The 72089-nt window shown below is 37.7% G+C and overlaps 5 protein-coding genes across 5 annotated transcripts; 2 read left to right on the forward strand and 3 right to left on the reverse strand.

The window, feature by feature from the left end:
• Window positions 1–6087: 6087 nt before the first annotated feature.
• Window positions 6088–13584, reverse strand: LOC131553948 (stonustoxin subunit alpha-like). The gene is made up of 2 exons (XM_058798933.1): window positions 13468–13584; window positions 6088–7167 (listed from the first exon to the last, which is right to left on the reverse strand). The coding sequence occupies exons 1-2, from the start codon at window positions 13582–13584 to the stop codon at window positions 6658–6660; spliced, it is 627 nt and encodes a 208-aa protein (XP_058654916.1). The 3' UTR covers window positions 6088–6657.
• On the reverse strand, window positions 12757–20346 carry LOC131553459 (tripartite motif-containing protein 16-like). Its single transcript, XM_058798157.1, has 6 exons — window positions 19720–20346; window positions 15567–15662; window positions 15253–15486; window positions 14591–14750; window positions 14410–14457; window positions 12757–14260 (listed from the first exon to the last, which is right to left on the reverse strand). The coding sequence occupies exons 1-6, from the start codon at window positions 20287–20289 to the stop codon at window positions 13746–13748; spliced, it is 1623 nt and encodes a 540-aa protein (XP_058654140.1). The 5' UTR covers window positions 20290–20346; the 3' UTR covers window positions 12757–13745.
• Window positions 20347–24155: 3809 nt separating this feature from the next.
• Window positions 24156–26689, reverse strand: LOC131553444 (F-box/LRR-repeat protein 12-like). The gene is given in 5 exon segments (XM_058798122.1): window positions 24156–24450; window positions 25171–25401; window positions 25403–25827; window positions 26157–26232; window positions 26537–26689. Coding segments are annotated over 5 exon segments (1047 nt in total). The 5' UTR covers window positions 26638–26689; the 3' UTR covers window positions 24156–24236.
• Window positions 26690–27148: 459 nt separating this feature from the next.
• leprotl1 (leptin receptor overlapping transcript like 1) lies at window positions 27149–32457 on the forward strand. The gene is made up of 4 exons (XM_058798001.1): window positions 27149–27300; window positions 29062–29137; window positions 29212–29398; window positions 30460–32457. Exons 1-4 carry the CDS (start codon window positions 27285–27287, stop codon window positions 30574–30576), a joined length of 396 nt encoding a protein of 131 aa, XP_058653984.1. The 5' UTR covers window positions 27149–27284; the 3' UTR covers window positions 30577–32457.
• Window positions 32458–35700: 3243 nt separating this feature from the next.
• LOC131553852 (filensin) lies at window positions 35701–39483 on the forward strand. The gene is made up of 6 exons (XM_058798784.1): window positions 35701–35928; window positions 36729–36985; window positions 38012–38212; window positions 38852–38974; window positions 39130–39220; window positions 39357–39483. The coding sequence occupies exons 1-6, from the start codon at window positions 35830–35832 to the stop codon at window positions 39393–39395; spliced, it is 810 nt and encodes a 269-aa protein (XP_058654767.1). The 5' UTR covers window positions 35701–35829; the 3' UTR covers window positions 39396–39483.
• Window positions 39484–72089: the final 32606 nt, after the last annotated feature.

The following is a 72089-nucleotide window of genomic DNA, read 5'->3' on the forward strand; positions in this document are numbered from 1 at the left end:
ATAATTGAGGTGCCCTTTGAGAGGATAGACATGGACCTTGTAGGGCCCCTTCCCAAGTCTGCTCGGGGACATGACCACATCTTGGTAATTGTCGACTATGCCACTCGATACCCCGAGGCATTCCCCTCCGTAAAGCAACTCCAGCAAACATCGCCTGAGAACTCATCTTACTCTTCAGTCGAGTAGGCATTCCCAAAGAGATTCTGACGGACCAAGGTACCCCTTTTGTTTCCCGGCTGATGAACGACCTTTGTCGACTTCTGAAGATCCAGCAGCGAGTCTACAACAGACCGTCACAGCCCTGGGAGTTCCAACCGGGGGGCCAGGTTCTAGTTCTACTTCTTAATACTTCCTGTAAATTTCTTGCTTCATGGCAAGGCCCGTACACTTTGACAGAACGGGTAGGACATGTGACGTACATGTTAAGGCAGCCCGGGCGCTGATGTGCCGAACAGATCTACCACGTCAATCTTCTAAAGCGATGGGTGGAACCCTCCCAACCAACTGCCCTCCTCGCCAATGATGACATCCCTGTGGTAGATTTAGGAGAACATCTTTTGGTGTCCCAGAGGACAGAGTTGAATTCTCTGGTCCTTCAGTTTAGCGATGTGTTCTCCAAAACTCCCGGGCAGACCAATGTCATCTCTCATGACATATGAGTCTCCCCAGCCCTGGCCATCCCCAGCCCAGCCCCAGTGCCACCATCTGCATCTGGCTCCAGGTCTCCAGGTCCAGCTGTGTGAGGCGGCCGAGCGTCTGCGCGCAGCTCCCCAGCCCGCCTGCACTCACACAGATCAGATCCCGCAGCTCCAGATGCCACAGCCGCCTTCAGCTGCACAGACTGCACAGGTGCTGGTCTGAGAACTACGGCACGTTCTCCACGATTAGCGTTTCTTTTCCTGCTTTGCCATCTGTCTCAGGATCCTGAGCAGTAATGTCCTTCAGGTGGGCCAACACCAGTCTCTCAAATGACTTCATGACCACAGATGTTAAAGCAACAGGTCTGTAGTCATTAAGTCCTGTGATTTTTGGTTTCTTGGGTACAGGGATGATGGTGGAACATTTGAAGCAGGAGGGGACTACACACAGCTCCAGTGATCTGTTGAAGATCAATGTGAAGATGGATGATAGCTGGAAAGCACAGGCTTTGAGGCAGGCTGGAGAGACACCGTCTGGGCCTTTGGCTTTCCTTATCTTCTGCTTTCTGAAGACTTTGCATACATCATCTTCACAGATCTTGAGTACAGGCTGAGAACAACAAATTCCTCGTGTGTTTGCGCACACCTGGCGAATAAAGCTAATTCTGATTCTGATTCTGATTCTGATTCATTTCGGAACACAAATTACGATATTTTTGATGAATTCCGAGAGCTCTCTGACCCTCCATAGAAAGCAAGGATCTTAACACGATCAACGCACAGAAACATAGCAAGGACATCGTTAAAATAATCCATGTGACATCAGGGGTTCAACCGTAATTTTACAAAGCTATGAGAATACTTTTTGTGTGCATAACAACTTTCTTCAACAATTTGTCTCCTCCGCGTCACCCTATAGCGACATTTGGGAGAGTATCACATATGTTCAGATCAAAGCATAAACAACTTTAACAGTGTATCCGCATACATACGTTGCATACGTTGTTGTGATACAAAAAACTGCATAAATTGATAGTTGTTATTTTATCGAAGACAGTGATATGACATTTATTTAAAATAAAAAATTGGGATCACAGCTGAGACCTTTGCGCAATATAACTATACAGTATAACTGTGTGTAATATAACTACACACAATATAACTATATTCCAATATTCGACGCAGAAGTATAAATCAGCCTTAAGGACTGTATTTAAATTCTATTGCCAGGTCTTATTTTGTGTGGTAATCACTCCCGCGTGTCAGTCAGGACACAGGAACCAGACCAGTTGCTGAATTGAGGGTATTTAATGAACAGTTGAAGTAGATATGGGCAAACAATCTTTCAGTTGCCTTTATATTATATGTGTGTGTGGTTTATATGGCATCAACGCACACAATATAACTATATTCCCATTAGGAGCTGATATTTGACCCCTTAAAGTAATTTACAGAGGCATTGTTTTTACCTTCGTAATGGCATTTTTCTATTTTTTATTACAAGTATGTCATCTTTTATGTCAAATTCAAAAATTTATATTTATAAGCTTTTTAAAATTTCTATTTAAAACAATAGAATAAGAACAAGTAGTAAAGGAAATTAGTAATTTGGTAGTTTGTTTTTGTATTTCTGTCGGTAATGATTTGCTCTCAGTCTTCTAAAAGTGCTAATAACTTGTAAAAATACTCATATTCTTAGAATTAGAATATCTAATCAAATTATTGTACCTGATCAGATCTAATAAAAAATAACACCAATTTGCTGCACACTTTGTAGACAAAGAAGAAAACAAAACAGAATGTCTTCACACAAAAAAATAAAGAAAAAAGAAAAGAAAAAAGGCAGACAAAGAGAGAGAGAGAGAGAGTGAAGGGCTAAAGGCAGCTCAACATTGAAAACATGGATTCAAAACACCAGCAAGTCAGCAGATAAATCATCAGAATATTTAGCAGTTTGTCACACTTTAATTCTTGTAATTAAGTATATTTCTCATTATAATCACTTGTCTTAGTTGATACAAGTAATCTATAACACATCATATTTATAATATATAATATTTTATTAAAACCATATTAATAGTAGGACTGTACATTAAAAAGTTAATATAAATGAGTTGTTTATCAGTATATAATGTAGATGTATGCTGTTTAATATTAAATTTCATGTCTAATACTTATACTTCCATTGAAGATGAGGCATCATCTTAATTTATCATTTATTTAATTAATTTATATTAATTTTGAATCATAAAAGATAAGTTTATCAAGATATTTCAGAACATAGTACCAAATAAAAAAAGGTTTTGCTGTAAAAGGAACAGGTAAATATAAATATGTAAAACAGTAAATAGTTTCTGTTATTATCAGTTATTCTTTATTATGTGTAATTGTGATGTTCTATTAAAACATCTACAATAATATCTGAAATTAGTACAGAGTGTGCCGTCTTCTATTTTAATTGTATATTTGTAATAACTGGATAATTTGTATTAACAAGCACCCGCCGCCTTAGTGCCCCCTTTTTTGGTTTGAGCCCCTGCCCTGCTCTGATCATTTAAACATGTTAATTACACAAACAACACGTTTAGCGTCCTGTCTCTGGAAACAAATCAGCACTGATTGATTAGCATATATTTGGTTATTGTAGAGTTTATTACTCTGCGAAGCCAAAGTGTGTGAAATATCACAACATACAGTATAAGAGCGCGGTTTATCTGTCGATCAGATGCGCGTCACAGTAGCGTTCGTTACTATAGCAACAGCAGACTCACGACGCATTGTGTTATAAACATCAAACAATCATTGTAAGAAAAACTACTTTCGTTATGTCGAGATCACGAGAAAACAATAAAGAAAAATAATCATAATCTATAATGATCAGCTGTTCTGTTCATCGCCTGAAGAAAAACAACTTTCATTATGTCGAGATTGTAAATAACCCTCAGTTATTAGAATTAGTTTCCAGGATTTCTATATTATTCTTACATTATTTAATTCTGTCCTTTCTTAATATTAGTTATGTGTTTATTATATTTTGGAATGTTATTTTGCACTCTTTTAAGTTATATAACCGATAGAGATTTTTATTTTGAAAGGCGGCTTGACGGAAGTGTTTAGAGCCCGCTCACTGCACCGAATAGGTGCCATTTGCTTCCAAAACTCTTAAAAAAAAAAAAAAAATAATAATAATTTACTATTTTTTTTAAAGACTGAATCTAGCAATACACATTTAACTATTCAAAATCTGTATCGGTCTATCTCAGGTAACTTTATTTAATTTTTTACACAATTATTAAGTGGAAGATGGATGCATTTTTCTCAGTCCTGTTACCAAAACTCTAATGTCTTTTAAAAAGCATGTTTTAAAAATGTCAACACATTTCTTCATTTCCCCCTCAGGCAGGTGTTTATTTTAAAGAAATTGTTGGTTTCATGGTCAAAAAACATTATTTTTATCATGAAAAGTCACTATTTAGCTACACAAAGTGTATTTTTCTAAACTACACAAACCCATTTTTTCATTTTAAAGGCAATTCAAACCTCAATCTTATCAATTTTCTATGATGCAATTTATTAAACAGTAGGATAAATTATGGAACAAACTTAATTTTAAAAAAGTGGTTAAACTTTTTTAAAGAAAAAACTATTTAGTAACAGGAATGAGAGTGGAGAGTGAAAGCATTGAACATCAACTAGTGAGCTGACGTCGCTGCTAAAAAAGGCAAAATCATGTTTCTATTTAAATCTATTGGTCTGCAGAGGTTTTTGTTAGGGTTATGTTTAGGGGTAGAGGACAGGTTATAAGATAAGATATAAATAACTAAAAAATAATAAATATTAAATTTAAATTAATATAAAAAATAATAAACTTAATATCTTTTCAGTTTTTTCTGTGGATATTGTTTTCTTATAGCGTAGCTCACACCTAAACACCATTCTATATATGAGTCTAATACATAATTGTCACAGGACAGAAATCATACATTTTCTGTCATACTTGCAGGAATGTAATATAAAACAACAAAGCAGTAACAACCATAGGTTTTCTCTGGGCAAAAGCATTGTCTCAGTTTGGATAGAAGGCCAAAACGTTGAGGAAAAAGACACATTTTCAAATCTATCTAGATTAATATGGATGTAGCCTAATATTTACATTAATAAATCTGATGACACTACTCACTCCTGTTTTACTCAGTTACTATATATAAGTATAGGATATATGAGTAACAGGATTGAGATTTTAGGATAAAATGAGCAAATACATAAAATCTAGCCACATGGAGTACATGATAAAAATATGAGAATACTCAGCAAATTATAGTGATTCACAAAGATTTGTATTTTTAAAATAAAAAAGTAATATCTAAGAAATAATTTAGGTAACAGGACAGTATATTTATAATGACGCTCCCAGCCACCGTTACAATATCATCAAATATACAGATAAGAAAATAAGACCACATGCTTTCGGTAATTTCATTGCCTTCAGAAGATTCAGATGTTGCAATATTATGTTGAAAATGTGTCTTGTGGAATTTTCCCAGTTTTTTAGAGGGGGATTGTGTTATGTTAACAGGACTGAGTGAAAACTAGGGGACACAACAAAAATGTGTATTTTATCCAAAATATTATACATTTATTTTTAAATAAATGTATTTAAAGCACAGATGGGATATAGAGGTACACAAAAATGCAAAACAAAAATGATTTCTGAAGGATTTTAAACATATTTAATGTTAAAATGTAGCATTAGACACTGGGGACATGTACAAATGCTATATTTTCAGTGTTTTAGGTAGTTTTAAATTATTTTTTAAATTATATATTTTAAATTTGCAGTTAGATTAATGTGCAGGACACTTTGCTTAATAATAAAATGTATTTTGTAGTTTTATGCATGTTTGTACCTATAATGTCCTGGGGACAGAAATGGTGCCCATTCGGTGGAATGGCCCTTATGCGCTTTACATACACGCATATAGCGTATGGTGTCTCTACACCTGTTTTATGTTTGTTTAATTTACAAGTAATTGTATGTTGTTTAGGATGACTGTTAGTATTAATTTCATAATTTTGTTGCTGTAAGGTCGATTGTTTTTGTATTATTTTTATGAATGTGAATTCATTACAATTTCCAATATTGTTTATTCATCTGTTCTAGCTCTTACGGTGTTGTGAAGTCTATAAGGACAATAAACACAGTAAGGAAGACAGTACAACATCAGTGCACGAGTTAAATCCTTTATTCTTCAACCGGGCTGTCACAGAGATCACGAGAAAACAATTAAGAAAAATAATCATAATCTATAATGATCAGCTGTTCTGTTCATCGCCTGAAGAAACCAGAACATTTGAAATAATGAACTTGAGCGAGATATGTGAACGAGCCCTTAATGAGAAAAGAGACTCCCTATACCCTCATTCACTATTCCCTACATTAGTCCACTCATACAGTTCACTTGAAGGAGTGAATGAAACGAGTGAGTGAATTCGGACACTGAGTGCACCAGAAGGACTGCCGCTTTTGCATAGTTTGCTTGCTGTTTAATAATCATTTGAAACGGGCAGCTCCAGTAGTAAGATTGAAGTATTTATCTTGAACTCTGTCATGGAAATTATGTATAAACCTTAATAGTCAATTTGCAATTAGTTTGTACCTTTGTTGTATTACGCTGTATTACGCCGTGGACGAATGTCCAATGAATGGATGATTCAGCTGCGGGCGCGGGAATTCATTCGGCGCGCGACTCTCACAGTGCATTATGGGTTATCCCTAGCCGTTGAGTGTACATCGGTTGTCCGCTCTTTTGCGGTGCGCTGTGTGCGATTGAATGAGTGCACTCGAGAACGTCCACTATGGTTTCAAACACCACTTAAAATGGCTGTCCCCTCAAATAGTGCTCTATTTGAGGGTATAGGGGGCGATTTCGGATACAGCCTATAACATCTCACTGTTACTGATTCATCATGCAGCTCAAAGCATTATGGGTGGAATCCCTTGTCAATCTATTCTGATTCATCAACACAGTTTCACTGATGATCCTTTATAAACAGTAAACCCAGGATAGAGCGGCTGAGTGAATGTGGTCTGGACTGTGTGGATGAGGCTCATTGTGTCAGAGACGCTGTAGAAGGACAGAGTTCCTGCACCGTGATCCACAAACACTCCTATTCTCCTGATGATGGACTTCACAGAGAGATCAGTCTTTATCTTATTGTGTCTGAATGAGTATCTGGAGGAACAGCAGTACAAACTCCAGGACTGATCATTATATCCAAACACACACTCATTACCCGATCCCTTCCTGCTGATGCTCTTATATGACACTGATATACACACATCATCTCCACTCCACTCAATCTCCCAGTAACAGCGTCCACACACACTCTCTCTATACAACACCTGATTCCAACCATCAAATCTGTCTGGATGATCAGGATACGACTGAACTGTGTCAGTGTCAGTAATCACTCTGTTGTTCTCAGACAGATGGAGGTGTTTATTCGCTGTGTTCAGATCCAGAGTGAGCTGATGGGAATCTGATGGAGATAAAACACATCAGAATCAGGAATTATGAATCTGTTTGATCTTTTCATGTAGCTGAACTCTTCATGTTCAGTGTATCATCAGTGTCTCAGTACAGATGAACAGATATCTGTGCTAATCATCATTTACTAGGACTGCCCTCTAATAGAGGCTCAGTGATCACAACTTTATTAGTCGCAGGAAAAGAAAATCCACAGAAAGTGAAGTCAGTAGTCCGTGACGGACGGGTCATTATCAGCTGGTCTGTGTGGTAATTACAGCACATCGGTCAGGACTAGGGGTGTGCGATATCGTCTGCGATAATATCGTAATTGGGCATTTCTTCAACTAGGGGCACTTTTACTTTTAGTGAAGTTGAATTAAAAAAAACACGTAACAGTCTCACAAGTTTAAATAATTTGTCTAGTTTTAAGGTCTGTAAGAGGACAAACTTAGATTACAAGAGAAATTGTTAATATTTTACATTTTTCCAACCTGCAATGAACAAATGTAATTTCCACCACATCTCAATATACAGCTGTTATTTAAATATAGAATAACTTATGCCACTCAAGAATTGTCTAAGATAATTTTTGAACTAGTTTTACCAGTTTTTCCACAATGTACAATAATTATACATTTGTCAATGAGATAAATTAACTGCTCTAAGGACCAAATGCTGAACTGTACACCTGTCACACTCTGAAATTTAATAGTGGTTTGGGTAAGAGCTTATTAGAAAATAAATGACTTGAATTTTTATATTAAGTAGAGCATGATCTCATAAATTGTGGATGCATTTTTAATGTGTGAAATTTTTTAAATATTTTTTAAAAATGTGTGGTGGTGGAAGTGACAGGGTGTTGTGGAAATGACAATGAATTAACGTGAATGTAGAGAAACAGCAGAGATATTTATTAGAAAAGTCTTAAACTCATCACACTCATTAAACTCAGTTCACAGGGGAGGGGAGGCAGCTGAATGGAATATTTATGGTCATGGAATCTCTGATGTCAGCGCAGGCCCGGTTGTACGGGGATACTAGACGGTGCTAAATACCCTCAAACGAAAGTAAAAGCAATTAAAATATCTGGCAAACTATCTAAAGTGTTTTTGCAGCGTTGAGCAATGTAGCCAATCAAAGACATATGTTGATTTCTTCAACGCAATGGCCAATCAGAAACGTTAGTCATCTCATGACTAAGTAAGTGCAGACGCGATGTAAATAAGAGATTCATTGTGTAGTTTAAAGAGCTTGATTATAACAGAACTTTGTGAGATCGCGATTCTTTTAGTGATAATAAAGGGAGCACACTTTGTGTGTTTTCTAGGCTATATATAATCCATTCAGAATTTGAATGAAACTTTAGTTTTTCGTACACATACATGCAGGGGCATAGCAGCAAGGGCGGACTTAGTGATTTGGGGGCCCTAAGCAAATTTCAGGTACGGGGCCCCAACAAAATAACTATAATGCTCTTTTACGCGTAACCCTTATTTTGCTCGCTAGCTCTCTCTCATTACAGCTATAGCTATTATTTATTGTAACTATTACCCCTTCACAACTTAAGTAGCCTAAATAATTAGTCAACCTGATGCTGTTCTAAAGCCATATTAAGCTACCTTATTTTTTTCGGATAACAAAATACATTATATAAAAAAAAATAAAAAAAATGCTTGCACTTTGAATTGTAAACTTCTTTAATCTTTTTCCAAAAAGGATTAAAATGTCATAAAACTTAACCCATGCAACTCGTTCCATATTCCAAGTGTTCTTTCATATCAGACGGGGCCCCCTGATTCCCCGGGGTCCTAAGCGGCCGCTTACCTCGCCTATTGGTACTGGGGGCAGCTGTCAGGTGATTTGACCCTCAAAGGAAAATAAATTATACATAATGTACAAATTACATTCATGTTCATATAATAAATTCTAAATAGAATACCAATTGGCGTTATAGGGCACCATAGTTGCAATTTTGGGAACGTGCCATGATAGCATACAGGAATCTATTTTGTGATATCATACTCAAATTTGAAAAAGGACTTGGGACTTTGAGACCATCTATATTTGAGACCACTGTGGACGTCTATATTTTCTGATGAAGTAAAAATATACTTTATGAAATAAAGATATTTTATGGACAATTTTAATTACACTACACTTGAAAAATAACATTTATCTTAATTCTTAACATTTGGACTTGGGAAAGGATAATTCTACTTTAAAAAATTTAGGAGCACCTTCTAATCAATAATCAAAAATCCTGATCAAAAATTAACCTTCCCATTATGAGGCAATATTTGACTCAAATTGATTTACAGGGAATTTCGTTTTTCCTTAGTAATGGCACTTTTGTAACTTTATTAAAAGTATTTAATCTTTTATATCAAATTAAAAAAAAAATAATAATAATAAATATAAATATATATATATATATATATATATATATATATATATATATATATATATATACACACACACACACACACAGAAGGACACACAGGTTCCTTGTGGGTGTATTTTCAGACGATTAATGAGGCTCAGAGGTTTTGAATTATTTTTATTTATTTATTTTTTTAATATAGAAATATTAAATGATTTAAATAGCAGAAAAAGATACTTTAAAAATTATACTAAAACTGCCAGTAGGTGGTGGCAAGTCACCGATTTGATCACTGAATCATTCATTCAATTGGTTATTTTGAACAGCTGATTCATTCAGGAATGAAGCACGTGACTGTCTTTATGAATGGGTAATTGAATCATTGACTCACTAGATTACTTTAAAAGTGCAGTTCATTCATAAACGAAACACCGCTTGTTTGAATGGAGATGCTCAGCGGCTCAGCTGTTACTTTGTCGGAAACTATTTTCGTTGACAAAATAGAGCAAAATAAGGACATAATGTTGTAGTGAGACAATATAAGTCACTTAATATTAACTTCGTGTTTAATTAACTGTTGTATTAAATCAATATCACATTTTCAAACACCCTTAATAATCCTTAAAAGCTGTCACTCATCTTAGTTCATCGCGATCCGTACACTGCACAATGAATCTCTCATTTACATTCTGTACACTTTGTTTGTTATAATGGGAGGATACATCTGTCTGTGATACATTAGCCTACAATTCCACTCATTCTCTACTGTAGGAGAGGAAGAATTGTATAAATTGTTAAATCATCTAAACCAACAACATGTATGTTAGACCCTATTCCATTTAAACTACTAAGAGAGCTGCTTCCAGAAGTCATAGATCCTCTTTTGGCTATTATTAATGCATCATTGTTATTAGGATATATCCCCAAAACCTTCAAATTGGCTGTTATTAAGCCTCGCATTAAAAAAACACAACTTGACCCCAAAGATCTAGTTAATTACAGACCGTTCTCGAATCTCCCTTTTCTGTCAAAGATACTAGAAAAGGTAGTATCCTCACAATTATATTCCTTCTTAGAGAAAAATGATATTTGTGAGGAATTCCAGTCAGGATTTAGATCGTATCATAGTACTGAGACTGCTCTCATTAGAGTTACAAATGACCTGCTTCTATCATCTGATCGTGGTTGTATCTCTTTATTAGTTCTACTGGATCTTAGCGCTGCGTTCGACACTATCGACCACAACATTCTTTTGAATAGACTAGAAAACTTTGTTGGCATTAGTGGAAGTGCATTAGTATGGTTCAAATCGTACTTATCTGACCGCCATCAGTTCGTAGCAGTGAATGAAGAGGTATCATATCGATCACAAGTGCAGTATGAAGTACCTCAAGGCTCAGTACTAGGGCCGTTACTTTTCACGCTTTACATGTTACCTTTGGGAAATATTATCAGGAGACATGGTGTTAGCTTTCACTGTTATGCTGATGATACTCCGCTCTGTATTTCTTCGCGGCCTGGTGAAACACACCAAATTGAGAAACTAACGGAATGCATAGTCGATATAAAAATGACGAATAATTTCTTACTGCTAAATTCTGAAAAAACAGAGGTGTTAATTATCGGACCTAAAAACCCCACATGTAATACCCTAGAACACTATCTAACATTTGACGGCTGCTCTGTCAATTCTTTTTCGTCAGTTAGGAACTGTTTGATAGCAATCTTTCATTTGAAAGCCATGTTTCTAGCATCTGTAAAACTGTGTTTTTCCATCTCAAAAACATATCTAAATTGTGACCTATGCTCGCAACGTCAAATGCAGGTTAGACTATTTTAATGGTTAGACTATTGTAATGCTTTATTGGGTGGTTGTTCTGCACGCTTGATCGACAAACTACAGTTGGACCAAAATGCAGCAGCTAGAGTCCTTACTAGAACTCTTATCACATTATAGTCCTCCACGTCCGCTGCGTTCTCAAAACTCTGGCTATTTAATAATACCTAGAATATCAAAATCGACTGCGGGCGGCAGATCCTATTACTATTTAGCACCCAAACTCTGGAACAGTCTACCTAAAACTGTTCGGGAGGCAGACACACTCTGTCAGTTTAAATCTAGATTAAAGACCCATCTCTTTAGCCTGGATTACACATAACACATTAATACACTTCTATTATTCAAATCCGTTAAAGGATTGTTAGGCTGCATTAATTAGATCAACCGGAACTGGAAACACTCCCCATAACACACGATGTACTTGTTACATCGTAAGAAGAATGGCATCTACGCTAATATTTGTCTGTTTCTTTGCTATTCGGTTTCTCAGCACCAAGAGATGATGTCTGCAGCCCTGATCGTCAGCGGAGAGCCCCTGAGACATAAATTTAAATTATAATAAACAAACAAATATATATCATAAAAATAGACTGAGAAACAATAAATGCATTAAACTATACATTACAATTATAGCAAATGAATAAATCATATAAATGAAAAACTTCAAATAATGAATAAAACACAAATATAACAAATACATTAAATTATAAATTAAAATGCTCCATCACAACAAGACCACGGGAATCAGATGAGCCCTTTACACAATCTGACATGGCTGTGGTTGGAATTGAACTGCGGGTTTCGTCTGGTCAGAGGAGAACTGACCCCCGACTGAGCCTGGTTTCTCCCAAGGTTTTTTTCTCCATTCTGTCACAGAGGGAGTTTTGGTTCCTTGCCTTGATTTCACATATACTATTTAAACTAAACTGAGCTAGACAATGACATCACTGATAATTGAGAAAATTTACACTCTATCCTCCAATTTGATACTGTCAAGTGGTTTGACACAATCTGTATTGTTAAAAGCTCTATATAAATAAAGGTGACTTGACTTGACTTGCATCTCTGAGCAACATGACAGTGATTTGTTCCCGAATGAATCAACCGTTTAAATGATTCTGTTCAATCGCAATGACTCACTTGTTAACAGTGATTTGCTGCCACCTATTGGTGGTTTTAATTCCACATTTTGACTTTTTTCCAAATTTGTTTCATGTTTTAAATAATTTCAAATATCAGTTTTCAACAATTTATTTTTAATATATCAAAACATTATTTATGCAATTGTAATCGCAGGTTAAATGCATTCATGTCCTGCATTAAACATTGTGTAAATACATCTAAATGCCACTTCAGATGCAGCTTCTATGTTGATTTCATTTGCTTGGTAACAGCTCAAATGTCTTCTTCTTCTTCTTCTCTGATTAAATGTAAGAATTTGACTCAAAAGATAATGGACACTTTTAGAAAAAAAATGGCTTTATAAAGGTAAAACTGTTTAAATTTATTGGAAAAGATTAATTCCTATCAGTGTGAATAAAAAAATAATGATAATAATATTCATGTTTAATCATTTTAGACACATGATTTTACTGAAGGCAACCAGGATAATTATAACAGAGTTTATTAAATTCATAAACATAAACAAACTATATGTTCTCTATTTCCAGTTTGTAGGGTGGATCATTCATTGCAACATTTAATCTGATTCTCATTTTTAAGAATTTGCTATCTTGAAAAATACTTTATGCTACTGCCCACTGACTTGCTTTTAAACCTATATTATTATCCAATTTATGAGCCTGAAAACATCTTAAAATGCACACATGTAAGTCAGGAAAATCTAAATTTTCTCGGGGGAACATGCCCACCAACCCCCCTAACAATCTCCATTTTAGGACCTCGATATTTATAAAAACCTGCATACGGCCCTGCTAGTACTGGCTAGGTGTCGGCATGATTGTGACCCAGTTTCGGCTCAGTTTCAGTAATCAGTGTCGGACCAGTGCCGGCTAAGTGTCCCATTTTGGTTGGCATGACTGTGGCCCAATGCCAGTTGTGTTGGCTCAGTTTCAGTACCCAGGGCCAGTACTGGCATGTTTCAGTTCTTGTTGGCGTGATTGTGGCCCAATACCGGCAGTTTTGGCAGCCGGACTCAGGCCAGTGTATTTGGGATGATTCTGGGGCATCATTCATCCCATGTCCATGCTGAGTCTGGCAACCGCAGCCGGGCCTAGTTATTTCTTCCGGCCTGCTGGGTCTGGGCCATTATCGGGCCAAACCATTTTGGCTACCTGGGTCATCATGCAGCTCAAAGCATTATGGATAGAATCTCTCATCAGTCTCATTCTGATTCATCAACACAGTTTCACTGATCCATTAAAAACATAAAACCCAGGATAGAGCGGCTGAGTGAATGTGGTCTGGACTGTGTGGATGAGGCTCATTGTGTCAGAGACGCTGTAGAAGGACAGAGTTCCTGCACCGTGATCCACAAACACTCCTATTCTCCTGCTGATGGACTTCACAGAGAGATCAGTCTCTATGTTATTGTGTCTGAATGAGTAACTGGAGGGAGAACAGTACAAACTCCAGGACTGATCATTATTTCCAAACACACACTCAGCACCCCATCCCTTCCTGCTGATGCTCTTATATGACACTGATATATACACACATCCACTCCACTCAATCTCCCAGTAACAGCGTCCACACACACTCTCTCTACACAACACCTGCCACTTATTATCAAATCTGTCTGGATGATCAGGATACGGCTGAACTCTGTCAGTGCCAGTAATCACTCTGTTGCTCTCAGACAGACGGAGGCGTTTATTCACTGTGTTCAGATCTGGAGTGAGCTGATGCGAATCTGATGGAGATAAAACACATCAGAATCAGGAATTATGCAGTACAGATGAACAGATATCTGTGCTAATCATCATTTACATCATTACACCTTCTACAGAAGAACATGAACACACTCAGTGAGTTTTTCTGCTTGTTTTCTTACTGACTTACATTGTAGGAAGTCGTTCCTGGTCCAGAGAACAATGTTGGTGAATGTGACTGTGGAAAACAACAGACATGAACAGTGTGATTCTCATGATCCTGCATCCATTCCTAAGACATTTCTAATATGATGTTCTCCATGATATGAGATGATGATGGACTGGTTTCTGATTAATCTCCAGGACTTTACCTCTGTCTGAGATCTTCTTGAGCTCCTCTTTGCAGAAATCCTCCAGTTTGTCTCTCAGCTGATGGACAGATTCTCTCAGATCATCAAAAGAGAAGAGAGAACTGAAGAGATCATCATTTACGTCTGTAGATTCAGGAGGAGCTGAGAGAGACTGGAAACTCTACAGAAAACAGAAATCAAAACTCATCAGCTCCACACTTCACCCAATAACCTGCTCCAACATCAGATTTTCCATCAGTTTTTAATTAGTTTTTTAATGTTTTATCAGGTTTTGAGGATCACTTGATCCAATTTTGATGAACATTACTCAGAATCGGTACTATTGAGTTCACTGATTTCACCATGATGTAATGAATCAGAAGGAAAAATCTGATAAAAAGTTGAAATGTTAGCGAAGTTTTGAGCTGTTGGTGGTGCTAGTGGTGTTTGACAGCTAAATATATCTTCCAGAAGAAAGAGCTCAGAGAAATTATTCCTAAGAGATTTCCAGAGCTGAAAGCCATTTGTAAGCGGCGTCTCTTTCAGAAGAAGATGATCAGATGTGAGTCTGACTGATGATTATTATATAATAAGACACTCATGAAATGTTTCTCTGTGAGTCTCGTGTCACAGCAGGATCTGCTCAAGTCCACTATGATCCTGTTCTTCTAGATCTGTGTTACCTGGAGGAACTGGATGTGATCCTGTGTGTGTGAAAGCTGCTCCAGCTCAGCGTCTCTCCTCCTCAGATCATTGATCTCCTGCTCCAGTCGCTCCAGTCGTCCTTCAGCTCGACTCACTGCTTGCTTTTCCTGATCTCTGATCAGCCGTATCAGCTCAGAGCGGCGTCTCTCAATGGAGCGGATGAGCTCAGTAAAGATCCTCTCACTGTCCTCCACTGCTGTCTGTGCAGAGCGCTGTTAGGACACACAGTGATTCAGGCTTCAGTGAGTCTGAACTGAGACTGAGACAAACTTCTCTTCTTCTCCAGACTCACCTTATGAGACTCCACAGACTCTCTCAGCTGCTGGAGATCTTTCTCTCTCTGCTGGATTCTCTGCTGGAGCGTCTTCTGCGTCTCCTTCAGCTGCTTCTGCAGGACAAACAGATGATAGTGAATCTCACAGAAAACTACTGGCACTAAATCATCATGAAAACAGATGAATCCAGTAAAACTGGAGCTGATAACTAATGGCTGTAGGTTCTGTTATGTTGTTGACACTAGGTGTCACTGCGGGGTAGTAGGGAGAAAAGTAGTATGAGAAGAAGTGTATGGTTGGTGGTGCTGTTGCATGTGCTATTAAAAAGAGAACCATCTGAGTTACATCGTACTGCCTTGTGTGGATTCGTCAGTTGAAGACATAACAAATTGGCGACGAGGATGCTGAACGCCTGCGCACAGAATTGATGAAAGATGTCTACAGTAAACGCTCCATTTCCAAGCCCCTACCTCCCATGCCTGGGGGAGCCAGCCATACCATTTACAACATGGGAGAAAATGTTCTGCAACTATCTACTAGTGATTAACGCAGCCGGTGATGACTGGCCCGAGGCAAGGACAAGAGCTCTTCTGCTTCACTGTCTTGGAACTGAGGGGCAACAAATTTTCTACACTCACAATGGACTCAGCGATTGCTGCATTACAGACACAATTTAACAGACACAATTTAACCCTAAAATCAACGTTGTAGCGGAGAGACATGCATTTCGCAAACGTACTCAAGCACCCAATGAATCAGTTCTACATTACATTGCAGCTTTAAGAGACTTGGTTTCCAAATGCGAGTTTGGCGCTAATACAGATGATATGATCAGGGATCAGTTAATCGAACACGTTGCAAGTCACCGCATACGGGAGAGACTGTTGCTTGAAACTGATTTGACCTTGTCAAAAGCAATTACAATCGCTACTCAGATTGAGGCTGCGAGTGCACACGCAAAGAGTATCGCAGGGGACCAGGCCGCATCTGTGCAAGCTGTACAGTCCCGGTCATGTGATGCTGCAGGTCGGAGGCAGCATAACGCATCACGCAAACCCTCTAAGCCCTCCTCTGGCCATCTACCGTCAACATCGTCTTCTCGCACATGCTACCGCTGTGGGTCTGATAAACATTTGGCCAATGCACAAAACTGCCCTGCTATCCATGCGAAATGTAAAAACTGCCAGAAAACGGGACATTTTGCTCGTGTGTGTCGATCAACCGACACACGTTCAGTGCACGAGATTCATCTGCCAGAGTATACCGTTCTTTACATGCATGACCAAGCAACCACGACCAAGATTGTGTGCCCCGTTTCCATAACAGCTTCTGATACTACTGTAGAAGTGGAGTTGATGGTGGATACCGGCTCATCCGTCTCCATCCTGCCAAAAGGCAATATATGAGGCCAGCTTCAATTCTGTGCCTCTTCAAACACCTTCTGCTCGCCTGGTCACATACTCACGTGCACCGATCCCTGTGTTAGGTTGCTTACCCGTCACTGTGTCCAGAGATACTGTTACATGCTCCGCCAAACTCTTCATAGTTGATTCAGGCACTGCATTACTGGGCATGGATCTAGTAAAAGGACTACGTCTGCGCTTCGAAGGTAAATGTTTGCTTCCATCCCCCCCTGCAACTGAATCTGAGACTTCCTCTGCTGCTGTAATGTGCCTTTCAGAACCAGCGGCGCCTTCAAACGCACTGGGATGTGCAAATGGGTTCATTCACAAAGTTAAGCTCTTTGGAAATGTTGCTCCGGTCCGTCAAAAACTGCGACGCTTACCTCTGTCTGTGCGCTCTGCTGTTTCCAAAGAGTTGGATAACCTTCTCAAAGAAGGGGTTATTGAAAAAATGTATGCGTCTCCCTGGGTTTCCCCGATCGTTGTCACGCAAAAGAAAACGGGTAGTATCCGTTTGTGTGTCGATCTTAGAGAACCCAATAAAGCTATCGTGATCGACAGCTACCCATTGCCACATATGGACGAGTTGTTCTCACTACTTAATGGGTCTACATTATTCTCGACCATTGATATCATCAGGTCATGTTGAACCCTTATAGTAGAGATTTAACTGCTTTCATTACGCACAACGGGTTGTTCCGTTTTTGTCGAGTTCTGTACGGATTGGCCTCGGCTCCGTCGGCGTTCCAGAAAATGATGCACCTGATATTGCAAGACCTATCGAACGTGGCAAACTATTTGGATGATATTATAATCTGGGGACGCACTGCTGAGGAGCATAAACGCTCTCTGAAAGCCGTTCTGCAACATTTGCAGGATACTGGACTAAAAATTAACGCAGCAAAATGTAATTTCAGCCAGACCAGCTTACAGTTCCTAGGACACACAGTTACAGTGCAGGGTGTCAAGCCGGACAAGCAACACCTGTCTGCAATTTTACAGGCTCCGGCTCCTACAGATGCCGTGAAGCTGCGCTCGTTCCTCGGCCTGCTGTCTTGGTACAGTAAATTCATTCAGAACTTTGCCTCTGTGGTTGAGCCATTACGTGCCTGTCTGCGAAAGGACACGGAGTTCTCCTGGTCAGAAGAAGCACAGAACAGCTTCACTTCGGTCAAAGAGTTACTTGTTAATAGTCCTGCATTGGCCCTTTACAACCCTGATCTGCCTACAATCATCTCGACTGACGCATCTGATTATGGCCTCGGGGCCGTCTTCTCACAAATACATCCTGATAATTCTGAACGCACCGTGGCCTTTGCGTCAAGAACACTTACACCAGCCGAACGCAAATATTCGACTGTGGAAAAGGAGGCTCTCGCTTGGGCGGTCGAGAAATGGAGGACATACTTGTGGGGTCGTACATTCACACTGCGTACAGACCATCAGGCTTTAACCACTTTACTCACTACTAAAGGGGGGGACCGCGCAGGAATGCGTATCGCACGCTGGGCCGCGCGCTTGCTGCGTTTCAATTACGAAGTGATCTTCCGACCAGGCTGTCATAACTTCACTGCCGATTGTCTCTCTCGTCTCCCTCTACCTCATGAACCCCTGGAAAGTGATTCAGATACTGAGCCAGAACAAGTAGCTTTGCTTACGTCTGCGCTGTCTTGCCCTCTTTAACGTCGGAAGGGCTTACAGAGGCTGTGCGTGGGCGAGTCCCAGCAAAACAAGCTAAGATGAAACGGTGGTTTGATACGAAGCGCAGAGCATGTACTACTGTGCTAAAACAAGGGGACAAAGTGCGTGTTAAGCTTCCGTGGCATGTACCAAAAGGACACCCAAGATTTTCAGAGCCAAAAGAGATCAGGAAGCAGGTGGGAAGGAATACGTTCATTCTTTCAGATGGAAGGAAATGGCATGCTTCACAATTGGCGCGGTCTTCTGAGGGATCGAAAAGAATGGATGTGGATGACTGGCATACGCAGCTTCCTCACGAGCAGGTCCAGGTACACAGATCTGGACCTGGTGATTGTAATGCACCCCGTTCTCAGAGGGTGAGGTGTCCTCCAAGATGGTTAAAAGACTATGTGCACTAAAGGTCCAAATGCAAATAATTACATTTAAAGGTTGTTGTATTTGATATGCTTTGGACCACGTTAAAATGTGCATAAGAATTGAGTTCGGAAATCGGGTTACATATTTATGGGTTCAGTTGTGAATTCTAAAGGATTTTCTAAGGAAAAAGTGTTCTTGAGTACAAGGGGAATATGTTATGTTGTTGACACTAGGTGTCGCTGCGGGGTAGTAGGGAGAGAAGAAGTATATGGTTGGTGGTGCTGTTGCATGTGCTATTAAAAAGAGAACCATCTGAGTTACATCGTACTGCCTTGTGTGGATTCGTCAGTTGAAGACATAACAGGTTCAAACTCCAGAAGTCATGATCGGTTACAATCATCATATAATAACTAATATAAAGATTAAGGCCTGTTTCACACTGCAAGCGTACATATAATACATTCGTCTGTGTCATTTTCACTTTTACTATATGTCAAAGAACAGGTGAATAGTGTAATCAAAGCCCATTTTACGAAAGATTGTGTTGATAAATGTTTACGGTTCATTTTCAACAAACAGTGAAACTCTTCTTGCAGCTGCTGTTCATTTCTGCTGCTGTGTGAATGCTGTCAGCTGTTAATATGGTGCTGATATAAACACATATGAAACGAGTGTCAGCAATATTTCATCAGTGTCTAGTGTTAAATACCTGTTTCTCTGTCCTCTGTGCTGCAGCTGATACAGTGTCATGGTTTTCATGGTCATCCATACACAGCACACATATACATTTCTGGTCAGTGCGACAGAAAACCTCGAGGAGCTTCTCATGTTTCTGGCAGATCATCTCCTGCAGTCGTCCAGTGGCTTCAGTCACTTTGTGTCTCTTTCCTTTAAAGAAACTCTCATGTTGTTCGAGGTGATTCTGACAGTAAGAGTTCAGACACACCAGACAGGTCTTGACGGCTTTGTATTTTCTTCCAGTACAGACGTCACACTGCACATCTCCAGCTCCAGCGTCACAGTCAGCAGAGAGTTTGGTCTTCTTCAGTTTCTCCACCACTTCAGCCAGCATGGTGTTTCTAGCTAAAGCAGGTCTTGGACTGAAGGTCTGTCTGCACTGAGGGCAGCTGTAGACTCTCATCTGATCCTCCTGATCCCAGCAGCCTGTAATACAGCTCTTACAGTAACTGTGTCCACAGGGAATGGCCACTGGATCCTTCAGGAGATCCAGACACACTGCACACAGGAACTCATCCTGAGAAAATCTGGCTTCTGCCATTTTACTGCATGAATACAGAGACACAAACACACAACAGCTCAACTACACTTCAGTTTCTCTTTCCCTGGAAACATGTGATTCCTGGTTCTGTGTTTGAGTCACGTGTTTAAAAAAACAAACAAACAGCTTCCTCATTCCTGCTCCTGTAGAGTCTCTCACTCCAATGTTGTGAATCATTCAGATGAACTGAAACCACCTTTAAATTATAAAGAAATGAATGATTTTGAATTGAGGGAGTAAATAGGAGGGTCTCACCTCAGTCGCTGGTCATTTACTCCCCAACCGACAATCCCTGCTGATACCGAGACTCGAACCCAGGACATTTGGGTTACAAGTCCAACACGCCAACATTTCACATCTTAGTTAAAACGGTTTCTACACTATTATGTGTGTGTGTAAGCCTGTATAATCTAATTTTTACATGTATTTTTAATATTTAAAAAATTACATATACCTGTAAGGAAATGAACGAAGCTCTTTTAAAATCACCAACATATTTTACAGCGTGGAAGCTTGATTTTAAGATGATGAATTACATGTTTTCTTCAGGAGGTTAAAGAAGTAGATAATGAACAGTCTGAGACGTGATCTGTGTGAATTTGTACAGAGTTGTTCAGCATCATCTTTAACTGCTGAAAGCATGTTGCAGGAGTTTGTGTCAGAATCTGAGGAAACCTGGCTGAGCTTTCATTGGTGATCTGATACTACAGCGATGTTAAAAATGAGTCAAAGAGAGTAAATGAAGCACCTGAGGCTCGTTCATGAACACATTCACTCTCTCTCACTCCATTCATGAGAGTTATCAGTGTTTATGGATATAAATCTGTGTGTCTTTGTCTCTCTATGGTTCTCTCTCCTCTCAGATCATGTGTGAGATCATATTCAGTCTCATCTCAGATTAGCTGGAGCTCAAAGCGCAGGAATTCAGTGAGGACGGACAGCAGATAGATGAGCTTCTCCTGTAGAAATACACCTTCAGCATGTATAATGTCAGTGTATCCAGCAGCTCAAGCAGTCAGCTCCGTCTGAGAAACTCAGAAGAGACAGAATTAGAGAAAATTATCTTATTTTGTTCAACTGCGCTCTCTAGTGCTTCTCTAATTCACTGCATGATGAAGGGAAGATCAGAGACAACAATACAAAAATACATTTCAAAAGGCCATAAAGCAGCAAACTAGCAAAGCTTGTTTCCACCACACCATAAAAAATAAATTGTATTTATCATTTGTTTGCAATTCTGAAATTAATCTTGCAACTGTCACGATCTCACCTACTGTGGCGGCGAAAAGGAGATTCACATAAACAGTCTTTATTTTTCCAACAACTGGCGCAAACACAGATCCGGCAGGCACTCACACGTAGGCCGAGGGGTAGACGTACAATACCAGACGCTGGAGACAAGGAAACACAGGGCTTAAGTACAGAGGAGTAAACTAGATAATTAATTAAACACAGCTGAAGACTAATGAACTAATAATCACACTAAACGAGGGCAGGAACAGGAAAACCCAAATAATGATATAGAGGGATAAACTAGGGCAAGGAGGGCACACAGGGAGCAAAACACAAGACAGGACACAAGTCTGACAGCGACTTCTTGTCTCACAATTCTTTTTGTTTGTTTGTTTGTTTGTTTTTTGCAATTTTGAGTTTACATTTCAATTCTTATTTTGGATGTGACTCACATCATGTGAGGGACCCAGAGTGATTTTCCGAGCTCTTTTCCTCACTCAGTATGTATACAGGTCTTGAAGGAAGGGCAACAATCATCCTCTCGGCCGTCCGAACCGTTCTCTGTAATCTTCTGGGGTCTGATTTTGTAGCTTAGCCAAACCAGACAGTTATTGAAGTGCACTGTTTGAAGCATTTATCTTCCAGACTCTGGCAGTACGTTTTGAGAGATCATTTTTAGTCCTATCCTGAAAAGTCTGTCTTGTAGAGATTGACTAAAATTATCTCCTAAAACTTACTGCCATATTCTGGAAGATAAATTCTTCGAACAGTGGTACAAGAGCTGGTCCTTCAAGAGTCTCAACTTATCTGTCTATAAAGCCTATACAAAAAAAAAAAAAATAATAGCTTAATGTATTTCACAACACTTCAGCATGTTATTCTTATGAAGTGAGGGTCATTTTTAGGATTTTTTACCCAAGCAAAGTCTCAGAGAACCTGACACATTGCACTTCTGGAGACTCCAGAAAGGTTGCAGTTCTGGAAAATGATGGCGCTGGAGACTAAATGGTTAATTCTTAACATTAATTCTTTTGCAGTTAACATGTGACTTTTCTTCTCCACCTTTTTTTTTTTTTCTGACCCTGCTGACCCAATCAGCATTTCACTGCCCAATGGTCATGCCTTAACTTCGCAAATTCTAGTATTGCATTCTTCTCATGAGCATTTAATCATTTTTTACTTTTAATCTGAGTTAAATCTCTTTTTTGACTCATTTTATCTGTAAAAGAAAACCTGCCTAATAATTATGCACACCTGAATATAAGGAGTTTTTCACTTCCAGCCTTCATGGACGATTATATATCACTCATAAATGATTAAATACTAAATCAATAATAGTTAAGATTGATGTGGTTTGGAATTGGTAAAATGTGCTTGGGGGAAAAAAATATGATCAGAATATCAATGTGCCTAATAATTATGCACATGGTGTAGTGGTGGCCAAAATTATTATAACAAGTATTTTCAGCAGCTAAACATGGTGTTAAATCATCTTTTGCTTCCAAATATTCATTTAGCCATTAATTGTAATAATCCAGTGATATTTCTGAGATGTGATCTGATCATCATCATCTGTCTGGAGTGACATGAAGAACCAGAACAAACTGAGACTAAATCCAGAAGAACTGTGTCTCTGCTTCAAGAAACCTCCTGCGAAGCTCCTGAGAAACTCTGCTCGAGTGCAGCGAGGACAAAACCTGCTTTAAACACAAAGCATGCTCACAACAAATGTTGATTAAGTTTAGTTAATAGAAGTTAATTGATAAAGAAAATCTATTTATGGCATTAATTTTTGACAGCATCCTCATTTTACAGCATTTTTACACAAGTGCCTCTAACTTTTAACAGCACTATAGCTTCGCAGGTTTCTTGAAGCGTCTCGAGACACAGTTCTTCTGGATTCAGTCTCAGTTTGTTCTGTTTCTTCATGTCACTCCAGACAGATGATGATGATCAGATCACATCTCAGAAATATCACTGGATTATTACAATTAATGGCTAAATGAATGTTTGGAAATGTTTCCTACTGACACACACTACAGCAAAAGATAGAAATAACTGACTTAAAACCATTTTTATCTGCTGAAAATTCTAGTCCTGATAATTTTGGCCACCACTGTGTATATATATATAAAAAGTAAAACAACATAAACAAAAATGAACACCCTGTGAGGCGCTACATCAACACCGTACTGCCAACTACAAGCTTAAAATGCCCAATTCTCATATTATGCATGCAGTTTTCTGAGCTCATATTAATCGTGAGACTTGGATGGAATATTTGTACCCTTTAAAAAAATGAGTTTGTCACACTGCGTGACTATTGCATAACTGCATAAAAGGGATTAAAATGATGAAATGCTCATGAAAACGTAACATTTCACCTGGATCAAGAAGAAAAAACAGGAAATTACATTCTGCAGTTTGCATAAAGACAATAAAGCCATTTTTCAGGACCAATAGTTTTTTTTTTTGACCAATAGCTGTTTTATATTGTAACATTAGGGTACAATAATATTGTAATGCATTCAGAAGTTCATTTCAGTAGATTTCATTATGGCAATGTGTCATTTAAAGAGTTAAAAAGGCAGTGCAACAAAACCTGTGATTCTCACAATAAAGTATTCACCATAGACAGATGCAATCATTTTATTTTACAGTAGAAATCATGTCCTGTGCATGTCTGTAAAGAGGGCGAGGGTGTCTGTTCTCAGTCAGTCTCTGTTGATGGTGAGCGTGCAGCGGCTGAAACACACACTGCACTCGGGCAGCAGCGAGCGTAACGAGCGTCTGAGGCTCGGCACAGGATCGTCTTCATCGCTCTGCTGTCTGTCTGACTCGTCCGCTCTCACCTCATCCTCATCCTCATCCTCATCCTCCACAAACTCCACCTCGCTGAACTCCAGCACACGCAGCTGCGTCAGAGACCTGCACACAAACATGCATTTGAAACAATACGCATTGTGAAAAAGGGGTTGGTCAAATCATTAGAATAATAAAGATTTATTAAGGCTTATTAAGAAGTCTCTTCTGCTCAGCAAGGCTGCTTTTATTTGATCAAAAATATAGTATAAACAGTGAAATATTATTACAATGCAAAATAAAAATTTTCTATAATTTCTATAATTTATTCCTGTGATGCAATGCTGATTTTTTTTGGGGAAACAGTGACACTACCATTCAAAAGTTTGGGGTCAGTATGATTTTTTTTTTTTTTTAAATTAACACGTGAATAAAGACATTTCTAATGTTACAAATAAATGCTGTTCTTATGAACTTTCTATTCATCTGTGAATCCTGAAAAATAAAATGCATCACAGTTTCCACAAAAATATTGTGCAGCACAACTGTTTTCATCATTGATAATAATCAGAAATGTTTGTTGAGCAGCAAATCAGCATATTAGAATGATTTCTAAAGATCACGTGACTGGAGTAATGATGCTGAAAATACAGCTGCGCATCACAGAAATAAATTACAGTTTAACACATATTCACATAGAAAACAGCTGTTTTACACTGTAATAATATTTCATAATTTTTACTGTATTTTTGATCAAATAAATGCAGCCTCGATGAGCACACGGGATGAGAATGCTGAAATGATTGTTCCAAGCACTGATTTCACATGCATGTGTCATCTCCACACCTGCAGCATCTGAGCACCATCTTCTGGTTCAGTCTGCACTTGTGCAGACGCAGCCAGCGCAGATCCTGCAGACGGCTGACAGACAGCAGACCCGGGCTGACCTCGTTCCCGCCCAGACAGAGTCTCTCCAGCCCCGGCCAGCCCCGGCCCAGCCCCAGCGCCACCATCTGCGTCCGGCTCCAGGTCTCCAGCTGCAGCTGCGTGAGGCGGTCGAGCGTCCGCGCAGCTCCCCAGCCCGCCTGCGCTCACACGGATCAGATCCCGCAGCTCCAGACGCCGCAGCCGCCTCCAGCTGCACAAACTGCGCAGGTGCTGGTCCGAGAACGACGGCACGTTCTCCACGATTAGCGTTTCTATTCCTGCTTTGCCGTCCGTCTCGGGATCCTGAGCGAAGAATCCGGCCGGGACTTCACAGGAACTCAGCTCCAGCACCTGCAGTGAAGAGGGCAGCAGAGAGCAGCTGCGCAGACGGCGCAGGTCTGTGTGCTGCAGGCAGAGTCTGCACAGACGAGGGCACTTCGAGCACAGCGTCTGCAGCCAGGACTCGGTGAGGAAGGCTCCGCGGCGCGCAGACAGCAGAAGCCCACGCAGACGCAGACGTCGCAGCCCGTGACCCAGATACTGACGCAGCAGAACCCACAGCACTCGAGACGTCAGCTGAAACACACAACACACACAACAGATGAACGACAAACACGTCTGCAAACATCTGCAACGCAGTCAGAGTGTGTGTGTGTGTGTGTGTGTGTGAATATATGTATATATAGACAAAAATATATACATAATAAATATATATTATGTAAACAAAAACTTTTATTTTGGTTTGGCAGCACTAAATAAGTATATATACATTAATATAGAAATAAACGTAATTACGTAGAAATAAATTGTGGATAATTTAGAGATTAATCTTATTTAGTATCATGAAGTAGTTAAACGGCGCTTTACAGGTAAAATCAGGGTAAAACTCGGAGTAAGACTCTCACCCCTTTCCATGTGGAGAGATCAACAGCTCTCCAGAGTCTCTGATCCTTCACCAGCTGCTTCCAGCGCCTGCAGACCCTAAAACACACGCATTATACTCATATACATACACTCATATGAGTTTATAAAAATGACGCGCTTTTGTTTGTTTATGTTTGATGACTTCCGGTCGCCTGATCGCCTTCTGTATCACTGAATCTGCTCAATCTCTCATATCTGACACCGTAAATCACGCGGAATTAATGTTTACACATGATCATCGTTCACTAAATTCATTTTATAAAACATTTTACTTGATAAAAACACAGTTACTGACTGAATTAGCCTCGCGTGTAACTACTACGGGTGCATTATGGCAGTCGCGCACGACGCGACATCGTACCTGGAGTTTCGCACGAGTTCTCGCACATTTAAATAAGATAAAATATCAATTAAAACGTTTTCAGGAAAATATTCCAGAGTGCTGCATCTCACCGCTGCCATTTCAGCGCGGAACCTTCCGCAGCGCCGCGACACACAAACGGACACAATTTCTGGTGACACCGAAAATAAAACAAAAGAACGGCGGAAGCTGCAGTCGGTGGTTTCCGGTTCTTCCAGCAGGGAGCGCTGTGTTGCGCAGAAAACAGACGACGACTACTCGTTTTTAGAACATAAATAATAATTTATGAACACAACACGCCATATGTGGTCTATATATATATATATATATATATATATATATATAGTTATAAATATTGTTATATTTATGACAATAAAGCTGTCCGAGACTTCAATATTTGTTTTTTTGACTATTTAAATAATATATATATAATTAATTAATTTAAACAGTGAAAAAATGCAACGATATGCATTCCTTTGGTGATGTAATATTTAATCGGTCTTTGTTAAACACATTTATTTAATGTGATGTGTCGATAAAGTCTATCCGTAGTTCATTTTCATTTTCATTTACATATTGTTTGTTACACACTTGTTCGTCTGAGATGTTTTGCGGTCACCGGAAGTGGTATCGCTGCGCATGCGCAGTGTGGAGGGCAGCGCTAGCGGTGCGGAGGAGCAGAAGCGCGAGGAGTTTCTTTAGCTTTAATTATTCAACCTATTAATTATAGTGTTTATGAATCTACGCAATGGCGGGAATCAAAGGTGAGCGGCTTTAGCTGTGTGTGTTCGCGGTGTGTGTGTAATAACGACGCGGAAGCGGTGTGGTGTTTATTAGCGACCGCAGATTTACATCCTCCATAGAAACAAACACACATCAGCTCTGTTTGTGTTTAAATACTAATACAGCTCTCTTAGAAACACAGAAATATGTGTATATATATATATATATATATATATATATATATATATGTAGTTATTACTCCCTTCGTATATGTTCTGATTTCGTATACAGTTTAACACTAATATATAATATATATATATATTTACACAGTGTTTTTTCTGTGTATTGTAGATTATGTTGAGTTGTGAGCGGATCATCTGATCATCACATGAGTCTTATTCATCTGTAGAGAATCTTTATGAATATTATCATTATGAATCTGAGCAAATTCATAATCAGACAACATAACACGACTAATATTTCAATTTGGGAATATCAAGGAATTTACAAATGTTACATTATTTCATATATGTATATATATATCAGCATCAGCTAATGTGTTACTATAGGAAATAAATAGAAACATTTGGTTATTTAGTTTTTGTTAATTAAAATTTTTTTGTAATGTGTAATGTATTTTGAAAAATTGTATTTTGATAGTTTAGTCGAATAATTGAATAACTGATGACAAAAGAGATGAATTATATGACTTATATGAATATTTACATATGCAATTGTCCATATTTGAATTTACTATATGTCATAATACTAATGTAAATGACATGAATTCACTCAATTAGCCTATAGACCTTAATGAAAAGTGAAGGCATTTTGAATCTGTTTTTGTTTTATGTTTCTTTTCTTGTTTGTAACTTAAATTTTACTTTTTTTGTTTTTGTTGTTGTTGTAATTTTGGTGTGTTTTTGTGATTTTTAGTATTTTTGTTTTTCATATGTCGATATAGATTTTAATTATTGTTTTGGTTATTTTAGTACGTCTAATAACTAATTAAGTTAATGTTTATTTTATTTCAAGTAACAGTTTTTTTAATGGTTTTCATTTTAGTTGTCATTAACCATAAGAACCCTCGATCTGAAATGTGCATCTAATTAATGGAAATACGGAATTGTAACATCATTAATTACAATAAGTATTAAATTAAATAATAATAACCCTAGTAACAACATGCCACTCTGAGCTCATTTTACCCCAAGCGTCTAATTTACTTTAAAATAAAAACTATAATACTCCACAAATCTAAAAACATTGACGTGTCCACAAATCCCTCAGAAACAATATTCAACATAATACAGTGTCAGAGACACAAAATTACATCATTTAACCTCAAAACGGTTTCAACTGACTAAATCTTACATATGTTGATATTGAGATTAAATGATATGTGTACAAACTACCAGTCAAAAGTTTTTGAACAGTACGTTTTTTAATTAAAAATTGTGAAATATTATTACAATGTAAAACAGCTGTTTTCTATGTGAATGTCTATTAAACTGTAATTTATTTCTGTGATGCTCAGCTGTATTTTCAGCATCATTACTCCAGTCTTCAGTGTCACATGATCTTCAGAAATCATTCTAAAATTCATCTTTGATCACAGAAATAAATTACAGTTTAACAGACATTCACATAGAAAGCAGTTATTTTAAATAGTAAAAATATTTCACAATATTCCTGCTTTTGCTGTATTTTGGATCAAATAAATGCAGGCTTGGTGAGCAGAAGAGACTTCTTTAAAGACACTGAAGACGGTTTGTCTGATGTTGTGCTGTGTTGTGTTTCAGCTCTGATCAGCCTGTCGTTTGGAGGAGCGATCGGTCTGATGTTCCTCATGCTGGGCTGTGCTCTGCCCGTCTATAAGTGAGTGTCTCTGTCATATAAACCGCTGTATACGCCTGCGGAGCGTCTGTTAACGCTGCTGTGTTTGTGTGCAGTGCGTACTGGCCTCTGTTCCTGCTCTTCTTCTACATTCTGTCTCCTATCCCATACTGCATCTCTCGCCGCGTGGTGGACGACACAGACTCGGCCAGCAACGCCTGCAAAGAGCTGGCCATATTCCTGACCACAGGCATCGTGGTGTCCGCCTTCGGGCTGCCCATCATATTCGCCCGCGCTAATGTGGTAAATATCAAGCCGTGCTGTTAAAGTCAACACGAGCCGCCGTTCGCTGAGAAACTGCACACTCAGCTGGAGTCTGAAGGGGTTCGGTTTCTCTGTCGGGAATCAGAGGATGAGATTCTGATAATGACAAAAATAGCTAGAGCTGGATATTGATACACATTTCATGAATAGATTTGATTGCAGCTCTTGATTCAATTCTATGTTTTGATATATTAATAGTTGACACAAAAATTTAATTGTGCTCCCCTCAGTTCATCAGAGATCAGGATGAGTTTGTTTCTTCATCAGGTTTGTAGAAATGTGTCTCTGCATCAGTGTCTCAGCAATGGATGCTCTGCAGTGAATGGGTGCCGTCAGAATGAGAGTCCAAACAGCTGATAAAAACATCACAATAATCCACAGCACTCCAGTCCATCAGTTAACATCTGGAGAAGACACATCCAGCATTAAGACGTTTTTAACTCAAATACAAGTCTATAATCCGTAATAACGCTTCCTCCAGTGAAGAAGTGTTCTGGTGTGAATCAGGAGAGAAATCTGCAGATCAAGCAGCGTTTACAAGACAAAACAGCTCTAAATAAATATGTAGCTGGATTTTGATGTGAGAGACGACACCAGACGCACTTTTTCACTGGAGGAAGCTTTATTATGGATTATGGAGTTAAAAAAAACATCTTGATGGATGTGTTTCAGCTTTTGTCTTCTCCAGATGTTAACTGATGGACTGGAGTGCTGTGGATTATTGTGATGTTTTTATCAGACTCTCATTCTGACGGCACCCATTCACTGCAGAGCATCCATTGCTGAGACACTGATGCAGAGACACAAACCTGATGAAGAAACTGTGTTAATCCTAATCTCAGATGACCTGAGGGTGAACACATTTTCAGCTAATGCTCATTTCTGGCTGAAGTAGAGTGTCAAAAGCAGCACATTATCTATTATGATCTGATGATTTGATCACAGTAAGAGCCGCACTGATTTGATGCCACGTTGCCTTTTTAAGCATGAACTGATCAGATTGATTTCCAGACGGTTGACTGAATAATTGATGTCCACAGATGGCCTGGGGAGCCTGTGCTCTGGTTCTGACGGGAAACATCGTGATCTTCGCCACCATCCTGGGCTTCTTCCTGGTGTTCGGCTCTAATGATGATTTCAGTTGGCAGCAGTGGTAAAGCAGGACTCTTTTCCCTCGATGCAGCGTCATTATAATACTGTTACCGCAGTTCATCTCACTCTGACATGATTGTTTTTATTTATAATTGCCGCCCATTGATATAAGCAGGAATCCAGTGCAATAATTTTGTTAATTTTAGATCGGTCTGACCTCAGATAGACGTTCTTTCGTGTCTTTTCTCGTTTCTCGCTCCGTGAGTTCAGGTGGTCGCACAGAAACACTGGTGACGTCTGAGTGATGTTTGTCCCTGCTTTCCCCAGTTACTCTTCAGCTGATGTCTTTCTTTTTATTCAGAGTTTATTTATTTGCTCTCGTTTTCTGATTATCGTATTAAACGTGACATCGTAGACTGACACTCGTTATGTTGTTTTGGATGATTGTGTTGGTTTGTTTTTATTGCATAGTGATGCTTTTGGCATCTTGAGAAACCCAGACATTTCCCGCAAACATTTCTTTTAACCATATTTGTGACCCTGCAGCACAAAAGCAGTCATAAGCAGCACAGGTATATTTGTAGCAATAGCCAACAATACATCGTATGGGTCAAAATTATACATTTTTCTTTTATGCCAAAAATCATTAGGATATTAAGATCATGTTCCATGAAGATATTTAGTAAATTTCCTACCGTAAATATATCAAAACTTCATTTTTGATTAGTAATATGCATTGCTAAGAACTTCATTTGAACAACTTTAAAGGTGATTTTCTCAATATTTAGATTTTTTCACACCCTCATATTTTCAAGTATTGTCTGATCCTAACAAAACATACATCAATGGAAAGCTTATTCATTCAGATGATGTATAAATCTCAATAAAAAAAATGGACCCTTATGACTGGTTTTGTGCTCCAGGGTCACAAATGCAGAAAAACTCAGAGTAACCGCTAACGATCAACATGCAAATGAAAAGCAGATCATGTTTGTTTTAGATGTAGCTCATATTCATCATTTAAGATGTGCATTCAAATATAAAGACAGGATCATCAGTTTCTATAAATCTCTGCAGAACTAATGTAGAATCAGTGGGTCTGGGCTTCCAGACGAGAGTTTAAAGTCAGCGTGACGTCTCAGTGGACCCAGATGATCTTATATGCAGTGATTCACCAGTGCATGCTACTCAAAAAATAGAGAAATATAAAGTTGGACTTATAATCTTTCATTATGTCCTTTTATTCAAGTAGAGACACCTTTCACCATCCAATCAATCCATTCCTGAAGGATCAGATCAAGTCTTGTCCTACACTTGTTTCATGATGAATTCTGTCACACATTCGTACTGTTTGTCACAGAATTTAAAAATAAAAAAAGTAATTGTGACTTATATCTCACAGTTCTGACTTTTTTTGCTCTGAATTGTGAGTTTATATCATAGAATAAAAAACGTAAAACTTCTTATTCTCACAATTCAGACATTTTTTGTGAAATATAAACTCGCAAAGTCAGAATCATGAAATAACAATTGCCTCGTAATTGTGAGATTAAAAACCTGCAATTACCTTTTTCATTTTTTTTACTCTGGCGAAAACAAAACAAAAATACATTTACAGACCTGCAAGACGTAAACTCAGAATTAATGCAAGTTCTGTTTCTATCTTGCAATTCTGACTTCTTTTCTCGGAACAGTGAGAGACAAAGCTTGAATTGTGAGATGAGACGCCGCAGTGAGCTGTTCGTGTGTTTTATTCTGTGCTTGCATTCATTACAGAAGCAGAATGCGTTTAACTGCTGTTTCATGTTGACTTTAAAGCTTTCAAGAGATGTTCTGTTATTTTATATCTCACTGTTTGTGCAGAAACAGCACAGGTAACATTGTGACTTTTTCCCTCTTTTCTCGTTCTTTTTTAAATAAACGCCATTTTTGGAAAAAAAAGGAATTGTTTGTTTGTTGTCATTGCAGTTGATGTACCGTGAAAAAAAAAAAAAAGTGGTTTAGAATTGTTTTTTTGTAAAAAGTGATAAGTTGACTTAACTTAAAAAAATTTAGAAAACCTGTTGCCTTAAAATTAAGTAAATAATTAAAAAAAGTTGAGTGAACTTGACAATTCACTTAACTTATTTTTTTTTTAATTATCATTTACTTAACATTTTTTAAGGCAACAGGTTTTTCTCAATTTTTCTCAACTCATCACTTTTTACAGTGCAGAAAAATGCAGTGCATTTCACAAACCATTACATAGAAATGTTAAGTAAACGTGAATTTTGAAATAGTTAAATAGTCTTTTCTTGTAAAGCACACTACAACTTATTATAAAAATAATTTTTTACAGTGTATATGTCCTCTTCAGATTTGACCGACTCCATCATTAGTTTAGTCACTGGAGTCAATAGAAGAGGAGCTGGTCCTTTAATAATCACACAGTTAACATCAGATAACGAGAGGAAGCATTAGGCCTGAGGCAGGTTTTCAGTATGTGTGGAACGAGGCAGAGTCGCTGCTCGCTGAAACACGCCTGTGTGATTTACATCAGATTCCATCAATAATTCACATCTGCATCAGTCTCAGAAGACACGCTTGGGTCACAAATCAAAGATAAACAGATGTAGGCCTAAAAAAAATTATGCATAAAGACTTTTTTGCATTGTGACATTATTTGCATACCGAACTGATTACTGTAACGAGTCTGGATGCTTTACGACTGAGTTTTGTAATTCTCGTTATTCTCAAAGGTGATTAATTAGATTCTTATCAATGTAGTACAATGTTGTTTACATTTATGCATTTAGCAGACACTTTACAGTGCATTCAGGCTATACATTTTTATCAGTATATGTGTTCCCTGGGAAATGAACCCACGACCTTTTGCGCTGCTAACGCAATGCTCTACCAATGAGCCACAGGAACACACATGTTGTTTTTTTACATTTAAATCAGCACAACAGATATACTACCATAAATACTTCAAATTATATATTAATATTTTCTTAAATCACGATAATGATTATTTGGTGGTTTAATGTGTTTAATGCAATGCACAGAAGTCTGGTAACACTACATTAAGGTTCCATTTCTTAACATGAACAAAGAAACATATTTGTATTAATTTAGACATTTACTAAAAAAAAAAAAAAGTGTTAAAATCAAAAGTTGCATCTGACTTGCATGAACTATAACAATGAACAGTTGTATATTTATTAACATTAACAAACATGAATAAATTAATGTAATGCCCATTGTGAATTAAAGCTAGTTAACACTTTAATTACTGTGTTAGTTTTTTTTTCAGCAGCTTACACACAAAATCTTTACTTCAATCACACAGTTTCTGAAAGCTGACGCTCAAACAGCACAAGCCCACACCAAACCTGCAAAACCAGACACTAATTCTCAGCTATTAATTACATAAAACACTTTTTGCAAAACACAACACACAGTTCTCTATGTAACACACACAAATCTAACAGGAATTAATATTATGGCAAAGATGTTTGCTTTTGAGATGTGTTTGTGATATTTTGAATGCAGACCTTCATTTTGCATTTTGTGTGCAATTCTTGGATTTGTGTAAAGTTTTGAAAATGTGTGTAAAAACGAATGGCTTCAAAACATTTGTGTAAAGCAGTGATTTTGCAATGAAACAGGAGAGGGATGTTCCTGACAGGTTGGTGTGTGTTTGAGTATTTGGACCCCGGAGCGAGAGCCGTCTGTCATGTTTGTAGAGCAGCTCTGAAGGACTGAGAGACCAGACCAGATCAGATCAGATCAGATCAGATCGGAGGTTATGAGGAGATTTTTCAGAGTTGACAGAGATGAAGATTACGGTCAGATCCAGTATCTCACGGCCAAATGCATCCGTCTGTCTCAGGAGAAAGGTAGGAGCGCAAATCTGATGCTTAGATATGCTGGTTATTGTTGCAGGCAGAGCCCTAAAACTCCTGAAAACAACCATAAATTGCTTTTAGTTTAAATGTATTAATTGCTACAATCATGCCATTTATTTGACTCTTGACATGATCAAGTAAAATGGCATTTATTTGATCTCACTGCATGAAATGTGTCAGAAATATGAAAATACTACTTTGTTCATATATTACAATGACCCTAATTATAGATTTTCATTTTAATTGCACCATTCCTGCAGTTAGTTCGTTTCTACGCATATTTTCAAAAGATACTGCATTTTGAATAGATATTTTAATAATGTTTCACAATATTGTGATTTACTATTCTCTACATAAAATCATCCTTCATAAGGTAAAGAACATTCTGTGAAAATGTAACCTTGATATCTTTAATATTGACGGAGGAAGAGCATGACAAATATTTAAATCATAGTGAAATTAATGGTTGAAATCCAATCTCATAATTCGATTTTGTGACTTCAGCCTGGATTTCACAGGGAGGGTCACAAATATTAGAAAGGAACATGTCAAGTCAAAAATTATCAAGAAAAGTTCAGCTTTAAAGCGGCTAATTATATACTGCTGTGTGTGTGTGTGTGTGTGTGTGTGTGTGTGTGTGTGTGTGTGTGTGTGTGTGTCTGTGCGTGTGTGTGTGTGTGTGCGTGTCTGTGTGCCTATCGCTCTCTCTCTGTGTGTGTGTGTGTGTGTGTGTCTCTCTCTGTGTGTGTGCCTATCGTTCTCCTGTGTGTGTGTGTGTGTGTGTGTGTGTGTGTCTCTGTGTGTGTGTGTGTGTGTCTGTGTCTCTCTCTCCGTGTGTGTGTGTGTGTGCCTATCGCCTCTCTCTGTGTGTGTGTGTGTGTGTGTGTCTCTGTGTGTGTGTGTGTGTGTGTGTGTGTGTGTCTCTCTCTCTGTGTGTGTGCGTGTCTGTGTGCCTATCGCTCTCTCTCTGTGTGTGTGTGTGTGTGTCTCTCTCTCTTCTCTGTGTGTGTGTGTGTGTGTGTGTCTCTGTGTGTGTGTGTGTGTGTGTGTGTGTGTGTGTCTCTCTGTGTGTGTGTGTGTGTCTCTCTGTGTGTGTGCGTGTCTGTGTGCCTATCGCCTCTCTGTGTGTGTGTGTGTGTGTGTGTGTGTGTGTGTGTGTCTCTCTCTCTCTGTGTGTGTGTGTCTCTCTCTCTCTGTGTGTGTGTCTCTCTCTCCCTGTATGTGTGTGTGTGTGTGTGTCTCTCTCTCTCTGTGTGTGTGCCTCTCTCTCCCTGTGTGTGTGCCTCTCTCTCCCTGTATGTGTGTGTGTGTGTCTCTCTCTCTCTGTGTGTGTGCCTCTCTCTCCCTGTATGTGTGTGTGTGTGTGCAGCAGTGCTTCAGCGAGAGCTGCTGGTGTCTGGTGAGCGTCAGCAGGTTCTGCAGGCAGAGATGGAGGGTCTGTCGGTGCGTGTGTGTCAGAAAGAGCAGCTCTATGTGGAGCTGAGCATCAAATATGATCAACTGCTGGAGCGATTTCAGAAGCAGCAGGTACAGCTGGAGCATAATTTACCATAAAAATATGTATGTGGTAGCAGCATTTTCGGTTTTACACAAACTGACCCAAAAAATGTGCTCACCCTCAGTTCATCCAAGACACCCGCTTCGGATGTCAGGATGAGTTTGTTTCTTCATCAGGTTTGTAGAAATGTGTCTCTGCATCAGTGTCTCAGCAATGGATGCTCTGCAGTGAATGGGTGCCGTCAGAATGAGAGTCCAAACAGCTGATAAAAACATCACAATAATCCACACCACTCCAGTCCATCAGTTGACATCTGGAGAAGACAAAAGCTGAAACAAATCCAGCATTAAGACGTTTTTTAAGTCCATAATCCATAATAACGCTTCCTCCAGTGAAGAAGTGTTCTGGTGTGAATCAGGAGAGAAATCTGCAGACCAAGCAGCGTTTACAAGACAAAACAGCTCTAAACAAATATGTGACTGGATTTTGATGTGAGAGACAACAGGAGATGCACTTCTCCAGATGTTAACTGATGGACTGGAGTGCTGTGGATTATTGTGATGTTTTTATCAGCTGTTTGGACTCTCATTCTGACGGCACCCATTCACTGCAGAGCATCCATTGCTGAGACACTGATGCAGAGACACATTTCTACAAACCTGAGGAAGAAACACACTCATCCTGATCTCAGATGAACTGAGGGTGAACACATTTTCAAAACATTTTTATTCAAACTACTATATGGAATTGGCTTATTGTTGCACATAGTTGAATACTATTATAAAGTGTATGTAGTATACGGTATATACTGTGAGTGTGTGTGTGTCAGGATCAGGCCGATCTCCTGCAGCAGCGCTTGATCTCTGTGACGGAGGAGCGCTGGAGAGACGGCTCTCTGCTGTGTCTTCAGCTGGAGCAGGTGAGCTGTGATTTACAGCAGCTGCAGGGCTCAGAGACGCAGCTCATGGGCCTGGTGGACGAGCTGCACCAGGAGGCCCAGCTCAGAGCTCAGCAGGCTGAAGTCCTGGAGACGCAGCTCCGCGAGGAGACTCAGAAAATAGAAGACCTAGTGATGCAGCTAAACAGGTGGGAAATCAGAGGGTTAAGAGGGACATTCTAAAACACTTAACGTGAAAAACGCTTAACATGGCTTAATGAGTTAAGACAGTGTTTTTAAAAGACCAAACTCTGTAAACATGTTATTAATGAATCATACTATGTACAGACAAGCAGATGAGTCCAGAATACGAATGCAACGCGTTTAATAACACGTTAAGTGTTTTCCTCCCATAGAAAACCATTATTAGGATGCATTAAAACAGTGTTTTATTATGGGCTCTGCTCGTCTGTATATAGTATGCTTTATTAATAATGTGTTTACTGAGTTTGGTCTTTTAAAAACAGTCTAAATGCATTAAGCCGCTTTAAGCATTTTCCTCATAACGGAGGGAGGTAAACACAACGTGTAATTAAACTTCTGCCTTATTAATGTGTTTACTAAGTTTAGGCTTTTAAAAACACTATTAACGCATTAAGCTACGTTAAGTATTTTAGAATGTCCCGGTCAAGATCTTTAGGGCTTGTTGGACAGTGTTTATTGATCTATAGCATAGTCCATAGTCTTAAAGGGATAGTTCACCCAAAAATGAAAATTCATGTCGTTCCAAACCCGTAAGACCTTCGTTCATCTTCGGAACACAAATTAAGATATTTTTGATGAAATCCGAGAGCTCCATAGACAGCAAGGATCCGTGTACATACATTGCATACGCTGTTTATGTATGTGTTACTCTCCAAAATGGCGCTATAGGTTGATGCGGAGGAAACAAATTGTTGAATAAAGTTATTAATTTTGTTTTCTTTGCGCACAAAAAGTATTCTCGTAGCTTCGTAAAATTAAGGTTGAACCACTGATGTCACATGGATTATTGTATGGATCGTGTTAGGATCCTTGCTGTCTATGGAGCTCTTGGAATTCATCAAAGAATATCTTAATTTGCGTTCCGAAGATGAACGAAGGCCTTATAGGTTTGGAACGACATGAATTTTCATTTTTGGGTGAACTATCCCTTTAAGTCTGTATTTTTTATTTGTTTCTTTTTTATTGATCAGTAAATCGCTGGAGCTGATGGATCTCCAGATGTCGCATGAAGCCCTTCAGCAGGATCTGCGCGATCAGCACAGCGCCCACCAGAGGACGGTGGAGGAACTGCGGCGCGAGAATTCGGAAAGTCTCGACAAACTTCGTGAAACGGCCGAACAGTTCGAGTGGCTCTGCGAGCAGCAGCGGAGCTGGATGAACTGTGTCAAGAGGTTCATAAATGCTAGTGTTGCCAAGTCTGCGGTTTTCTCCGCCTCGATACGCGATTGGGATAGTTTTGGGCTATAGTTTTGAGTAGAAATTGTGCGGGTATTGTTGCGAAAACCTGGCAACCCTGATAAGCGCACAGACACTTCACTAGTATGTAAACCCTTGAAAATGAGCAGATTTTTCCTGGGATGCCACAAACATTTTATAGAATTTATCGTGTGAGAAGTAGATAAATAGATGTGTGAAATAAGAATATATAAGAGCCGAAGTGTTTTAAACATACGAGCACAATTCATGATAAAGTTTATACTCTTTAACTTTGCTGTTCTGCTGTTCATCTGCTTCTCCCATTTGCTCTTTTTACATTGTCTATCACTCTATATAGACTAATACAGTCAGATACAACAATAATTTCTCTAAAATGTATTACAGTATAGGCCTATACTGATAAATCTTACATTGACTTCAATGGTGTGAGAGACTGGATGCTTTCAACTGGTTTCTATTGAACTGTCAGCAACTGAACTGCAGACTCCATCATAATGCACAATGTTTCCATCTAACATGTATTTTGAGCTGCAGCTTGTCATATTAATGGAGAGTTTCACTCCATTAATGTGTGTGTGTGTGTGTGTGGGCAGGTTTAAGGATTGTCTGTCAGGTGAGAAGGAGTCCCTGGAGCTGCGGGTGAACAGGTTACAGGTGGAGTTGGATACTATTAGAAATACTGTGCACTCCAGTCGTTCCACAGAACCCTGCAGCAGGTTTTAATTTAATTAAATTTTTGTGTTTTATTTATCACTTTTTTTTTGTATTGTATTTTATTTTTTGTAATTTTAATTTAATTTTATTAATTAATTTATTTTGATGTTATTTTAATTTATACATTACGCTATATTTTTTTCTGGTTTCCTCACAGGTGGAGTGCTGAGGTGATGTCTGACCTCCAGGCTGAGGCGGACCGATGGAAAAGACTGTATGAAGACCTGCTCAAACTCACCACACAGCAGGTACAGAACACAATGAACTGTTATTATTATATATGAAGCTTCACACGCACACACACACACACACACACACACGCACACGTACACACACACACACACACGTACGCAGCCTGTTTTAATGTGTATTTGGTGTTGTCAGGGCCAGTGGGCAGCAGATGGGCATCTCAAGCCCCCGTGAGGATCCAAACACAGACCAGAGTTTCACATCTCACACTGATTCAAACTGACCCATGAAAAACCGCTAAACCTGTAGTTCTGTTGAAATCACTGTTATTAAATATGCAGGGTTTATGAAAGAAGAGAGCTGTTCAGATCAAGTTCTTCACTTTTATTTGTTTTGCTGTTTGTTCTCTGGTGATTCAGGGTCACCAGAATTACAATAAATGTTATGCAGTTTATTCCAGTTTAATGCATTTACATGCAATATCTAGCAAATCACATTGTATTATACTGTATGCACCCATTGGCTGAATTTCTATTGAACTGCATGTTGTCAGAGGTTGTGAGAGTGTATAGACACTAGATGGTGATGTTCTACCACTGACCGTCATATCGAACCTCAGGGAGCAGGTCAAGAGTGTTTCTCATCTACAAAGCTGGGATGTATTTCACATCTTTCCAAACTACAGACACAACTCGACGTCTGCAGAGCTGGAGCTCCTGATGGTAGCAGAAGATGTGAATGTCCTCCGATCCACCTCGACTCTGTCTGACCTCAGAAATGTGTTTCTCAGTGATCCATGAAACCCAGACTGCTGTGATATGAGCCGTGCTGGACGTCGGTGCACTCTTCCTGCTGTTTACAGGGAAATCTGTCGGCGCTCACATCAGACCTTCAGAGTCACAAATATTTGTACACAAACTGTATTAGAGCGCTGCTAATGAGTTTATATCTGCAACATCACACACATTAATCTAGTCCTCTGCTATTCCTCACTTAGGAGTCACACTTGGCAGTCTATATTTACATTTACACTTATGCATTTAGCAGACGAAGTGACTTACAGCGCATTCAGACTATACATTTTTTGTGTGTGCGTCCGTGCGTGTGTGTGTGTGTACCTGTTTTTCTATTCAGGTGGGGACTTAAACCTGAATACACACAGACTCATGGGGACTCGTGTCACGGTGGGGACCTAAATTGAGGATAGCGATCCAGACATGTGTGTGTATGTGACTCTCTGTGTGTGTGTGTGTGTGTGTGTGTGTGACTCTCTCTATGTGTGTGTGTGTGTGTACATACTTGCATACATATAACACAAACATTTGACTACCCCAAATTTAATATTTTTTCGTATGTCTCATTTATTTCACTATAGTGGTTATTTTTGACTGTGAAAATAATTTTTAAGACCATTTAGCCTTTTTGTAATCATTCGTGACCCTGGAGCACAAAAGCAGTCATAAGCAGCACAGGTATATTTATAGCCAACAATACATTGTATGGGTCAAAATTATACATTTTTCTTTCATGCCATAAATCCTTAGGATATTAATTAAAGATATTCATATTAGCAAGTGGCACAAAAGTCACCAAGTTTCACATCATTCTAATTTTTTTTCTTTTTTTTAAATAATCAAAGATTATGCAAATGAGAACATATCACAGACTTATGTTTTTATATAAAAGATAATGTGCAGTCAGTCGGTCAGTATCACTAAAACTCAATTAAGATCGGAGGGTCTTGTATCACCCTGAAGGGGTTTATTTTGTCATGATCAGCTGAATGTACATGACCCCACTTATGGCTGCTAATACCAAATACAAACACACATCGACACAAGATATTGATTTTATTATTTTGTAGAAACTAGTGTGGATAAGTGTATGTGGAGGAACATTATTTTGGTTGTCACATGAGTTGTGCACGGATGAATCTGATGTTTTTTTTTTTTTTAAATTACAGATGAATGCAAATGTCACTAACAACATTAAAACTCCAAAAACTGAAAGACAGAAATCCGCCGGATATATTTACATTTACATTTATGCATTTAGCAGACGCTTTTATCCAAAGCGACTTACATTCAAGTTACAGTTTTTACATTTGATCAGCTCTTGCTTTCCCTGGGAATCGAACCCATGATCTTGGTGTTGCTAGCGCCGTGCTCTACTATTTGAGCTACAGGAAAGCCTGTAGCTCAAATCTTCGGTAAGAGCTTATATGCTGTTGTTGTTCTGACTTTTAAACAAAGTAGTAACTGGTTTAGAGTTGGCATTGTTTTAAGAGCATAAACAGTGAATGTCAGCGACAGCGAATATGAAGCTATGTTGATTCGTGTTTTATTACGGGCTTCAAGTTCCTTTTTCTCTTGCAAACTCTTTATTGTTTCGAGGTTCAAGCTGTTGTGGCTTCAAGCTTCTTTCACTGCATATTCTTTCCTTTATATGCAGTGTCAGGGAGTTACTAGTTACATGTAACAGAATTACGTAATTTAATTACAAAATAAATGTAATTGTAATCTGTTACAGTTACTGAGAAAAAACTAAATTACAGTTACTTATGAAAATGTTAACAATTACAAAAGGAGTTACAGTACAGATGAATATTTTCATACACACATACAGATTTGATTGATTCCTTTCTCAAATTGCAGTGACTGCTCTAAAATATGAGATACCAATGTTTCAGGAGTTTAGGACACAGAATAGGACAGATGCTTATTCAATAACTGTTTTATTTGTTTATGTATATGCTTTATTTTTTAAGATTAACTTTTTTCCCTCAAAGACATTGTTAGATGCCAGTTTTTTTCTGTCATAGCAAAGATTTAATTCCAAACACATGATCACAGCTATTAAATCATTTCTTGTTATGATATCAAATCTATTTAACCTCAGAATGATCCCAAAGTAAAAGGCGGTGCTAAAGTCTGATTTTGTGGTGGCTGTGCTTTAAAATTAAATTATTATAATCTTAAATCAAGTAATGAAGGAGTGTGTAAGTCTGGCAGTAATCAGTGTTGAGTTCTACTGTAAGATTAACCCTGTCTGCTTTACTTGTTTCAAAATGATTAACAGTTGAACATATTCGTTAGAAATTTAGAAAAGTAATCAAAATCAGTTACATTACTTTAATAAAGTAATTGAAATAGTTACACTACTTATTACATTTTAAATAGGGTAACTTGTAATCTGTAACTTATTACATTTCCAAAGTAACCTTCCCAATTCTGCGGATATATAGCCTAAGTATGCAGTTTTCCCGGGAAATCTGTCCTGACAACTCTAGCGATTTAGGATAAGATAAACAAGCTAAGGTGGTTTATTCTGTTTATTATTTCCTTTTTTATTCATTTCAAACAGAAAAATGCATAATATAGGCCTAGCTTCGACTTGCTCAGACTGTTTGATTTGAGTCTTTGCTCTTTTCACACTTGATTATTAGGTTTGAACTGCAGTCTCAACACTAGCAGCTTATTCTTACTTATGTCGCATTGGGATTTCTGCCAAAACTTTAAACGCAAGCGAGTTTATTAGACCTGCAGCTTTGAAAAACTAAAATGCATTGCACTGGAGCTGAACCTGCTTTACATTTACAGTAACATGCAGGAACTGTGTGTGAGCTCAGGGTTTGTGAGGGTTTCCATGAGACGCAGGGAGTCTGGACGCCTCTTACCGTCATTACGTAGAAAAACAGACGTGTCTTACGTGACTGAACGTCTGACTGATTTCCCCGGTGATGTCAGGGGTTTTCAAAGTCTCTTGTGTTTAGGGAACAGGCCTTTTGTATACGATTCAACAATATTATTATGGAGAGCTGTTTCCACATGCTTATATCAATAGTAAAGCTGCCATCTCAAACAGATGTTTGGAGCGAGTCCTCTGATCCAATCAGTGAGTCGGACTCTTGTGATGTTGCCATGGAGACGTGGGTCCCAGGCCCCTGCTGGCAGACGGTGGAACTACACCGCAGCTGCTGTATTCTGACTGTGTTCTTAGTGCTTTTTATTTATTTTTTAATGAATGCTAAAGACGCAGTATAATTTACTAAACAATAGGCTATACAGATATAACAAGACATCTAAACACAACATACTATATAAGCACAAACACACACACAAATATACATATATACTATTTGTTTTATAACTGCTTGTTTTCTTTTTTTTTAAAAAAGGCCCCTTACACTAGCTTTCTCTATTCTCTACTTTTTCTATTCTATCTAGTTGTTTTCTTTTTATTTTATGTATATGTACGTGTGTACATACATATATGTATATATATATATATATATATATAGTATTTCACAAAAGTGAGTACACCCCTTACATGTCAGCAAAAATGTCAGTATATCTTCTCAAGGGACAATACTACACAAATGAAACTTTGATATATTTTAGAGTAGTCAATGTGCAGCTTGTATAGAAGTACAAATTTACTGTCCTTTAAATATAAGTCAACATATAGCCATTATTCTCAAATAACTGGCAACAAATAAGAGTACACCCTAAGTGAACATGTCAAAACTGTGTCCCAAGTGTCAATATTTTGTAGGGCATCATTGTTATCTAGCACTGCCTTAATCCTCCTGGTCTTGAAGTTCACCAGAGCTGCGCAGGCTGTTGCTGGGATCCTCTTCCACTCCTCCACAAAGACATCACAGAGCTGCTGGATGTTAGACACATTGTGCTTCTCCACCTTCCGCTTGAGGATGCCCCACATGTGTTCAATAGGGTTCAGGTCTGGAGACATACTTGGCCACTCCGGCATCAGCAAAGCAGTTGTCATCTTGAAGGTGTATTTGGGGTCATTATCATGTTGGAAAGCTGCCATTCGGCCCAGTTTCTGAAGGGAGGGCTTCATGTTCTGCTTCAGAATGTCACAGTACATGTTGGAATCCGTGTTTCCGTCAATGAGCCGCAGCTCCCCAATACCTGCAGCACCAGACCATGAAGCTACCACCGCCATGCTTGACTGTAGGCAAGACCCAATTTTCTTGGTACTCCTCACCAGGGCATCGCCACACATGCTGGGCACCATCTGAGCCAAACAAGTTTATCTTAGTCTCATCAGACCACAGGACATGGTTCCAGTAATTCATGCTCTTGGCCAGGTTGTGTTCAGCAAACTGTTTGCAGGCTTTTTTGTGAGCCAGCTTCAGAAGATCTTCTCTCTGGGACGACGGCCATGCAAACTGACTTGTTGCAGTGTGTGGCGTATGGTCTGAGCACTGACAAGCTGACCTTCCACTTCTGCAACCTCTAAAGCAATGCTGGCAGAACTCATACGTCTGTTTTTTGAAGCCAGCTTCTGCACCTGACGCACAGCACAATGATCTAACTTCTTTGATCGACCCTTGCGAGGCCTGTTCTGAGTGTATGACCCTGGCCACTGTACTGTAACTCAGTTTCAGGATGATACTGATCTTCTTATAGCCTCGGCTATCTTTGTGGAGAGCAACGATTCTAATTCTCAAATCCTCAGAGAGTTCTTTGCCATGAGGTGCCATGTTGAACATCCAGTGGTCAGTATGAGAGAATTGTACTTAAAGCACCAAATTGTAACTGCTCTAATACAAGATACACTAATTTGTATGGTCCTGTCAAGCAGACAAAAACATGAACATGATGAATAGGACGTGGCTTTGCATGGTTAAATGACGTATAGCTGTTTTCACGTAGGGTGTACTCACTTTTGTTGCCAGCTTTTTTGACAATAATGGCTGTATGTTGAGTTATTTTCAGAGGACAGTAAATCTTTACTGCTATACAAGCTGCACATCAACTACTCTAAAATATATCCAAGTTTCATTTCTATAGTATTGTCCCTTGAGAAGATATACTAAAATGATTGCCGAAATGTGAGGGGTGTACTCACTTTTGTGAGATACTGTATAATATATATATATATATATATATAAACAAACTAAAAAAAAAAAAAAACCTTACTACGTGTTCTGCGTTAAGCTAACTGACACTTGCATATCATTGCTCTTTTGATGGTTTTGATTGCTTCTATTCCTCATTTGTAAGTCGCTTTGGATAAAAGCGTCTGCTAAATGACTAAATGTCAATTTAAAAGTAAATATACGTACACACACAAACATATGTATATATAGTAAGCAGTTTCACAATTGTACTTTTTTTTAATTAGTTTTAACTCTTTAGTAAATATTATTGTATATACAGTTTTTTATTTTATTTTTATCAATTAATATTTTTAATACAATTATAAAGACCTTAAAACTTGGTTTAGAATGACTCTTAGTTATTAGTTTTTATGTATATGAAATTTACTACACAAAATCACAAGAGTCACCATAAAATTAACAGATATATCTGTTGATTCAAAATATATAAAAACATCTTTGAAAGTTTTATCAAAATTGTGTCCTGATTTCTGTAGAATTATTAATGATTTTTTAAAGGATTTTTCATAAAGTTTAAAAATTACAGGATGTGTCATTGCTTAGTGTAATTAGACAATCAGTGTTGACACGCCATCAGTTTACTTACAGTAAAAATAGAATTAAATGAGTTTAGTTTGATGCTGATGCATGTATGCAAACACACACAAGGTGTGCAATGGAAGTAATGGAAGTACGAGTATGCAAATTGAGGTGCAGCTCAGGAGTCTTTCTGATTGGCTGATTAGTTGAACACTCTGGTTCTCAGCCAATGAGAATGTGTCAGTGATTATTGTGTTCAGCTGTGCTGGTGGAGACGGAGATTTTAAAAGGTTGTGTGTCGCTCATTGCTGGTTCTTTTGCTTTCCCTTTTGCAAGTCAGACCATTCTGTTGCATCAAATTTCAGAATTATACAATTTAATTTAGATTGCAGCATCTTTGTCTGGATTGTGATTAAAATATAGTGGTTGCCTCTAATTTTAATTGGAAAGAGCACCAAAAAAGCCTTAGTTTGTTTATATGAACAGATTTAGTTTATATATGTCTGTGAATTTGATTTGAGGATTGTTTTAAAATTTCAATTTAGTTTTGTTATTTGACATATTTCACAAAGAAATGTTCAGCATTTTGACCAAGCAATAATACAAAGAGACCTTCTCACTTATAATTTGTTTTAAATCTCATTAAAAAAAAAAAAAAAAAATTGTGAAATCAGTATCGTGAATCGTTACATTTCTATCACATTCAGTAAATGCTCTTGGGGCCAGTTGCACCTGCTTAGTCTAGCTTTGATGTAAAAGGGCACTAAATTTCAACTACTAAATATTTTTCTGTCACACAATTAAACTTAGCTGAAATGTAAATGTATATATAAACTACAGAAACCTCCAGCAAATTGATTGAATTGCATCAGTAAGCTCATTTTGTACCTGATAAGCTTCAATTCTTTACACATATATGATGATTCTGACATTTACAATCGTTTACATTTTAAGAGAGAGAGCGCTTTATGTGAATGAATTGATTGTTAGTGACTTTTTAAAATTAATCTGATTTAAACAGTGCGCTTCTCTGTGCACCATGAAGTCAATCATAATAAATAATAAATATAATTTCCTATGTTTTTGTATCAATTCTGTATTTCAAATACAGTTTCTGAATGTTATTTACATATAAAATATTTACGCTATTTCATGTTTAAGTATCATATTTCAACTGAAATTCATAGCATTTCAACACAAATTTTCAGACTGCTATTGGATCACTGAAGGTAAACGTCAGATTATGTGACTAAGCATTGCTTTACTCAGAGTTTATGGCCTGATATCTACACAATTGAGAACTGAGTTAGTTACACATTGGCTAATATACTTTACATTCCAATTCAAGTATTTCTGAATGATTTGTCTCTAGGACTTCACAGATTCTCCATTAGAGTGTGTTTTCTGTATGTGGATCATGAGCGAGTGTTATAGACACATTAAACTCTCAGCACACACACAATCTCTCATCATTCAGCCCCAAAATAGCGTCACACTAATCTGAAGCTATGGTTCAATATGAAGGCGATGACTGAACCGGAAATGTTTTACTGTTTTAAGACGACAAAGCTCCATTCATCCCTGAGACTCATAATATTTTATTCAGTAACCCGCAGCAGCCCGTTAGCGTCTCGCACTCGCTGAGAAAGCAAACACAGACGGCGTGTAGGATAATATTTGTGCATGTGTGTGAGTGTGTATCGCAGATAAAGATAGAAATATCGGTGTTCGGTACAGCAGGTAATTCTTAAATCCATTATCACGTCTCTCAGCTGAAGTTCATGCTCTCTAATATCTGCTGACAGCTTTCACAGCTAAACACAGAAAGAGAGCACAGATTCCTCCGGCATGTTATTGTGGGTCGGTAAAGATCTGGAACGGGCCTAAAATTAACGTGACCAAGACACCTGACCAAGAACGTACAGCAAACAGCCATGAAACTGTGTTTGCCTTTAAAAAGTACACTGTAAAAAACAACCATGAATTTAACAGTAAAATACTGTAAAAATGCTACAGTAAAAACCTGCTAAATGGTTAACGGTAAGTTCCCCTACTATACACGGTGAAAAACTGTATTGGTCATTACATGTAATTTTACTGTAGTATAACGTTTTTGGAAGTGCAAAAGATGTATAATTTACAGTGAATAACCGTAAATTGACATTCCCTGCATTACATTTCAAATTTGATGGTTTTTTTTGTTGTTGTTGTTGAAATAATTATAATAATAATTATTATAATTATGCTTAGTTTTTTCTTATCAGTTTTGTACATTAAGGTTGCATGTTACATGCATTAATGTTGTTAAATTAATATTTTTGCATTATTTGAGTTTCATGTGTGTCACCATGATGGTGTTTAGTGTTTGTGTGAATGACACATTCTATATATGTTAGTATTTAAAAGCTGCTTGTGATGGGCTTTGGTTCAAATGACTTTCTCCTCACCACCTGCTTTTGGTGGTTATTAGTGTATTACAAAGGTGTATATATAACAGATTTCAGTACTTCAATAGGTTGATATGTTAACATTATAACAGTTAATGAAATTACGGTATTTAAATGTAAACTTAAGTTAAAAGCGTAAAACCTAAAATGTTGCTACCATATTTTTTACGGTAAAGTTTTTTCTTTTCTGTAAATTTTATGGATTTTTTTTTTTTTTTTTTTTTTTACAGTGTACTTGTCAATGTTGAAAACAGTTGTGCTGCTTTATTTTTATTTTTTATTTTTTTGTGGAAACCATGATACATTACTTTTCAAAAGTTTGGGGTCAGTAAGAGATATATATATATATATATATATATAATTACTTTTTTTTTTTAAGAAATTGACACTTATTCATCAAGGATGCATTAAATTGATCAGAAGTGCCAGTAAAGACATTTATAATGTTCCAAAAGATTCCTATTTCAAATAAATGCTGTTCTTTTGAACTTTCTATTTATCTTTGAATCCTGAAAAATAAAATCTGTCACGGTTTCCACAAAATTGTGCAGCACAACTGTTTTCAACATTGATAATAATCAGAAATGTTGGTTGAGCAGCAAATCAGCATATTAGAATGATTTCTGAAGATCATGTGACACTGAAGACTGGAGTAATGATGCTGAAAATACAGCTGCATCAAATAAATAAATTACAGTTTAACAGATATTCACACAGAAAACAGACACTGTAATAATATTTCACTGTTTTACTGTATTATTGATCAAACAAATGCAGCCTCAGTGAGCAGAAGAGACTTCTTATAAAAAACATTTTAAAATCATAATGTTTTCAAACTATTGACGAGTACTGTGTATATTTGAATGATTGAACCGGTTTAATGTGACACAGAGCAGATTGTCGTGTTGCTCACAGCATCGTATGTGAGATCGGTCTCAGATCTCAGATCTCAGTTTCAGTTCAGTCAGCTTGGATAAATGTCTGATGCTTTTGGCAGATCTTTAGTCTTGATTGACTTGTTTACATCAGTCAGCGTTTGATTACTGTGTGTAAAGGTGCAGTTTCATGGATGGAAGAATTGGTTCCTTTTCAATTCATTACATTTGAAATTTGAATTGAATTGGCTGTCCTATTGAAATGACATTTCACACTGGTGATGCATTCTGGGAAATGAAGTATTCTTCCACCCTGGTCTACAAAGTTAATTTATTAAATATGAAGAAATATGTAAACACATTTTTACTGATGCTATTTCAGATGTATCTGTCTTTAATGCCTATAAAACGTTTTTGTTGTTGTTTTTGTCAAGCCAACATTCAAAGTGCTTTGTCAAACCTTCCTTTTATAGTGATTTTGCAGTGATATCATTTTCTATGAATTTCATTTTAATTCCTCTTCCTTGTATTCAAATCCAAACAGCATCTTCTGCATCTATTTTGTTATTTTTTTGTCTGCACACTTCACTATCTAGTTGTCTAATACTGCAGTTTCTCAAAGTCACCATCCAGTTTTATTTAATGCCAAAGCCAGTTGAGTTTGTTTTATTGGTGTTGCTGACGCTGCAGACAGTTTAGTTGTATTTGTTAAAGTGATGTTAGCATTGACTGACTGGTTCTTGAGACGTCTGTCACTCCTCCATCATGTGGAACAGTTTCTGAATTGTATAAACACCAGACAGAAGTTTCTCACGTCATCTGTGTTCATCGGTGTCTGTTGCTCATTGACCTTCTGACCCCTTTACATGACCTTCATCCAGGAGCAGCAGTGTTTGAGGTCAAAGGTCACCTCCCACGCGATGATGTCACACCTGCTGCTGCTGCCGCCACCCAGAGATTATCTCCCTGGTGCACTAAAGTTAATTTATTAAATATGATGAAAAAACACATTTCTATAGCATTTCAGAGATCTCTCTGTCTGGCTTTTTAATCATTTTCACAAAACTTGATAAAGTATTTGGCAAATCAAGTCTTATCTTAGTATCATTGATATTCTATTACAAATTTTGTTAATATTTTTAACATTTTTTTTTTTTTTTAGATTTTCTGTTTTCCTTCTATATTTAAACTTTTAGTAATTTTGTTTTGTGTGTTTTTGTCATTTTTATCTTTATTTTTTTTTATTTGACTTTTAATTTGAGTTATTTTAAGTACTATTTTAGTGCTTAAACCAACAGATGTTGCTTTCACTAAAAAAAAACAAAACAAAAAAAACAATTTTCACTCAAAAATTACTAGTAAATTTCAGAAATAATTACAAAGATACAGTAACGTTGAATTAAACAAAATTTTGAAGTAGAAAAACAAATAAAATGCAGTCCAATCATTTTTCATTTATAATTTAATTTACCATTTTTAATTGTTGGCAACTAGCTATTTTATTTTATTTATTTATTTTTTAGTAAGTAATGCCTTTTTTATGGTTTCGCTTTTAGTTAACAGTAATAACCCCGGTCAAGTCAATACTCAGAGTCTGTCTTGACAAAACCTTTCTTTTCCCAGGTAAAAACGACAGTTATATAAATTTCAGTTGATTTAATATTCAGCTTCCTTAAATAAATTGAATTGCAACTCTGCATCCTACTACCTTAAATCAAATTCACCAATTAAACTGGAATGAAAAAGACTTTCTCAATGCATCGGTGCATGACCCTGGAGCGAACGAAGGCTGTGTGTTTGGGACAGGACCGGTGTGATATATAAGCTCCTGACATTACATGCATGTTGAGAGCATTAGCTGTTTCTCCATGACCATTAGCGTGTTCTGCTGATGTGTGTGTTGCAGTTTTAAAGCCGAGTCATAAAAGTCAAAAACGTATGGAAACGGCATCAGATGCAGAATTATCTAAACCTTCACGCATTTACTGACTGGACTTTATGGTGTTTGTGACGTGCTTCTGTTGCCGCCCGTCGAGAGATTCATGCACACACTGATTTTATGAGCAAATTCATGAAGGAAACTCAGGATTCGGGAGCTGAGATTAATGTTGAGGGCCAGCGTCTGAAAGGAACATTGTGCAGCCAGCCGTCTCACAGCCAGAGCTGTAATTTACTCTCGCTGCTGCTGGAAACAAACGCACATTAATGAGCTACAAAAGCACAATAAACACACAATCACACTGAATTATGATCAGCAGAATTATACAATAAGCCACCACTGCTCACAACACTCCTGTATGTGTTATCTACATGTGTTACTGCAAAAAGTGCATAAAATCATGTCCTGAAGCAAAATGACATAAAATATTGCCTTGTTTTTGCTTAAAACAAGAAAAAATGCCAGTGGGCTCGGATAAATATCTTATTTTCATACATTCTTCAGAATACAAGATTAATTTTCCTTCTCAAATAAATCTATTTTTATTTAGGAACGTGTAGATGTTGTTATTGGAGAAGAACACCAAAATACTAAAAAAGAAAACCATGTTTTGAAGTTTGTAGCTTATTTTATCTTTGGAAAACTCGTACTAAACTAGATTTGACATTTTACCGTGTTTGTGAAAATTAGTGCTTGCGCTTGTTTTAGTATTTTATACTATTAGTGTTTTTTAATGTCTGTTATAGTTTTTCATTTTTAGTTTGTTTAGTTTTAGTTGTTTTTGTTCTATTTAAGCGCTTACACTAAACAAAAGTGAGACGTCACCTTCACTGAAAAAAATTAAGGCAAAACAATTTTCACTAAGAAATTGCAAGTAAATTTCACAAAGAATTATTAAGAAACAGCAAGTAACACATACTTGATGTTGGGGTTGGGTGGTTGGGCGGTATAGAGTGTGTATCATTAGAGATTTTATTATATTGTTTTTTTCACAGTATGCAGATATATCCACATAGCACACTTAAAAGTTATATACACCTGACCTAGGAGTGATAAAGAAACATACATGAATGACAAAATAAAGAGTGTGGCGTACTTCATGTTAAATAGAGTTTTTAAGCACAATAATCTGTCAAAAAGAACTGAATGCGGTGCTCGCGCTGACAGCATGCAATCGCAAATTCTCTTTCGCATCTTATTGCGCTTGTATGGTCAAATATACAATTATGTCAAAATGCCCTTTGTATTCATTTAAACACAGTAAGTTATTTGTAACATTAATGTAAACAGTTGAGTGAAAACTGGAAGTGTTTCAGTATTGGATCTGTGCAGTCGCTCTTAAAGTGACAGCATCTTAATTTACCTGCTGCTGTCTGTGCCATTCATATTAATATTAAACAACAGAAGATTAAGAGAAAATCACTCATTTCTCTTGACTGAATCACTTTTGAGTCTTTAATCAAATCAATTCATATGATTCATACACTGAAGACTATGCAGCATTTTAGTTACACACTTAATTTATGTAGTATTTCTTACTGCATGTTAAATGAACCAACTGTAGCCAAAACACGTTTATTGAAAAGTTTATTCACTTAGTACTTTTGTTCTATTGCGTTTGTAAGTTTCTTCTTTGTTCTTAATTTTATAACAAAAATAAAATAAAAACAGCTGTTTCGAGATATAGCTATCGGTATGATGAAAGAAAATTTCTCATACAGTGAAATAATATTTTGGTCATAATGCCCACTCCTACTTGAAGTATACGTGGAAGTTTGAGAGACTGAAATAGTATTTTCTTGTAAAGTCCACTCCAATACTCTTTGTTTTACTTCAATTTTTTATTTTATTTACAGTGTTGGCAAGTAGCTGAAATTAAATTTTTATTTGACTTTATTTTAGCGACGTTTGACCTGACAAACACTATTAAAAACAAAAGCTCGTTCTGCTCAGGTTTGATTTTCAGCGTTTAGGTTTGTTTGAGTGTTTTTAAACTCACTGAGAAGGACAGATATTTGACTTTATAAAGCAGGACATAATTTAGAGTCTGCAGAACGAAAACAATGAAAACAACCCTGAACTTCTTCCAAATGGCAGAGATTTCATCTCTCCATCGCTTCCTCAGCGCTTCACCAGAGTCTGTTCAGAATTAAACTCCATGTAATGCCGAGCGTTTGTGAATCAGCGATGGCTTCCAGATGTTTCTCACACGAGGATCGTCACGCTGCCGCTTCCTCACAGCGTCTCTGAGAGCGTAATGATGTGTCTCTGAGATTTCACATGCTCACGTGATCTTCTGAGGTCAGAGCAGAAAGTGTTTGCTTTTGGGAGAGTTTGGTTAAAGTCAGTTGGCAGGAACCGCAAATGAAGGTGAAGCTCAAGCGGCCTAAAACAATATTGTGTTTGCACGTTTCCTGCCATTAGAGAGTGAGTGTGTGACAACTGCAGTGACAACACACACAATCCTCATTACACACAGCCAAACTAATCGACGAAACTGATTGACTTTTATTATCTGTCAATAGAACTATCAAATAATATTTAATAATAGCCCTGCATTTTGAAAAAAGCAGATTTGCGCAATGTTTATTTTATTTCAATCTATGAATTATTATTATTTTTTTAATGGTTTTAGTTTTAGTTAATGATAATAACCCTGGTTAAATCAACATTCAGAGTCTGTCTTGACAAACTTTCCTTCTCTAAGATAAAAATAAGAATGAATTTCTTTGAATTTCAATTTATTTAAAATTCAGTTTTCTTACATAAAAAAATAAAAAAATAAATTATTGCGATTCTGCATCCTACTACCTTAAATCAAATACATCAATTTAATTGGAATGAAAAATAATCTTCAATACTGCACAGTGAAACTCACGATAAAAAAAGTATAATATAATGTTACGTATATATATATATATATAGTCACGTGTGTTCCTGTTTTGTTCAGCTATGTCCTTATTTGGTTTAGTTCAGTTTAGTTTTCATTAGTTAATCAATGTTCATTCTGTTCCAGCTGTGTTTAGTTATCTTGTTTAGTTTGATTAGTATTTAAGTCTTGTGTGTCCCTTATTCTGATTTCCAGTATTGTTTGTCAAATCCCCTTCTACGTGTGTGTCTCCTGCTTGTTCCCTGCAACGCATGCGCATGCACACACACACTCACACACACACGCACACACGCACACAAGCACATAAGCACATGTTTGCATTTTCTTGTGTCAGTTTCCATAATTCTGACTTTAAAATCAGGATCAGGCATCAAATAATGTCATACCTGTGAAAATAGGCTGAGAATTGATCAAATAGTTGTGGTCTGGCTCGGATTCAGACAGGAATCATGTGTTTGTGGTGTTTTTCTACTGATTAAAGGAGAATGCAAGACTTCTTCACCACACAAATGATCAATAATGCTATGAAATACATCACATTTTTTCTAATAAAATGTGACGTGTTTTAGCAAAACAGTCAGTATTTTTGGAATCAGCATCTCAAAATTAGTAAGAAACTTTTAGCAAATGTGAGGCAGACGGAGTTATTCTATAGTTAGTGTTATAGAATTAATTTATAGGAAATGAATGTTGTCGTGCATCCAAAAGTAAAGCTCTATGTTTTGTAAAATTACACTTGTATGATTCTAAATATGACCACTAGTTACTGGTTTACTTTTCTCTGTATTCACTGGTTCTTTTTTGGTTGTGGAAAGCACATATATTGTTGGTGCTCACAGATCAACACCCACACGCTGGCGTCGCAGACGACCACGAAGCGAGCGATTGTGCCGGGGGAAGAGCGCTGATGTGCTGAGCTCCAGCGTAATGACAGAGCAGAGACGCACAGAATAAACACTGCTGCTGCCCAAGCTTCATTTAGATCTGCAGCGCCACAAATGAGCGGTTCCTCTGGAGCTTGACCGATGCTTGAGGTCCAGCCGTGTTTGTTAACTGCACAGAAATGCATTGTTAGTGTTCGTTCCACACCCGTGAATCAGGAACCACACGCTTTATTTGAAAAGCAGCAACCACATGTGATCATTTGCGTTCACATGCATGTGCAAATAGAATTTGTTTACATTTAAAAATTGGAAACAATTTTCACTCAGAAATTCACTCTAGTAAATTTCACATAAGATTACAAATAAATGGCAAGTAACAGTAAATTAAAAAAATATATTTTCTTGTAAAATCTTTATATTATTTACAAAATCATTTTCACATTAACTTGAACTGAATTGATCCGAATAGCGACACTACTGTGTTTTTAGAGCTGCTTTACTTCTGAAATTGAAGTGATTTCATTATTGTTGAATTTTGCAACACTGTTTAAATATAACCACAAATGCCAGACTGTGTGTGTGTGTGTATAAATATATAAATATAATAAATAAATAAATACATAACAAAACACAACTGAATTACTAAAACACTTACAAAAAAATTAACATGAAAGCAGAAAATATAAAAATAAAATCTAATTCAAAATATTATCTAAAACTATAATAGTATCTTAGTAATACTAAAATAACATTGGTTAAACCAAACTTTTATTTTGTGGGTTTGTCATGATGGCCTGTGAGTTTCAGTGTGTGTTTGATGGTAGTTTTTCTCAAATGGCACGGAAAGAAATGAGAAGCTGCAGACGTGACTCTCGGAGCAGCTCTAGTGCACTTCGAAGGGTGTAAAGCAGAAAGTGTGCTGACTCCAGCAGATTGAGACGAGCTCCAGAGGGAGGAGCGAGCTGCTGAAGGAGGTTTCCTGAGGAATTACCCGTTTGACCCTCAACCTTCAAACGCTTTAACTGGAGCCTGCTTGTGTTTTTCTCCTCCTAACAATCTTGAATTCCTGACGAGACTCCCCCTGGTTTCCCGCCTCAGCACCGAACAATGGCTCATTCTCCAGCCGGACGGCTCCGTCTCGAGCTGCGGCTTGGCAGAAGCAGAGTCCTCCGATTACAACCACACGAGCTGCTCTCATCAACACCAGCCAGCCGCCATGAAAACACAACAGTTCACTTCCAAACCTGTCTGATGTGTAGAGTGTAGAAACAGAGAATGAGCTTCTGTTCTCAATGCAGTGCAAGTTTACACTGTCAAGCACAAAAAAGGTCACCATTACGCATTATAAGTACGATTGGGTATCTTTTATCAATACGATTGGGTATTTTTTTTATCTACCGATTCTTTTCGATTCCAATGTGGTTACAAAATTGCAACGTTTAGATATCAAACATATTTATTCTGTCTCTCTTTTTGCAAAACATTTAATTGCTGCTGAATACCATGAACAAAAATTATCCGGCTGCATAAAAACTGTACTCGATTAAGAGTTTTTTTTTTTTTTTTTGTTAATAAATGGAGGTTGTAGTTCTCTCACGATTCTGAAAAAATAAAATAAAATATTAGACAACTAAACAAAATCACATGGAATTTACAAATGGAATGATTCAGTGACTCACTCAAGATGTATAGGCTACTTGTTTCATTACTGGACGAATCAGTGTTTTTGAACGAATCTCTTGAATGAATGATTCAAAGACAAATATATTTTTAACAGCCCCTTTTCACCACCTAAAAAAGATGTGCAGATAGGAATTGATAGGCGGAATTGAAAGTTGATTTTAGATTCCCAACCCTAGTTATAAGTAATAAAAGTGAGCTTTAAATGAGACACTTCAATGATTCGCTGATAATCTTCTCTTCTTAGAGTATTAGATTGCGAAAGTCAGACTTCAAACGGAGTTCTATTGCATGTTCCTCATCTGAAATAGATTTTTGGGGGATCTATTTCTTAGCGCTTCACTGAAGCTGTGTAACGATCTCCAGTCGTCTCTCAGATCTGGTTTCGGTTGGTTCATCTTCATCTTCATCAGCGGTGTGGAAGTCGAGTGTCAAACTGGATCAGAGCCTGGAAGATTGTGCTGACGAGAAACCGACAGATTTGCAGCTCTCTTCCTCTCCAACCACCAGAACACTGCAAATCCTGCGTGTTTATCATCATTCCTACTAACGGCTTTCCTCTGTCGCGCGCAGTGCATCATGGGAAACCCATATCATTGAGTCAGCTGTGGTTTGGTAGCGAATGATGATTTAATGTGTGAAATATTTCATGGCCTGATGGGCTGTTTAGTTCAGATTTGTCCTGAAAACCGCAGCGCTGCATTACAGAGCTTGAACGATCGTATTTAACCAAACAAACCCCTGAAACACCTCGAGAAATAACTCAGCGTTTCACTCCTGCTTCACACAAACACAGAGTGATGAAGGCCATAAACCTCAGATTTCACTCCACAATCACAGACAAGAAATTGCATTTTGCATAAAGAGAGTGAAGCCTATTTTAGGAGAATTATGAATGCAACTAGTCTGAATGATGCTCAAATAATGTTGTTCGTGCACAATATGCCTTTTGATTTGTGGGATGAAATATGACCGTGGCGTTTCTCTGTGAGTTTGCATGCATGTGTAAATGGATGCAGCGCTGCAGTAGATCATCGTGTGTTTGATTGAACTGCAGCTGTTTGCGGCGAGTTCACGTCAGTATTGCACATGTGTGTAAACTCTCTCTCGAGCTCAAAAATCAGTCTGTGATCCATCAGAAACCATGAGATCAGCGGGAATCAGTGTTTGACATGCTGTGTTTGTGTATGTGTGTGGATACTGTAAGGGCCTGCCTGTTTGTACCCACTTGTCTGTAAGTACTACATATTTACCATGTATTTACATTAGTAAGTACAGTAAAGTATCTAATTAGTTACCATGTACGGGCACTACCTGTAAGTAACTGTTATTACCCACACGTGTCTGTATGTACAAACTAATTACTATGCATGTACGACTGTTAAGTACAGCCGTGTTTCTTATTTGCTATCATGTACATACACTTCAGGTAAGTACCTTGTGTTACCACTCATCTGCCTGTATAGGTACAAGATATTTACCAGGGAAGTACACGTACCGTAAAATAAAGTGCTACCGATATTTTTCCATTTACTGGTCTTTTTATGTAGGCTATATATTCATTGATATAATTGTTTTTCAATATTTACCTATTTTTAGATATTTTATTAAAATGTTTCATTATACTATAGTAGATATTTTTCCTTTGATCTTTTTTATGGAGGTTATATATTCATTTATATATTTATTTATAAATATTTTACATACTTTCATTATACTCATATATATATAATGTGTATATATATATATGTATGCATGTATGTATATGTATATACTATACTGTATATGTGTGTGTGTATATATATATATATATGTGTGTGTGTGTGTGTGTGTGTGTACTATACTGTATATAAGTGTATATACTATACTGTATATATGTATTACTGACTGATCCTTTTATTTAGGTTATATATTTATTCATATATTTATTTTAAATATTTATAAATGTTTTAATATTTTAGGAAAATCTTTCATTACATTATAGTAGATATAAAAAAAAAAATAGAGGCTCTTAAAGTGTGATTTTATATTTGTCTCATTGAAATTAATGTGAATGTTAGCGGATGGAGACTTACAGACCAACAGCAGTCACATTTTCTTCAGAACGTGATAGTAATATAACCTAATAATTGCCTGTGTTTTTGAGCTTCAAATATCTTGGACTTGAGAGTTAAATAAAGAAGATTAATGAGTGTGTTATTTGGCAGAAGTATAATTCTCAATTATATCTTTAAAGGAGCCACGCTGAAGGAACGTATGGGATGTGAAAGCTCGTTGATGAAACGCTGATTGTTTTTATTCTCTGGATCAGACACGTCTGTGACTCCTCACTTTAATGTGCTGAATGTGTTCTAATGTGTTTGATGTTCTGCATATAACAGACTTCATCTTTAGTAAATGTCCAGATTTGTGATGAAGGTTTCTCTGACCAGCCAGATGTTATTTTTTAATGTTCTTCTTCTTCTTCTTCTCAGTTTTGGGATTTGTTGCATGTCCAAAAATGCAGGAATGAATTAAAAGCAACAGTTACGCTAATCGTTCACAGCCAAAAAGCAAGATGATGATTCCTTTACATCAGAAACAATATTTTGACTCTTTTATCCCCAACTGGTTTATATATTGAGAGGGTTTTGTGTTTCATCGCGATAGATTCACTGCAAACACAAACACACTGCTATCATTGTGTGATCAGCTTCAACAATTTTAAACTGATCTCTGTAGACGCCGGTTCATTTAGACCCGTTTGATATAAAGACCAGCATTTCAGAAAATATTAATAATGAGTAGACAAAGTTCAAACTTTATGTTGGCTGGATAAAGCCTGAGCTGAAAGTTTGAAGTAGATTTAATAGCTTTAAGTCAGAAGGTTTTAAGTTTAAAGTAGTTGACAATAGGGCTGGGCAATATGTAAAAAAATATCTTATCGATAATCGCCTTGAAAAATATTGCGGTATCTGATAATATCGTCTACCCACGACCCACCTCCACCGAGACAACATTGCCGACATGCACCATAAACACACACCATGTTCAGTTTGGCCTTCATTATTGCCACACTAAAGGTTGGTTTTACTTTTCTTAAACTAACAGAAAACATTAGCTTTGTTGTTGGCGTTGTTAATAATTTCCACTCTGTTCTTAAAATCCAATTTTAAGTCCATTATGCTGAAGTTGGACATTCTGGCGGCGATTGTAAGAATGATAAATGCATGTTGATGTCACATAGCAATATGTCTTGAATAAAATGTGCCTATTTTCCAATGTTTCTCTTGGCATTATCTCCTGTGTAGACACATTTCATGATGGTAAGTTTAATTTCCTTGATTATAACAATTCTAGCGTTGTTTGTAACCTTGTAGTCAAGCTATAAAGTATTTGCTATTTATCATGTATGACGAAAATCAGGTATTAAAAATGAATTCTGAGCAAAAACGGTATAGGCTAAGGTGTTTTATTTTTCTTTCTGTTACTACAGTCCAGAGATTGGCCCATTTATAACGAAATAAAAATAACTGTTTTATTTATTTAGAAGCAGGAGTAATTTGAATAAAATGTTCAATATTTTCATTTTTATAATTTTTATTTTATTAATAAAAATACAATGCCCACAATATGTTACTGTATAACGGGGCTGCCAGCACTGAATCTAGCTGAGATATGGCACTATAATGTCTTCAAATGAATTAAGAATTTATAGTGTTATATCTCGGATTAATTAAATATATTTATACTGGATACACTGTTTAAAAAAATCTGTAAAAATAGGGCACTATGTGCGCTGTGTAAATAGGCTGTGAAGGAATTTGTGTATTTTAATTATAACTGTCATGTTCATGGTTTTTCATCATTATACAGACTTTTAAAATAAATATTCAGAAACATGTGCAGTGCTATTATTGATCTTTTTTCTCTTTTACTTTTATTAAACTGCAGATCAAATTAGGATTATACCCTAAATAATAATAAATGATGTGGGAACACATCTCCGAAATAATCACATACACCGATGCATGTCGCCATTACAATAGTCAGTGCCGAACAACAGGCAAATAAAACATAGACTGAGGTTACAAAAGTTTAACTGTTCATAAGTTGGATTGCCTGGAGGAAGAAACTGTTCTTGTGCCTGGCTGTCCTGGTAATTGGGGCTCTGTAGTAGAGGGCTGCATTGGGTTTGGGAGCGGGCGGTTTTACCTTTGCTGCGGGCGGGAGTGGGCGGGAGACCCGCAGGGAACGGTGGGATTTGGTGTGTAATAGAAATGGAGTCAACACATTAAGTTGAGAAGAAAATTAAAGCGGCTGTTTACTTGACAAAAACAAAGCAAGGCAAGGCAAGTCAGACATCTGGAAACAATTCTCAGTTGTCACTGAAAAAAAATGGGAAAGAGTTAAACTTCGTAACTTGCGATAAATGTGCACAAGGACATAAATCTGGCACCTCTGCCCTGAGGCGACATACCTATTTTCTAAGTTCTATGTGTTTATTTACTTAAGTTAAAGTTATTTCATATTTTGCTTTGGCTTATTTAGCCTACTTAAACTGTTTGTTTGTTAACAGTTAAGTTCATTGCACACTGAGTCCGAAATTTTCACGTGCGTTTTTCCGATTTTTCGTATTCCTCATCCTTTCCTATCAAAATGCATGCTACGGATGCGAAAACGCAGAAACTCAAACCTGATCCGATTTTTTTTTTTTTATGACGGACGAAAGTTTTGGAGGCAGTGTGTAAACGTGATTGACATAACGTGAGGTTGTATTTATTTTTTAACGTGCAAAAATTTCGGACTGGGTGTGAAATGACCTTCAAACTGTTTGTTTAGTAAATCGTTTGGTGCTTGTGTATCAAGCAGTAGGCTACTTTTAAAAACTGAGGTGCTGCTATTTGTGCTTTTGTTTTAATGGTTAATGTTTAATAACGCTAATAAAAAAAAATACCCAATGTTTTTGTCAGGTGTGGTGCTTTGGTTTAGCATTACTTCATCTTATTTAAACGCAGTCGTGTTTAAAGCCTGCTATTTTGGATGTTAAGTTGAACGAATATTTGAGTATTTGTAGCCAACATTTTTTACAAGCTCTGAGAGAAAGTCTGCGGGAGCGGGCAGGAGTGGAACATGCAGGTTGCGGGAGTGGGTGGTCCTGGTCAGAAATTCAGCGGGACCGCTGGTGCGGGTTGAAGAAAAAGCGCCAGTCGGATGGCAAAAGGTCAAAAAGGGGATGACTTGGATGTGAGGGATTCAGAGTGATTTTCTGAGCCCTTTTCCTCACTCTGGATGTATACAGTTCTTGAAGGGTGGGCAGGGGAGCACCAATAATCCATTCAGCAGTCCAAACCGTTCTCTGTAGTCTTCTGATCCCTGATTTTGTAGCTGAGCCAAACCAGACAGTTATTGAAGCGCACAGGACAGACTCAATGACGGCTGAGTAGAACTGTTTCAGCAGCTCCTGTGGCAGGTTAAACTTCCTCAGCTGGTGAAGGAAATACAACCTTTGTTGGGCTTCTTTTACAGTGGAGTTGATGTGAGTGTCCCAATTGCCTATGATGGTGAGTGGGGACAGTGCAGGAGGGTTTCTCCTGAAATTCACGATCATCTCCACTGTTTTGAGTGTGTTGAGCTCCAGGTTGTTAAGACTGCACCAGACAGCCTGCTCTTTAACCTCCTGTCTATAAGCAGACTCGTCACCGTCCTGTATGAGGCCGATGAGTGTGGTGTCGTCTTGACACAGGGGTCTTTAGAGGTGCAGTCGTTGGTGTACAAGGAGAAGAGCAGTGGGGAGAGAACACATCCCTGAGGGGCACCAGTGTTGGTGGAGCGGCTGTTTGACATGAATTTCCCCAGTCTCACTAGTTGCTGCCTATCTGTCAGAAAGCTGGTGATCCACTGACAGATAGAGCTAGGGACAGAGAGCTGGGTTAGTTTGGTCTGGAGGAGTGTAGGGATGATGGTGTTGAAGGCCGAACTAAAGTCCACAAACAGGATCCTCACACAAGTCTCTAATTTGTCCAGATGCTGCAGGATGTAATGCAGTCCCATGTTGCTGCAGGGGGTCCAGTAAGGGTCCAGTGATGTCCTTCAGATAAGCCAGAACCAGTTTTTCAAATGACTTCATGACGACAGACGTTAGACCCACAGGTCTGTAGTCATTGAGTCCTGTTATCTTAGGTTTCTTTGGAACAGGGATGATGGTGGAGCGTTTGAAGCAGGAAGGGACTTCACACAACTCCAGAGATCTATTGAAGATCTGTGTGAAGATGGGGGCCAGCTGGTCAGCACAGATTTTCAAGCAGGCTGGTGTCACTCCATCTGGGCCTGGTGCCTTCCTTCTCTTCTTCTTCCTGAAGACCTGGCACACATCTTCTTCACTGATCTGAAGTACAGGAGTGGGGGAGAGGGGGGTTGCTGGAGGTGTTAACGGTTGTGTAGAGAGATGGTCAGGACTGGTGTGGGGGGTTTCAAATCTACAGTAAAACTCATTCAGGTCGTTGATTCACCTCAGTGCTGGGGGATGGTGTACTGTACTTGGTGATGACTTTCAGGCCTTTCCACACTGAAGCTGAGTCATTGGAAGTGAACTGATAGTGAACTGATCTTCCAGTTTTTTTAGCATAGATCCTTTTAGCCACTCTAATCTCCTTATTCAGTGTGTTCCTGGCCTGATTGTAGAAGACTCTGTCCCCATTTCAGTAGGTGTCCTCTTTGGCCTAACGAAGGTGTCTGAGTTTTGCTGTAAACCATGGCTTATCATTGTTGAATATTACATAAGTCCTGGTGATGCATATATCCTCGCAGTAACTGATATATGAAGTTACAGTCTCTGAGCTCATCCAGATTGGTGGCAGCAGCTTCAAAAACAATCAGTAAGGTCAAGACAGGCTTGTAAAACCCGCTCTGTCTTTACCACAGGTTTAGCAGATTTAAGTTTTTGCCTGTAGGTTGGTATAAGATGAACCAGGCAGTGATCAGAGAGCCCCAAAGCTGCCTGTGGAAGAGAGTGGTATGCATTCTTTATTTTGGTGTAACAGTGATCCAATATATTACTTTCTCTGGTGGGACATGTAACATGCTGTCTGTATTTTGGCAGTTCACGTGAGAGATTTGCTTGATTAAAGTATCCAAGAATGATTAAAACAGACTCCGGGTGTTGTTGTTCTGTGTCTGTGATCAGATCAGCCAGTTTCTATAAATCTGAGCTCATGTGTGCTTGCGGAGGAATGTAAACACTCCCGCGGCAAGTAGGAAGGCCTACAGTTAATGAAGAGTGCTTCTAGATCTGAACAGCACATCTTCTTAAACACTGTTACATCTGTACACCACCTCTCATTGATGTAGAAGCGTGTCCCACCGCCGCGCGATTTCCCCGGTGATTCTGCGTCGCAATCTGCTCTAAACAGCTGAAAGTCCGGCAGATGAAGCACGCTGTGGAATGGCGTCATTCAGCCAGGTTTCCGTGAAACACAGAGCAGCAGAGTTTGAGAAATCCTTATTTGTCCGGGATAGCAGAAGGAGTTTGTCCGTTTTGTTGGGCAGAGAGCGGAGATTCGCCAGATGGATGCTAGGCAACGCCGTTCTAAATCCGTGCTGTCTGAGCTTCACGAGCGCACCGGCTCGCTTCCCCCGTCTGCGCAGCGCCGCAGCTCCGCCAACTACTATGTCCAGCAAAACATCTGAATAATCAAAAACTGGTAGGAGATTTTGTGGTGTGTTCTGCCGAATGTTCAGCAGTTCTTCTCTGGTAAAACTGATCGTGTTTGAGAAACAAAAAACAGAAAAAACTAACAAAAACACTAAAACAACTGGATAGCGAAGCACCATAGCTGCTGTGAGCTGCGCCATCTTGATGATATATCATTTAAAATATGTAAAAAAGAGGAATTGAGGAGAATCAGTTAATTGGGGCAATGTAAAATATTTTTGCCAACTTAGGTTTATCATTTGTATTTTTTTCCCCATAATGTTGATAATCATCTGTTACCTGACTGTTGATATGGAGACCGCGATACTTATGGGAGATTGTTGATATGAGCAGTAGTTTTAAAAGCTAGATAAATAGATGGGTTTTCCTGTTCTAGCCTGTTCTGGGTGGTTGTTAGGACAGATAGATAAATAGCATAACAGTATGTTATGTTTCTCAAGCCAAAATATTAAAATAACAAAGCCAACATCTCTTTTCTCTTACAGGAGGTTTCAGACACATGCAGACCTTTGTGACAAACAGAACAACCTAGCAACAGCACAGCTATGCCCTGGCAACCGGCCACAACTGTCCAGAAAGATGGCGGTGAGTTTGATGTTCTTCAGAAACACAAACTCCAGAACAGGATCAGGAAACGCATGCATGAGCGAATGGTTTTGAGAATCGTTTCATTTCTGTAAGTGAGTGACGCTGAGTAACCCAGAACATGGAATTATAGTCCAATTAACATATTACCCAAACCCTGGGCCACCAGCGACGCGCTCAGGCCGCTTTTACAGCTTCATTGGCAGTCAAACGAACCGAGCGGCCAATTAAGATCCAGCAGTGGCGCTGCGTTTGGCTCTGAGAGAGGACTTTACACAATGCAGCCGTATAAAGATAATGAGGCCGTGTAATCACCGGCATGAAGGAATACAGATGTGTTTCCATCAAAATTACACCGCTTGTGTCACCTTTCACTTCTCTGGCTGGTTTGATAGAGGAACTTCAGGGTCATCTGATCTTTAAGTCAAGGCATTACAGTTTTTCATACACTGATTAACTGTGGTCTATTTCACTTCCCTAACTTGTCTTCTTTCAGTCTAGTGGACAGAAAACATCCTGAATCCACGTTTAAGTGTTTATTTTATCACACTTGATCTATTTGCTTCTTTAGATTTCAATCTTTAAAGGGTTTTTTAACTTTCAAACACCAAACTTTACAGTTTTATTCCTCTCTGTACTCTGAAGGTTTGTTCATATTTCATTCATACTGATGTATACAACATTTTATTCCTAAAAACATAGTGCAAATGTGTTTGTTTTATGTCTGTTGACAGTATTTTCTGATTTATGGAATGATAAAAAGAGACATCCAAAATCCCCTCAGGAAAAACCTTTTAATGGAAGAAATTATGGTCTATGAGTGAAGGAGTGTGAGTAAATTCACTTTTACTAAAAAATATTTTTTATTGGTATATTTAAATATATAATATAAATTATGCAAGGAATAATTGACGATGGGCCGGTAAAAAAAAAAGAAAAAAGAAAATAATGCACACCCAAGGTGGTGATGCAGCCATTATTTTCTAATAATTCAATGTACCAAAGTCAATTATTCCACTTATTCTATGGTTACAACACATTGAGACATTGTTCAGATAATGTATTTCAAGGCATTCATAAAGTTTTTGTCCTTAAAGCGCTCTTGTGAGTAGGATTAATTACTTACACGTCTCATCCAACACTTCCGTTGCTAATTCCAAAAAGTCATTTTAGAGCTAGTTACAGAGGATTGAGCCGTTGATAGCAGATTAATGCAGTTATTAGAAAGAGTGAGAGAGAGATGAAGCATGTGTGAATGACCTCTGTGCATCTCTCAGCAGCGTCTCTATTAACAGCCAAGCTGTAAGTTTATCTGCTTCAACAGCGCCATTATTACCTCACTAGTGAGAAATGTTGTGTAGTTTTTAAGTCACTAAACTATCATTTTTATTCTTTCAGGAGACACAAGACTTTATAAATGATAAAATCTGTGGTCTATACAATCTAAAACAGAATCCACATCCTCCAGCTTTATATCATTCCTTATATGTACAACATTTATGTCCCCTGTGTGGAGCATCACCAGCGTTGTGGGTTTTGGTTCTTTTGCTGTTGTAAGGACCTTTTGAAATAACTGAAATTGTTTGGCAAAGTGATAGGAACTTGTAATGCGCTCAAGACCTGCCTGGAACTGCTTTAGCTGTGCGTCTCCCTGAAAATAATCGCACAACTTAGAACATTCGTTAACCAATCAGATTCAAGCATTCAACATTAATTTCCGTGTAAAGACGTAAAAATAAGATGTCACGTAACATTTCATTTACCTCAGGCAAGTCATTAGTGTCCACAGCAAGTTAGTTCGCTAGAGAAATGAAGTCTAGAGAAGAGCATTTCACCAAATATTAGACTATATACTCATTATATTTTACTTTATCTGTTAGTGATGTCTAAATTATTTAATGTCTGTTTAAATGAATCTGTTATGAAAGATGTTATGACAGCCACGGTGTAAAAGATTATATTTCAACAACAAATAGAAATTGAATAATTTAGAAGTTAACTTAAAAACTGCATTATGTGCAATTTACATGTTTGCATACAAGTGTTGATTATCATATTTTAAAATAAATAGTAATTAAATTTAACTTTTCTCTGTTGTTAATTGTAATATTATAGTAATGTAAAAGGGCTCCCTATAGTTTAGAGCAGAAGCTGAGGTAGATTTGTAAATCTATTTAAAGAAAGAGCAATTTGTTCACTAAACCACTAATAATAATAAAGTGTAGTTTTTCCCCCTGCTATACCGAAACCGTACTGAACCATGACATCAAAACTGAAATACGTACCGATCCGTCATGTTTGTGTACTGTTACACCCCTATATATATATATATATATATATATATATATATATATATATACTGTATATTTAATTTTGAGTGCATGAGATCATATGTTATCTCAGCAGCTATATCAGATATAAATAAGAATATTGGTATATTGAGATATATTTACTAGTGCTGTCAAACGATTAATCGCGATTAATCACATCCAAAATAAAAGTTTTTGTTTACATAATAATAATAATTTAATACTAATATTTACACGTAACATCATTTGACCTCTTAAGTTCAGCAGTGCTGCTTGACGCTTCATGAAGCCAGATGAGAAATAAAAGCATTCTCGGATTGAAGTTTTCTTCAGCTCCATTAGCAGATCTGTGGTTTTGAGACTCAGGCTGGCTGTTCTCAGCTCAGGACAGCACAAGGCTTTTTCCTCGTGCACTCAGGGACTCGTAACGATCGGACGTCTGACCCGCTTGATTTAATGTCACCCGGCTGCTAGCAAAACAATGTAGCTACTAAACGCCCGACGAGCGTCTGCGTCTCTGGCTGCGACTACTGTTTGATTTGGATTGAGGTTTGAAGGTGCTAAAACGTTCCTCACGTCTGAGCTGCTAAGCCTAAACGACACTGATCTGCTAGTAAATTAGCTTTGGTAATGGTGTTTTCCAGGCCGGAGGCGGGAAGAATTTGACGAGCTCGTAGAACATGATCCGGGTGTCTACCGCGGGTCAGTGCCTCACGAGACACACGTCTGCTGAAACAGATGAACGCTCACCTCCAGACTCCACAACACAAGAGCCATAAACAGCAGTTACGCTGAAAAAATCATGCTTTGGAGCTACTCAAAAAATTCACTCGAATTTGTTAAAGCCAAATTTATTAGCTTTTGGTTTCATTCAAACCTTAAATTTTGATTTATATTAATGAAAATGCTTTGAGTTTAACCCCTTACATTTTTATTGTGATGTCTTTCTAAAATATGCATGCACTATTTATAGTAAAATAAAAGAAAACATGCATTGTTAGTTTACATTTTTTCAGTGTATTGTGGGGTTTTAAATTTAATTTAAAATTCAGTAAAAAAAAAAAAATCTATTTTTTTTTAAAAGTTATTTATTATCACTGAACCGACCTATATATATCTGTTTATACTAACAAGACAAATTTTTATGGTTAAATCAGGTAAAATAAAAGCTCTAACCCTAAACTACAATGTCACGCGATCACATGAAAATTTGAGAGCATCGTAAATGTGAAAGTTTCTTTGGTCTGTCGTGTTTTATTCAGAGCATGGAGAGGTTAATGTTTCAGCGTGTTCTGTTTGTCTCTGCACTACGTCTAATGAAAACAGAAGAGAGTTTTAGGATCCAGCAGCTCTGACACGCGGCTGTAAAAGTCTGGTCCAGCTGGCCGCCGCTGTGGGTTTTATGGGCCTGGACTGAGTCGTTACGTGAAGAGCTCGTCCACTCCAGAACATTTGGGTTAGAAGAGCTGAGCGCAAATAAATCAAACTGCCTCAAATGGAGATTCAGAGTGAAATCGAATGATTCTGTCTTTTTGTGGTCTGTTGTGTCTTGTAAAGATGTGCAGCGTGTCCAGTAGTCGGTGTGCACAGCTTTCTATCAGATACTGACCCTAACTAGTTACTGATTTGAACTTCATGACATTGCATCTTTGGAAAGCTGTGCACTGAAAAAACATGCAACCAGAAAACTTTGAAACCAGGGTTATGATACACTGTTAAAAACAAAAAGAAAAAAAAAAAACAAGGGAAATGTACTGGTAACTATTGGATATTATCTGTCAGTTCATCAAGCTTCAGTGATATCTTACACATATGATGAGACAGTCTTTCCTGGCTGATGGAAAAAGCACTGATTATTTTCTATGCTAAATAATCTCAATGCAAATCAATCCCAATCAAATTGACAAATTTTAAAGAATTTGCCCATTCCACAGAATTCACCCATGCTGTCTTATAGCTTATTTTGCCCCTTAATTATCATGCTAATAGCCCTAAAACATTATCACCCGTCCCTCATGCAGCAAGCAGATATTTGGGCAAACAAGCAAAGCCCAGAAAAAAAAAAAAAAAAACACAACAGGACCAGTTAAGTATAATTTATAAATGATAAGATACGGATAGTGTCAAATATTGCTACACAAATACTTTAACATTCTTGAGGAAACAATTTATTCTTCAACTTATTTAATAGTCATTAAATACTGATTGGAATTCAAAGAAGATGTTAAAACTTGTGAATGATCAAAACACTTTCAGTTTTTACTAGTATTTTTTTTCACATGGAACAGGTGAGAAGCACAATTCATCCATGTGATGTCCACCCCTTTAACCCAATGTTGCAAAATTACAACACTGACATAACAAGCTCAAAATCTGAAATGATATTAGACAATACCTTAATATCTACATAGAGAATATCTAGAATATCTACATGTTCTAGACATATTACTAATTAGTAATAATTAATTACCTTAATAATTATCGAATCTAAAATAAACGTTTTTGTTTACATAATATATGTGTGTATACTGTGTATATTTATTATGCATATATAAATAAACACACATGCATGTATATATTAAGAAAAATATGTTATGTTTATATATTAAATATATTTATATATGATATAATTTATATGAATATAAACATATACACGCAAATATTTTCAAAATATATGCTGTATGTGTGTGTCTTTTATATATACTTCCATATAGACTTCCATTCACTTCCTGCTTCATTTGATCTCAAACGCCTTACCACTACAAGCACGCACAAATCAGGCAACCAACTTAATGACTTAATTTACACAGACAATTGTATTGCAGACAACATTTTGGTAAAACCCCTACATATCATCTTTCTACCTGTGTTCCACCAACCCCTATACAGGTTACTTTTAGACGAAACCTAAGCTCCCTTTCTCCCTCCCATCTTTCCTCTGTAGTATCCTCCTCTCTTCCCTCACCTACCCATTTCTCATGTCTGGATGTGAATGCAGCAACGGACACTTTATGCTCTACTTTAACCTCTTGTCTAGACGATATTTGTCCTCTCTCCTCCAGGCCAGCCCGGGAATCATCAGATCCTCCTGTCCACCCTCTCATCACTGGGCATCACAGGGATTCCATTTCGCTGGTTTGAATCCTATCTCACTGGTAGGTCGTTCGGGTGTCCTGGGGAGGGGAGGTATCCAAAGCACATCAACCGGTCACTGGGGTTCCTCAGGGATCAGTTCTTGGACCCCTCCTTTTCTCCATATACACTACATCACTGGGTCCCATCATACAGGCACATGGCTTCTCCTACCATTGCTATGCTGATGACACACAGCTCTATCTCTTATTTCAACCAGATGATCCAACGGTAGCTGCATGGATCTCAGGCTGCCTGGTGGACATCTCAGCATGGATGAAAGAGCATCACCTACAGCTCAACCTGGCAAAGACTGAGCTTCTTGTCTTCCCTGCCACTCCAACTCCAGTGATTTCACCATCCAGCTAGGTTCTTCTACAATTACTCCATCAACTTCGGTCAGAAATCTTGGTGTAATCTTTGATGACCAGCTGACCTTCAAAGACCACATTGCAAAGACTGCTCGATCTTGCAGATTTGCACTACACAACATCAGAAAGATCAGGCCCTTTCTGACGGAGCATGCTGCACAACTTCTTGTCCAGGCCCTTGTCATTTCTAGGCTGGACTACTGCAATGCTCTTCTAGCTGGACCTCCATCAAGCACAATCAAACCTCTACAAATTATTCAGAATGCAGCGGCACGACTGGTCTTCAACGAGCCCAAAGGAGCCAATGTCACACCTCTTTATCTCCTTGTACTGGCTTCTGTTTGCAACTCGCATCAAGTTCAAGACACTGATGCTTGCATATAGAACAACCACAGGCTCAGCACCCGCCTACTTCCACTCACTTTTATGAATCTTCATTCTCTCCAGAAGTCTGAGATCCGCTAGTGAGTGACGCCTCGTGGTACCATCACAGAGGCTCAAAATCACTTTCCAGAACATTTTCGTTCACCGCTCCTGGCTGGTGGAATGATCTTCCCACCCCTATCCGGAATGCTGAATCCCTGGCAATTTTCAAGTGACAGCTGAAAACTCATCTCTTTCGACACTACTTGACTTCATCCTAAATTTAAAATAAAATAAAATAAATTAGTCTTTCTCTTTATTTATTCCTTCCCTTTCTAGCTTGTAGGTATTATGAGCACATCATGTGTCTATTTGCCTCTTTAAGATGAATCGCTTTATGGATTCCCCAATTGTAAATTGCTTTGGATAAAAGTGTCTGCAAAATTACTAAATGTAAATGTATATACATTATAAATATACACAGTACACACACATATATTATGTAAACAAAAACTTTTATTTTGGATACGATTTAATCACGATTAATCATTTGACAGGACTAGTTTGAATACTTAAATACTGTTATTCTGTGTATATGTGCATATTTATCGGGATTGCGTACCATCTGTGTCGTCTTTATGTTGGTGCTTCTGATGAAAATCCGTGTGAGAAGCAAGTGGAGAAAAGGTACTCCTCTCAGAATATGTACAAATAACTTTATATGTTTAATTACTATTTGGAGCATTGGGATCCCAAATCACATCCAAAATAAAAGTTTTTGTTTACATAATATATGTGTGTGTACTGTGTATATTTATTATGTATATATAAATACAAACTCATACAGTATATATTAATGTATTTACATATAAATATATTTAATATACAAATGCAACATATATTTCTTAAATATATACATGCATGTGTGTGTATTTATATATGCATAAAATAAACAATATTTTATTAAACAATAACTTTTATTTTGGATGCGATTAATCGTTTGACAGCACTAGTTTGTATCCTGGAAACAACAGAATTGCAAGATGTAAACTCAGAATTGCAAAAAAAAAAAAAAAGAGAAGAGAAGGATTTCTGAGTTTATATCTTGCATTTCTGTATTTTTTTCTCCCTCATAGTACACGTTGAGAAGAATCATGAGGACTAAACTTGTCTCTTACTTCTCCGTGTTTCAGATGTTGGCATCGTGTCTGAGAGCTGATCTTTGGTTCGCTGTGTTTAGCAGAAAGGCCGAGTGCCCAGTTATAAGATTCATCATTCTCAGATGCTTCCAGGAAGAATCACGCAAACAATC

Source organism: Onychostoma macrolepis, chromosome 14 (assembly GCF_012432095.1).
Source record: "Onychostoma macrolepis isolate SWU-2019 chromosome 14, ASM1243209v1, whole genome shotgun sequence".
Taxonomy (NCBI): domain Eukaryota; kingdom Metazoa; phylum Chordata; class Actinopteri; order Cypriniformes; family Cyprinidae; genus Onychostoma; species Onychostoma macrolepis.

Bases quoted from the DNA above. Each gene is read 5' to 3' on its own strand.
- LOC131553948 (XM_058798933.1), bottom strand. From the start codon at position 13,584: ATGAATGATGCCCCAGAATCATCCCAAATACACTGGCCTGAGTCCGGC. The intron at 7,168-13,467 runs GTACTGAAACTG...GATTCCCATCAG, and splicing joins CATGCCAGTACTGGCCCTGG to CTCACTCTGGATCTGAACAC.
- LOC131553459 (XM_058798157.1), bottom strand. From the start codon at position 20,289: ATGGCAGAAGCCAGATTTTCTCAGGATGAGTTCCTGTGTGCAGTGTGT. The intron at 15,663-19,719 runs GTATTTAACACT...TTTGTCCTGCAG, and splicing joins CACAGAGGACAGAGAAACAG to AAGCAGCTGAAGGAGACGCA. The intron at 14,751-15,252 runs GTAACACAGATC...TGTTTTCTGTAG, and splicing joins ATCACATCCAGTTCCTCCAG to AGTTTCCAGTCTCTCTCAGC.
- leprotl1 (XM_058798001.1), top strand. The intron at 29,138-29,211 runs GTGAGTGTCTCT...GTTTGTGTGCAG, and splicing joins TGTGCTCTGCCCGTCTATAA to TGCGTACTGGCCTCTGTTCC. The intron at 29,399-30,459 runs GTAAATATCAAG...TGATGTCCACAG, and splicing joins TATTCGCCCGCGCTAATGTG to ATGGCCTGGGGAGCCTGTGC.
- LOC131553852 (XM_058798784.1), top strand. From the start codon at position 35,830: ATGGAGGGTCTGTCGGTGCGTGTGTGTCAGAAAGAGCAGCTCTATGTG. The intron at 35,929-36,728 runs GTACAGCTGGAG...TGTGTGTGTCAG, and splicing joins AGCGATTTCAGAAGCAGCAG to GATCAGGCCGATCTCCTGCA. The intron at 36,986-38,011 runs GTGGGAAATCAG...TTTATTGATCAG, and splicing joins CTAGTGATGCAGCTAAACAG to TAAATCGCTGGAGCTGATGG.